This window comes from Marmota flaviventris, chromosome 6, assembly GCF_047511675.1.
Source record: "Marmota flaviventris isolate mMarFla1 chromosome 6, mMarFla1.hap1, whole genome shotgun sequence".
NCBI classification, from domain to species: Eukaryota; Metazoa; Chordata; class Mammalia; order Rodentia; family Sciuridae; genus Marmota; species Marmota flaviventris.
Window position 1 is genome coordinate 121,173,052 of NC_092503.1, and position 72,089 is coordinate 121,245,140.

At 40.4% G+C, this 72,089-nt stretch overlaps 2 protein-coding genes, 1 long non-coding RNA gene and 1 pseudogene across 4 annotated transcripts in view; 1 reads left to right on the forward strand and 3 right to left on the reverse strand.

The window, feature by feature from the left end:
- Positions 1 to 815: 815 nt before the first annotated feature.
- Positions 816 to 11,468, reverse strand: LOC139706135 (butyrophilin subfamily 1 member A1-like). Its single transcript, XM_071613832.1, has 5 exons — positions 11,105 to 11,468; positions 8,036 to 8,317; positions 6,141 to 6,167; positions 1,809 to 1,841; positions 816 to 1,453 (listed from the first exon to the last, which is right to left on the reverse strand). The coding sequence occupies exons 1-5, from the start codon at positions 11,466 to 11,468 to the stop codon at positions 816 to 818; spliced, it is 1,344 nt and encodes a 447-aa protein (XP_071469933.1).
- A 12,067-nt stretch (positions 11,469 to 23,535) lies between these two features.
- Positions 23,536 to 24,063, reverse strand: LOC114082550 (protein cornichon homolog 4-like; annotated as a pseudogene).
- A 4,698-nt stretch (positions 24,064 to 28,761) lies between these two features.
- On the reverse strand, positions 28,762 to 39,750 carry LOC114082551 (butyrophilin subfamily 1 member A1-like). Its single transcript, XM_071613833.1, has 5 exons — positions 39,387 to 39,750; positions 36,301 to 36,582; positions 33,974 to 34,000; positions 29,748 to 29,774; positions 28,762 to 29,399 (listed from the first exon to the last, which is right to left on the reverse strand). The coding sequence occupies exons 1-5, from the start codon at positions 39,748 to 39,750 to the stop codon at positions 28,762 to 28,764; spliced, it is 1,338 nt and encodes a 445-aa protein (XP_071469934.1).
- A 29,180-nt stretch (positions 39,751 to 68,930) lies between these two features.
- Positions 68,931 to 72,089, forward strand: part of LOC139706248 (uncharacterized) — a 15,237-nt gene continuing 12,078 nt past the window's right edge. The window contains exon 1 of one of the 2 annotated variants that reach the window (XR_011707882.1): positions 68,931 to 69,135. This is a non-coding gene — a long non-coding RNA (uncharacterized lncRNA). The remainder of the gene's footprint in view (positions 69,136 to 72,089) is intronic. The other variant, XR_011707883.1, reaches the window with a different exon arrangement.

The following is a 72,089-nucleotide window of genomic DNA, read 5'->3' on the forward strand; positions in this document are numbered from 1 at the left end:
CAACTTTGTTTGATTTTTTTTAAGACAGGGTACCATTATGTTGCCCAGGTTGATCTCAAATTTACAGGATAAAGTGATCCTCCTCCCTTAGCCTCCACAATATCTGGGACTATAAGTATGTACTGTTACACCTCTCTGAAATGCTTTTTAATACCAACAAAATGTCTCCTCATAGTTAAATTCCACATTCCCAAAACCAGTTCCAAAACAGTCAATTTTTATCTTCTGCTATGTGAATACAAGACATGAATTCTCATAACCACACATCTGAAGTCTGAACACAGAGCAGGAGTGCATGGGTTCTCTCTAATCCAGCAAGGAGTTCCAAGGAACAGGGTAGGAGAAAGTGTGGCTGTGGAGTCGCTAATCAAGACCTCTGGAGACAAAGCAGGGAGCAGGTCTGATTTTATTGTTCAGTTACCATGTATGTATACTCAAGCAGTACCTAAGCAGATTACAGGCAGCCACCAATGCAATGTCTGCTAACTGTCCTTGCAGCAACCAATTGAGGACTGGGCTGTGGAGCAAGCATAAGGATTGCAACACATGGCCTCACACACAGGGCTATGTCTATGGGGTAAGCGACCTGCTGCTCACACACCTAGTGCGAAGGGAGTGGCCTGCCACTCAGATGCCATTAACATATGCCAGTATGCAGTACTCCATGCACTTGTCCCCACACAGGAGGACAAGTTCACAGAGCCTTCCAAGTCTCATCTCAGGGGATTTTTCCACAGGGAGACTGTAGCCCCAGGAACAGACACAGTGAGGATCATGGACACCAAGTAACTCTATGCAGACAAAATCTTGAAGTGTCAGGGAAGTAATGGAGATTCAGCCTCTGGGGGAGCACCATCAACACCACAGCCTGAGCAGAACACCTCCCTTGGGGTGCTCAGGGTCTCCTCCAAAGGAGGAAAATTGTTAAGGAGTACAGGGAGCGCTTCAGAGCCACTTGCCATGGAGCACATGGTCATGGACACATCTCCATACTCAAACATAAAGTATGGAAAGAGAGTTCCAGAGAAGGAAGCTGGAAGGAAAGAGAAAATGTGGGACCCATCAATCATGTTATAGAAGGAGACATCCCCTTCACTGTAGTCCAGGAAAACACCCACCCTGCAGGGATCCTGCCTAGGAGATAACCAAGTCACATGATCAGTCCAGGAAAAATATCTATTGTTAAACTTCCCCATGACCCAAAAACCCCTATCTGGTAATTCCATGTATGGGCCTGTTCTTTTTGAATCTTTCCTACAGACTCCTAGAGTCCACTTGCTATGGGATTTATTCTCTATCTCCACTTCCCAGTAACATCTTCCTGATGTGATGCCCTCAAGACCCAACACACTGCATTTTGCATTAAGGTCCCCAGAGTGGTCCTTCCAGGTCAGATACTTCCTTTCATGAGAGACACACAGCTTGGGGTGAGCAGAGTCTGGATCCAGAGTGACAGGCCCTGTTGAGAGAGTTATCAATCATGCAAGGTCCTACCCTGCCCCAAGACAAAGAACACAGCCACCCACCATCTCACAGCCACAGAGCTGCCTGAGCTGAGGAGGAGATAAGTCTCCTGAGATAAGAGTCCTATAACTCAAACCCATGTCCTCAACCAGAAGAAGGAACCAGAAGGCTGATTTTATGGGTAGACTTGTGACAGGACCCTGGAGAACCAGTACCAGTTTTGTGACCATAACTTCTGCCACAGCAACAACATTGGTGATGCCAGCACCTGAATCACCACAGAGAACTTAAGGAGAATCCAGAAGCCATGAGGACAACATAAGGAATATCTAGAACACACAGTCACTCACAAGCTTGGAACTGCTCCTTCCGCCAATCTACGAGAGAACACAGACCTCATTTCAGGGATTTGCAGAGTCTCAACACATCAGGGTCAGCACCCAGTCTTCTGAAACACAGCAATGTGGGAGGAAGAAGGGAAAAGCTGTGTGAAAACATTCAGCTGCTGTATTTATTTCTTATACACACACACACACACCACTCACACATCCTGCTGCAGACTTCCCAAGAAGACTAAGCCAGCAGCATAGCATGGTTTTGACCTTGTTTCTGGATCGAAATGCTGAATATCAATCTGAAAGTTCACTCTTCAGATTTAGCTACCAAATAATGCTTTCTCAAGACACAGAAACACAACCATCCTGAAAACTAGGTTATTTGAGATATAATTGAGTTTATCATAATTTCCAAGACCTCCTTCTACTATAAAGAACTGACTGTGCTGAACTTATAAGGTTAACTCCAAGCCATGGGTAGAGAATTAAATCTAGCTTAGCTGAACCTGGAGGATGACTATAAGTCATGAGTGCAGGGAACTCAGAGAAATTTTTCCCAGTTAGGTGGTAATGGTGAGGGTTTTAGGATGGCAGAGAAAAAGTTTGAGGCTGAATAAAATACACCCAGAGAGAGGTCAACACTACTGACTTTTGTTCCACTTTTCAAAGAACAATTGGAGCAAAAACATCCTTACAGACATGGGAGAACCCCAAAATATGAGACCTAATCATCTGCCTCACACAAGAATTCCCTGAAGAGATTGAAAACTTCAAGCTATGATAGAATCCATATCCTAAACTCCAGAAATTTTGAATATGTTGAACACATGACTAGGCAACTTTACCATTGTGATTAAGATTCAGGTTCTTGAACAGAGGAAATTATTCTGGATTCTCTGGGTCAGTCCAAACTAATCACATGAACCCTTGAAAACAGAGACTATTCTTGGCTGTGGTCAGAGAAGCAGACAAAATCACAGAAACAAGGTCAAAACCATGCTGTGCTGCTGGCTTTGAATATGGAAGAACAGGCCCCTAAACAAAGGAATACAGATGGCCTCTAAAAACTGCATAAGACAACAGCCTCCAGAAAGGAACACAGCTTTGTCCACACCTTCTTGGACTTCTGACCTGCAAACATGCAAGATAATATATTTCTGCTGGCTTCAAACAATAAGTTTGTAGAAATTTGACAGCAGAAAGAAAACTAATATGCCCACATAGGTGACACACCCATGTGGAACAAAGCACTGGCAGAGAAATGTGCTTGCAGAAAGCATGAAACTCCCTGTCTCCTGCACACAGGAAGCTGAGGACCCAGAAAATCTCACATGCTATGCTATATGGTGAAAGTCAGGTGCCCAGTGAGCCAGTGAACCAGTGATGGTCTGAAGTTCAGCAGAAAAAGCCCACTGGCAACCTGGAATAAATGACCCAGAAACTGGACTTTACCTCAGGGTCAAGGGAAGGGGGAACAAGGAATGAGATGAGACCTGTTCTTCATCAGCAGACACCAAACCAAGGGTCTTATGAACCAGTTCAGACTAGCCTCCTTATGGTGAGGACCTGAAATAACTAAGAGAAAACACATGGTCCTTCTTCCCTCACTGTCCCAAGGCCACATAAGTCTTCTCCAACCTTATTGACCAAAGCAAAATCTACACATGTCATACACTCCAAAATGCCTTCAACTGGAAAGCTTTTGCCTCCAACAGGGCAAAGCCTCAGGATCAATTAGTATAATTAAAATACTAACTAGGGCTGGGTTGCAGCTTAGTGGCAGAGCACTTGCCTAGAATGTGTGAGACACTGGGTTCAATTCTCAGTACCACATATTAATGAATAAAATAAAGGTCCATTGGCAACTAAATTTTAAAAAAAAATTAAGTACTAACTAAACAACATTTTTTTCTTTCTTAATGATTTTTGTTTAAATATGTATTCCAAATTTCCACTAATACAGGTTTAATCAGATACATTGGTTTGTCCACTTTTGTTGAGTTGCTGGATAGAAACTAAAATGTATGAAATGGCTGAGCAGACCCAGAAGACTCTTGGAGAAAAGTGAACTTTGCTAATTTTTCACTAAGATATTAGTTGGTATCCAATTATAATGTTCTACATTATAACCCAGAGAAGTTATCAAAGAAGAAAAGGGAGGATAAGGAAGCAGAGGGAAGATAAAAGGTAAAGAAGAGAAAGAAAAAAAAAAACTTTTGAGACTTTCCAATGTGTCAAGTACTATGTTATGCACCTTAATACACTCTTCACATAATTTCCCAAAAAATATTAATTTTTAACTCATTGTTACAATTTCATGAATGAGATAAGATCAGACATTTGTCCACCTCACACTGTGAACCTGTCAATATGAAAGTGTGGACTGTAGTACAGTAATGGTGTTTGTTCTTACAAAATAAAAGAATATGTAAGTTATACATGAAAACATATACACATTAATTCAGCAGAGAATGGGGAGGTGGTAAAAAAGACTATTTGATCCTTCTTTTTTAATAAACATGTTCCCTAGAAAATTGTTAAGTTTCTCAAAGATGTTCCTCATCCATATGATCCCAAAGCCTTCATGACTAAACTATGGCTTAACTCATGCCATGGCTCACCCTTCTCTATCTTTCACAGTCTATATCCCTGATGTGAAAAAGAAGCATCCAGCGGAGAAAAAGGGCATATTATACAATTCAGATGATACAAGTCCTAAACTCACCCCCAGAGTCCTCTGGATAATCTTTCATTGCTTTGGAAACTGCCTTAGCATATGCCTGTCCTAACTGCTACTAGAAGGTTCAGGTGGTCTCTTTATCACAGGCAAACTCAATGAGATGATTACTTAGAAGAGGCTTAATGGAATTCACAAACCACACACACACACACACACACACACACACACACACACACATACACACTCACAAACAAACACACCAAGTTTTTACTGAAATCTCTAGAAGATATATTAAGGAGTTGGTTACATTTCATGCACACAAAAAACTTGCAAATCTTCACAATTCAAACTACCTTGGATGTTTTACAGCTCTCACAGCTTTAGGACACCCCAAATTGTGTGAATCTTGGGCACTCTACTTTCCTTCTCATCTCCTCTCTCCTCCCATCTCATTCTTTCTTCTATGATTTGTTCAACACCCTTTCTCAGGTAAACAATTTTAAACTCTACAGGTTCCTCCTTTAATGATCTTAACACATTTTTTTAAAAATCAAACACCAAGCCCAACAGACAAAGAAAAATTATCTTAAAAGCAGAAAAATTTGTTGTGAACATTATAACGTGCATTTTGTTCCTGTAACACAAACACAAACACAGAGTGTTGCATATTTTTTCAAGTGGTTCACAGACCCCCTAAGCACACTGAACCCCAAGTTCAGAAGACCAGAAATTCATTTATCAGCAACCAAGGTGCTTAGAAGAAATCCAGCTAGGACAGTGAGTTAGAGTATGAGGGGGCTGAGAGAAGACCAATATCCAGAGGACCAGGAAGAAAAAGAAAACCAAACATGGACACAAAAGGGTAGGAATATTGGGTAAAGAGAATACAGAACCAAGGCCCCACATTAGGAAGATGTAAGTCCTAAGCAATCAAATATGATTTCTGAAATTTCATGGAGATCATTAATTCCTGTCCACAGTTCCAACCCTGCTCCATCCAAGCTCTCCTCACAACTGAACTCTCCATTGTCACTGCACCACCAACAAATACCAGTTGAACAGGATCTTTTCAGGGGGTATAGCTAACCCTACCCTGCAGGGGAGGATGGGCCTACAGCAGGTTCACTCACAGAATCACACATGAAAAAATAGAATAAAAATTTTAAAAGACATTTTGGAAATTACCAAAAATGAAGAATGATTTAGGGCTGAGGCCATGGCTTAGAAGTAGAGCACTCCCCTAGGATGCATGAGGCACTGGGTTCAATCCTCAGCATTACATAAAAATAAATTAAAAGTATTGTGTCCACCTACATCTAAAAAAAAAATGTTTACAAAAAATGAAGAATGGTTCTGTAATTCAATCCCAAGGAGAAGTCCCTGTGGTCTTCCAATGCAAGTTACAATCATTTTTCTCTCCATTTAGGAGAATTTTGCTTTCCTATTGTGAATGGCTTTTTGTTAGTTTGGGCAGGACATATTAATGTGTGAGGATTATGAAAAAAACAAAAGAAAGTAAAAATGTTTACTGAGAGGGGTGGGAAACAAATTAGAGACAGCAGAGCAGGAAAACCCATCACATACTGGGAGGAGGACACTGATACAGAGGTCAGAGGTGGATCCTGGAGGAGGAGGGCCAAGGAAACATCAGAGTCACTTACCTGCATACAGCAGGGCCTTCCTCCAGGCTGAAAGGGAACACAAGGTAGTGAGACCACAGCTAAAACAAGCCTGCTCATCATGAATGTACCTGCCCTGGCCTGCCCTCCATTCTAAAGATGAGACTATCCACAGGAAGAGAGAGCCAGAAAGAAAGATGGTCTCTTGCAGTATGCAGAGTCCACAGTGTGTTGTGGGAAATTCCCTGGACCAGAGATCAAGATGGCTGCTTCTACCACTATCCCACTGCTTCTTCTCTGTGAGAAAACTATCTGCCTTAAAACTCATAAAAATCATTATCTATCTTTATTCAGTTTTGCTTCTAATGAAAAATATCATAGCATGTGTAAATATATTTTACAGAATAAAATATAAGTCATCCACAATTATCAGAAGGCACTATTATATCCAAGCTTTTTCTGGGAAAAATATATTTAGAAAGGGGTGGGGATATAGCCCATGGGAGAATGCTTGACTAGCATGCAGGAGGCTACAGATTCACACCACAGCACCACAAGATGAAAAAATAAAATTAAAAAAGACATTTGGGAAATTACCAAAAATGAAGTATGATTTAAAGACAGGAATGTGAGGTGAGTTCTGGGGTAAAAATAGCCAACTTTTCACAGATGAAATATTTCTAGAGAATAAGAACACTATTTCAGGAAGTAATTGGAATACTTAATCATATTTCCAACTGAGGTGAGCAGCCCACTTGGATTAGCACCTTCTGGAGCTAGAGAAAATATAATCACTGGATGGCGATTTGTTGGGAGATGAACAGAAGGCCACACTCCTAAACTTAATGATTCCATTTACTTATTTAGATCATTTATTCAAATCTTAGTTTCTGCCTTTAAACTTTTATGTGAAGACCAATACTGAGATCCATTGAAGGTTAAAAAAAACAATATAATGGGCAAGCCAGGGTTGAAATAAGATGTGGAATACATGACAGACCAGGGGTCACCCTCACACCCAGGTGTCTAAGCTCTAGGTGGAAAACACCAGGCAGATCCAGGGAAGCCCAGGTAGCAGGGTTCTGGCTTCCACTGCCTTCCAATCAGCTTCCCAGGGGTGGGAACCCACATGTATGTGTCTAGACAGAAACAAGAAGAGGAGACCCCAGGTTACAGGCACGATGAGGAAAAAGGAAATTCCCGGACAGTCACTTACCAGAAAGATAAGCAGTTTTCCTCTGATCTGAAAAACAACACAAAAAATGGGGGAACTAGGAAAAAGAATGTCTTCTACAAAGGAAACATAAAAAAATTCAGGAAGGAAAGTAGAACTTACTGAGATTTGCCTGGAGATCATCTGAAAGAAAATGGAAAAGAGTGTGAAACCCCCTCCCCAGAGAAAAAAAGACTGTGTGGCTGGACAACCCCAGAATAAACACTTTGATACTAGAATTTCTACCTACACACCCACCCAACCCCACTGACTCTAGCTGTCCTCTCTGATCTCCTCAGTCACCTCTTCTGGACACTAGGCCTTGGATATCCCTAGAGAGCTGAACCCCAGGGACTCTGTTCCCTGTCAGCTGTCCCACTCACCACAGGTCCGCACTTGCCCTGTGGGGTCTTACCAATGGCCTTCAGCACCTCTTCCTTTGCCTGATGTTCCTCCTCCTTAAGCCGCTGCAGATGCTCCTTTTCTTGCCCCACCTGCATCCTTCTGGAATGTTCGTTTCTGATAAAATAGCTAGCCCCCAAGATTAGGAGCCCCAGCACAGTCAGGATCACAGCAAATGCTGGTTTCCAGGGAGAAGCCTGAGGGAAGAAGGGCTCTGTGGCCCAGGCAGACAGCAGGTCAGGGGCACACCCAGGAGAGCCAGCACACTCAGAGAGGCCAGCCCCTCCCCACAGCTCTGCTGGGAGTGGGAAGCAGCACTGACCTGGGATGTAAATAGCCATGGCCTTCTCCTGGCCCAGGACAGGGTTGAGGACAGAGCAGGTCACATTCCCCACAGAACTGTCTCTCACCACCAGAGTGGCCTCCACACTAAACAGCTCCTCAGTGTCTTGGGTGTGGGCCTCAGAAAGCACTGGGAACTTGTTTCCACTGACGTCTCTCCACTGCACCTGGGGCTTTGGGAACCATCCTGAGGCTTTGCACACCAAGCGCACTCCATCCTCTTCTGGCCCTTCTATGTGCACTTGGGGGTCAGAGCCCATCCCTGTGGGAAGGAAGCTGTGGAGCTCCAGAGGCCTCCTTGGGCCCTGAGACCCCAGAGTTGCCTACATATTATACAACATCAGGGAGGAATATTTCATGTTGAATTCTGGGAGTTCTGGGGGTAAGATCCCTTACCAGAGGGAATAAAAGAAAGGAGCACAGGGACCCACACAGGGCAGTGGGCTCTTATCCCCAACTGTGAGGCTCAGAGCAAACAGGAATAATTTGGTCCCACACTCCCTCCTTGAATCTCAGTCTTCTCACCTCACACACTCTCCTAGGGCATCTGCCTCTCTGTGTATATCATGTACAAAGTTGTATTGAGTGACCACCTTGTCTCCTGAATTCTTTTCCCCTATACTTATGTTCCCATGAGTTATCTTTACCAGGTTTCCTCACATACACTTCAAACTCAAAGCTCCACAATTGAATTCACAAATTTGCACCGATTGTGATAAAAATGATTATTAAAATATCCCAAATATTTCATCCTTCTTTATAGACAGTTCTCCCAATTCCACAGACTTTTTACTGACTTTGCCTTATGCCTCTGGGCCCAGTCATAGGATTTGACTTCACCAAGGAAAAATTAGCTATTGTGATTTGTGCAGAGGTTTCAAAACCACTTGCACCTTGATTTTACCCTCTGCCATTTCCACAGGAGGACAATTCTGGGCTACCCAGTGGAGGATGAACTCATGTAACATTGCTTGGTCAAACAGATACAGCTGCCCTAGGTCAGCCACATGACCACCTGAAAAATGAACACACCCAAATAAGGTGCATGTGGTGAACTTTTCAACTTACTGTAAGAACAAACAAAAATTAAAAGTAAAAACTTAATTCTCCCTGTGGAATAAAAGAAGATACTCTTCCTTTTTCTTATACCATTTTCTTTAGGAAACTACAATTACAAATAGGCACTTTCTCCGCTTTTGAAATGTTTATACATGATTTTGAAAACTGGTTAGTTTTTATGTCAACTTTGTGGCTCAGGAATGCCTTTCTCAAGGACCTGGGAAACATTTCTTCGAAATGTAAATATCCAGGAAGATAGCAACCCTTTGCCCCCTTCTCTGTGGAAAGGTAGTACCCTACATTATTTGGGCATATTGCTCCAAGTTGTAAAACTACCTGCTATCATAAAACTGGAGAAGTTTATTTTTCTTTCAGATAAAGCCTATGACATGGCTCATTACCTAAATGCCAAGTAAATTTAGAATAAGTTACGTGAAATAAATACTGTTTGAGCCCTCTTAGATGAGGATTTTTGTGGTTCATCTTCAAAACAGATATTCAAGAGATTATATATGCTTCACTATAAAAAAGAAAGATGAAAGTCATTTCTGTTTGTGTAATCCCTTTTCAGATCAACCATGATACGTATCATATTCTAGTTTGATGTTTATTCAGTAATAAAGTGTTTTATCCTAGCATGGAAGATTTTCTTTTAATTATGTTTCTGAAACATGACCAAAAATTTATGAGGACACCCAGGTGATGTTAGGCAAGTTCAACCCCAATTAGTTGAACTGATTCAGTGCTTGATATAAATACATTTTTATTGCCGGATGCACCTGAGATTGTGGCTGTTTGTTACACAGCATTATCAGAGCAGTAGAATTGAGACATATTTATCAATAGTCCTGCCATGAGACAACAAATAGTTCAAATAAAACCATGAAAGTCTCTGAAGTCTTCTCTTCCCCTTCCAAACTTTGTGACCACAAATCTACCCAGTTGACTCTAGTTTCTAAACCTGTCTGACCCCTCCTCTCCCACCTCACTGCCATGTCTCAGGTCAGGCACTCATTCTCTCGACACCATAACTGCACTCCATGCCTCCTTCTTGCTCACCTCCCATCCATCCATTCACAGCTGCCAACATGAGCTTTCCCAGCATGGCTCTGTTTAGGATTCCCCCTACTCTGCATCCAAACTCCATAACACAGCACACAAAGCCTTTACTGACCTGGTAACTGCCTTCCTCTCCAAAAGTTCTCTCCAAACTCTACCATCTGAGCCCCTCAGGGCTCAAGAATGCAAGTAGCCACAATCACCATGTTGTATGCCCTCTGTTTTTTCACCTTCCAGCCCAACAACATCCAGGGCTCTTGTGCCAGCCAAGGTGTCCACTCCTAATGACCTCATCCTGACACCTGTGAGTGGTGTTAATACAGAACCATCTCTTTATTCCACTATTACCACTTCTTACCATCCTCCCCCTCACTTCTCCTACCAACCATGATGGCCTCCTTATGCACAGAAAAATCAACCATGATCCTAACTCAAAGGTTTCATAACCCGTGCTCCCTCTGCATTAAACTCTGGCCACTCAGATATCCACCTGGCTAAATACCTACTTCTTTTGAGCCTTGCTCAGACTGTCAATAAGGCTCTGCCTGAGCCCCTATGTAACACTGAAGCTTGTCCCAACTTCCCAGCCCACACCTTGTACCCCTCTCCTAGTTCTATTTGGTCTTTTGAACTAAGCATTTCTCACCTTGTAACATGTTGTACTGAATGATTTATTATGATTTTTCTTCCTTTGTCTATAGAAGGTGACCTCATCATCTCTGGGTTCTCTCTTACACTGATATATGTCTGGTGCACAAAACAAGTCCCCACATATTGTAGATGTTCCATAACTATTGTTTGTATTGAATCAATGAATAAGTCAGTCTTTCTTCATTTGACTATAAAGTGTGAGGCTAAATTACATGATCCCTGATATTCCCTCCAAACACAGTAATACCAAGGTCTTTAGAATAGAGATCAAGTAACTAACCTGCCACCTTCAGTTCCAAATCAGCCTCTTCATAGAAACCTGCCTTTCTGAAGAAGCAGGTGTACATTCCATTGTCAGAAACCTGGACCTTGTGGATGTGCACAGCAGCCTGCCCCTGGGTGAGGAGGTTGCTCACCAGTGAGGTCCGCCCTCTGTACTCAGCCATCTGCTCCTCAATCTCGTCCTGTTGGTTCCAGTTGATGAACACTGCTTGTGAGAATGTGGAGCGGAACCACCCCAGTTCCATGTTCTCTGCATTCATGGCTGGGACTAGAGTGCAGGGCAGTATGGCATCCTCACCCAGCACTGCTACAATGGGGTGATGAGGGCCAACAACTTTGAACTGCTCTGTGGATAGAGACATGGGGGGAGAAAGCTAGAGAGACACAGACCAAAAAAAAAAAAAAAAAAAACAGAGAACACATACCATCAGGCAGAAAGGCCACAAAAGCTGGGGCAGGGGCCACAGGAGATGACCAAGAGGTCTGATGGATATGGAAGACATATTCTGACCATATTATGTGGCCCAGAAATGATGCCAAAGACACTCCCTCATTGACCTGGGCTCCTGGTCCCAGGCCCTTCGATGAAGAAATTTCTAATGCAGTGGTTCTCAAAATTGCATGCACCTGAATCACTAGGATGCCTTATAGAGCATATATTACTGGACTCCATTCCAATAGCATCTCATTCAGTACATCTGCAGTGGGCCAAAAAATGTGCATTTGTTAGGAGTTCCCAGGGTGGTCCAGGGAGCACATCTTGGGAACCCCAGGTCTAACTTGCCCTGTCTCAGGACAAACCTGAAAACAGACAAAGGGCACACCTTTTGCTCATTCAGCCACATCCAGGAATTTCCCCTCTTACAATTCTAAATTTTTTACTTCAGTCCATAATTTTCAACTTCATTGAAGGTGTAGAGAAATATACATGCACTTCTTGCTGCTGTGAAAATCTTACTCTCATCATTCACAGAAACCCCCATCACTGCATGTTCAAGAAGCAAGTTCACCTCACTCTTCACCCCATTGGTGCTCTTGGTCTTCTGAGGCTACCACATGACTCCTAGGCAGGACATACTGCAATGGGCCTCCAAAGAGCTATTCTCAAACACTGTGCCACTCCACTCTAGTCTCAGAAACCACTAAATCTCAACTGGAGAATGACTACAATTCCTGACCTCAGTGATCCATTTAACAGGTGAGATATTCACGTTGCTGCTCTGCTCCAAGCCTCCACATGGCTCCCCACTTCTCCTCAGCCCACACAAGGTGGACCCTCCTTGCCAAGACCCCTCTGAACTCACCTGATGCTTCTCTCCCCATGGGCTCTAGTCCAGCAACACTGGCCTCTGAGCTTACTCACCCCTCAGCACACTGCCAGCTCTGCACTGGCTCCTCCCCCTGCAGGAACCCTCCTTCCAAACGGTCCTACAGCTCACTCCTCCTTCTCCAGGGTTATGGAACCATCTACACACCACCTCTCTGAACACTGCTGCCTCGCACACCTGCCTCCCATGCCCCTGACTGCCCACACCCTGCCCTGCTGCATTTCCCATCACAGTCATCTCCTCCAACACACTTAGGCCTCTATGCCAAGGAGCATTTATTACTAACTCTCTCCTGCTAGAAGGTAAACTTATTAACAGAAATTCTGTCTGATTCTTTCATAGAATAGCACCTAACACAGTCAACATTTGAATATTTGAGGAATAAAATTAATGAATGAATAATGCTTGCAGCACCAAAAAAAAGGCAAGAAAAAAAGTGAAGGAAGATGAATTTTCAAATGTTTTTCAATCTTAATTTTTTGAGAGAGAGAGAGAGAGAATTTTAATATTTATTTTTTTAGTTTTTGGAGGACACGACATCTTTGTTTGTATGTGGGGCTGAGGATCGAACCCAGGCCGCACACATGCCAGGTGAGCGTGCTACCACTTGAGCCACATCCCCAGCCCTCTATCTTAATTTTTTAAAACCACAAAAGAATACAGATGGGGACACTCACCCATGGACAGCTGGACAAGGAGAAGCAGGGAAGTGAGACAGCAGAGCAAGGAGCAACTGCAGCGCCCTTCCATAACTTTAGAGCTGGGGAGAGAGATGGGGATGAGGGCCAAGATCTGCAGGCAGGAGGCAGGTCCAGCTCAGAGCTCCAGCACCTCAGCATAGAGAGCAGGGCTCAGGGCTGGACAGCAGTCCCCTGTTGGAGCAAAGCATTTCCTATTGGTTCATCACAGTAACAGGGTGCTGGGCCCCCCACAATCCTGACACTGAGCTGGGCTCCTTCCAGCTCTTCTGGGAAGACTGTGGGACCAGAAAACCATTAGAGTTACCTGGTAAGAAACTGTTCTTTTTTTTCCCCCCCAACCACAGGGCAGCTCTGCTGGGCCCAGAACAACAGGCTCTTCCTTTCCCTGTACCTGGAGCTCTGTGATAAAAGCCATTCCTCTATCTCTCTGTTATTCACCCACCACTCATGACCCCCCAGAAAGGAGGTCCCAGGATCAGGGCCCCCAGGAAGAACATCTAGCTCCTGCTTGCCTCTTGTTCTGCCCTCTATTATGCCCAGGTTTGGCCTGGGAAGTGTCATTGACAGACACATCCTCAAGGAGGCTGTGGTGCCCATCACAGGAGCCCAGAACCCTGTTCTGCCTTTTAGATGTGGAGTTCACCTAAACCTAAATCTCAGCCCACTCCCTTCCACTGTGGGCTCAGGACATGGCACTGCATTTGGCAGGTACCAAGCACTTCCCCACCAACAGGTTTGTCCTTGCCTTCTTTTTCTTTGAGAAAGTTTTTTGCCTAAGAAGTAAGACACCTATCTGGAGACAGAGCATAGAGATAATGAGTGTTGGTGAGAGAAAAGTCCCCCAAACCACCTACTGTTTGGAAGGAAGAGGGAGAAGGCAATCTGTGGTATCAGGAAGAACGAATTCTGGGACCCAACCTCTAAGCTTCCATCCAGACTCAGCCACTCTCTCCATGAACTTATTGACCTCAGTTTCCTTTGTCTGTCTGATGGGCATAGTCACAACATCTACCTCCCAAGTTGGTAATAAAAATGATGTGAATTTATAGTCGCTACATGTAATTAGAACAGAGCCTGGTCTGAGAAAATGTTACAGAAACCACTAAAAAAAATGAATACAGGAACAACCCTCATTAGGTTCTCCTGGATCTTCCTACAACAAGACTATTCCACCTGCCCACCCCCACTACCTCTGGCACCACTTCATTCCATCCTGCTTCCTGCCACCAGCTTCTCCCTGGTTTCCTCCTCTTAGGGAACAGATGCCTTCATATCAACTTACCTGTTTTTTTCTTTCTCCCACCTATGAAAGGCTGTGACTTCCTGGAGAGTCTCTATACACAGCAGCTGGAGAAATTTCAGAGTCACAAGAACCCCATCAGACCCCAAATATGCCCTCAGAATTTGCACCTGCCAAGCTGCTCTCAGAGCCCAAATCTCTGCCTCTGAGTCCAATGCTGGGGGCTCAAATTCCTCAATTCCAAGATGTAGTTGGTCCAAGAAGGGGAGAAAAAGCAGTGCCTGTCATAAGTTGCTGTAATCTCTGTAGAGTCTCTGACATGGAGACCCCACTAAGCCCTCCCAGTCAGAGGAGCAACCCTCTCTGGCTCCTTTCCACCATCTAAAGCAAAAGCTTACAAAAGGAGCCTGAGCAGAGTGTGCCCTGCCCTCTGGACATTGCTCCCTTTACCAGGAAGAAGGCAGCATGAGCAGAGCAGCAAAAATAAGGTGCCCCAAATTTTCCTGGAACACTGAAAAAACACCCCACAATGCCACCACCAATCCCTGCCCAAAGGGCAGACTCTCTGAGGCCTAGAGATGTCAGCAAAATCTTACAGAAAGAAAAAAACAAAATTATATTGAATCCCTACTAAGTATCAAGAACTGTGCTACATAAATTTTACTTATGGGTCTCATTATCACAACTGCAGAGATAAAGCCATGAGCCCTGCCATCTGGTAACATCAATCTAGTAACTTCCTAGAGGAAGAGAGGCTAGCTGTGCCAGGAGACTGCCTCCCACCACCACATCTCCAGCCCAGCCCAGCCCCTGCCCCAGGTAACTCAAGTGAGCAAGATCCTGAAAGGGACCTTGGACTCTCAGTTGCCTCAGTTACAGGGTCAGAAAGCTTATCTCACCCTGACCTGAGCATTCTCCCTCCCAAGGTGCACTTTGCCTTCCATTTGAGGAGGAGGGGGTGGAAGTGGTGACAAAGTGCAGGTCAGGGCTCCTTAAAGAAAACTGATAGAATCCTTGAACAGCACTGGTAGGGGACACCGAACCTCAGCACTGTCCTCTTCCAGCTCATCATGATCACCGTTCAGCTGCTTTGACAAGAAACACCATTCATTGAACTACAAATAATTTTTCTTGTATAAACATAAATTATCCTAATACTAATGAGGTTAATATGTACTTTCTTTTATGACATGTAATGAATACCTCTTATCTTTTTATCTTTTACCTATATTAAGTGCTTTCTAAATGGCTTCAGATAAATGCCTAAACCATAAAACAACAATGTAAAATGTTGTTAATGTAAAATGTATGAAATACTTTGGGATTCCAAAAATGTAACAGTTGATATAAAGTACTTAACTCACCCAATCCCCCACCTCCTTTATGTTCGTACTGGGGATTGATCTCATGCTAGGTAAGCCCTCTGCAAACCACATCCCTAGCCCTTTATAACCCCTTTTCTTAAGTATAGAGGACCATCTCTTTATTTTCACACTGCTAAGATGAGTTCACTGGATTATCTTCTACTGTAGGAAAAGGTTTAAAGAAATGTTTTCTGGCTACTTATTTCTAGAGAAAAAAAAGAAAAAGAAAAAAACATACAAGCTTCTCAGTTTTATTTCAGTTTTAAATTATCCCTCCAATCTTACCCAGCAAGAACCTGGCTGATGAGCTGACCTGTGACCTGGTAGCCCACTGAGCAGAGTCCCAGTGGCATGGCAGTGCAATCTCCTTCTTCTGAGTCTGCCCATCTGCCTCTCTGGTGGGGAGACCCCTCCCAGGTGAGACTGTCACCTCCAAAACTGAATATCCAACCAGAAGTGGCTGACAGATCTCCTTATGCCTCTCACTCTCTTAGTGGAGCCATGGCCTGGCCCAGCCTTACCCTGAATTCAGCTGCTGAGCCCTCCTGGCTGGGGCACCTGACCCACCTCCCTCTGCATGACCAATCCACCCCTGCCTCATCTGAAATTCCAGGGAGGTAAACTATCCTTCTCACTCAAGCCCTGAGATAGAAAAGGGTAAGGGAGTAAGGCCACAGGAAAAAAAAAAAAAAATATATATATATATATATATATATATATATATATATATATATACACACACACATTCCTATAGAAAATTGAGTGAATTTCATTAGACTAATAAAAAGCAGAAAATAAATAAAAATTTAAAAGGAAAGAGAGCATATGGAGAGTAAGCTGGCATAAAAAAGGAAGGAACAGGACTGAGGTATGGTTTAATGGTAGACCTCTAACCTAGCACATGTGAGGCACTGTGTTCAACCCTAAGCACAATATAAAAATAAATATAATAAAGGTATTGTGCCCTTTTACAACAAAAATATTTTATTGATTTTATTATGTTATAAATACACTACAGCAGTGGAATGCATTACAATTCTTTTTACACATATAGAGCACAGTTTTTTGTATCTCTATATATAAAGTATGTGCACGCCAATTTATGCATTTATACATGTACTTTGGTTTTTTATTACAATTCTGAATACACATATATACCACAATTTTTTCATATATCTGTTTGTATATACAGTATGTTGACACCCAATTCAAGTCTTCATACATGTACTTTGGATAATGATGTCCATCACATTCCACTCTTCTTGCTAATACCCTGCCCCCTCCTTTTCCCCTCCCACCCTTCTTCTCTATCTAGAATTAATCTAATCCTCCCATGTTCTCTCTCTCTACCCAACTCTGAGTCAACCCCCTTATATCAGAGACAACATTCAGCATTTGTTTTTGGGGGGCATTGGCTAACTTCACTTAGCATTATCTTCTCCAACGCCATCCATTTACCTGCAAATGCCATGATTTTGTTCTTTTTTAATGCTGAGTAAAATTCCATTGTGTATATATGCCACATTTTTTATCCATTCATACCCTGAAAGATATCTAGGTTGACTCCACAGTTCAACTATTGCGAATTGTGCTGCTATAAACATTGATGTGGCTGTGTTCCTGTAGTATGCTGTTTTTAAGTCCATTGGGTATAGACAGAGGAGAGGGATAGCTGAGTCAAATGGTGGTTCCATGTCCAGTTTTCCAAGAAATCGCCTTACTGCTTTCCATATTGGCTGCACCAATTTGCAGTTCCACCAGCAATGTATGAGTGTACCTTTTCCCCCACATCCTCGCCAACATTTATATTTGTTTGCATTCTTAATAACTGTCATTCTGACTGAAGTGAGATAAAATCTTGAAGTAGTTTTAATTTGCATTTCTCTAATTGCTAGAGATGTTGAACATTTTTTATATATTTGTTGATTCATTGCTTTTCTTCTTCTGAGAAGTGTCTGTTCTGTTCCTTAACCTATTTATTGATTGGTTTATTTGTTTTTTTGGTTTTTTGGGGGGTTTTTTGGTGTTAAGATTTTTGAGTTCTTTATATATCCTAGAGATTAGGGCTCTATCTGACCTATGTGTGGTAAAAATTTCTTCACAAATTGTAGACTCTCTATTCAACTCAATGATTGTTTATTTGCTAAGAAGAAGCTTTTACTTTGAGTCCATCCCATTTATTGATTCTTGATTTTAATTCTTGTGCTATAGGAATCTTATTAAGGAAGTTGGGACCTAATCCAACATGAGGGAGAATTGAGCCTTGATCCACTTTTACTTTTGTGCATGGTGAGAAATAGGGGTTTAATCCCAAGAGGCACACATTCTAATAGTCCCTAGGATGCTGCAAATCCTGTTCCTCTCCTGTCACAGAGACTCTTCCCCTGATGAAGAGCAAGGGCCTCTGCTCTCTAATAACCACAAAGAAATGCTTAGGCACACCATTCACTGAGGGTCATTTTACCTTGAACATTTTATCCTTCATTCCCATGATGATTTAGTACAATACCATGAGGTTGTTCTCACTGTCCTCATTTTGGAACTGAGAGATGGAGCCCCTACAATATGCAGAAACTATCCAAGGTCATAGGGTAACATGGAAAAACATTACAGGAACAGTTCTACCTCAAGGAAAAGACTAAATGTAAAAATATTGGGGGCATCAGCACTAGGGGTGTTCTTGGGATTTGAGGGACAGAAGAGGAGAAAAAGAGTTCATTAGCACTTCTGGAAACTGGAGATCAGTGCATTCATTCACCTTCAATGTTAAAAAGAAGAAAAAGCTGAGCACTGTGGCACACACCTGTAACCCACCAGCTCAGGAGGCTGAGACATGAGAATCACAAGTTGGAGGCCAGACTCAGCAATTTAGCAAGGATGTAACCAACTGAGCAAGACTCTTTCTCAAAATAAAAAATAAAAAGGGCTTGGAACGTGCCTCAGTGCTTAAGTACCCCTGGATTCAATCCCTACTTAAAAAAAATACAAGGAAATAGTTTATGGGACAGGAGAATAGAAAAAAACTATTTACTTATCCAAAGTTCCTAGGTAGGTAAAACTTATGTATGGTCAAAATAATCCTGGAAAATCCTTAAAACACACATCAAACATCCATAAGCTTTTTCAGTTTACAGTTAGTCTTCATTATTTGATTGATGTTCAAGTTTCCTCTAGAATATAAAATTCCTGGTGGAGTGCATGTGTTCCCAAAGCCTGGTATTACTGAGCCTGTCATATAATGGCTACATAATAAATATTTTTTTCAGTGACTATAACTGATGATGCTTTGGGGTGACTCAGCTCATCATGGTGGGAGCACATGCAGGAGAAAAACTTCTCATCTTGTGGGAAAAATAATGAAGGAGACAAAGAGAAATGTGTCCTAAAATCTTCATCAAGGGGACACCCACAATGACCTAAAGACCTCCTGCTAGGCCCCACCTCATAAAGGCTCCACCACCTCCCACTGGCACCATGCTGGGAGCCAAACCTTTAAGTGTGGGAATATTTAAGACTCAAACTATAGTAGTACGGTACTACTCCACTGTACTAAGACCAGAGAGATCCCACCCTGTTGTCCCCTGGTACCCCCAACCTGCAAGGGCACCTGAACTTAACGTAGCTTGTGTGAATATTCTGGGACACCAAATAAAACACAGACACACACTTTACCTTTAAATCAAGCTTCAGGACTGCTCCTTCACTCTCAGCCTCAAACTCCCCAAATGGGAGAGCAAGAAAAGTCACGAGAGGTTGGCAAGACACAGCAAGCATATTCGGAAGTGAGCTTTTGTTGGGAAGACCCTCGTTCTTAGAAAGTTCCATCCAAAAAAAGGTCAAGAGGGACAGAGTTACAAGGACAGGTGAGTGTAATTCAGCCCAAGAGGCTGCAGGACACATGTCTATGCCTGAAGACTCATCCCCAACCTCCAGGACTGGGGCAATGTCCAGGTCACTACAAGAGTGACTGTCAGAGCCTCTCCACTCACGAGAAGGAGAATGTGAATCATTCAGTGAGACAGCCTCCCACAATCCCCCAGAAAAATGACACACCAATTAATAGAGCAAGCAAAATCCCCACAATACATTCAACAATGAGTCCAGTCAGATCATCCTTTGTAACACTTGGTGTGGACGAGGGCAAAAGGCCAAAGTCCAGGTCAAAGGAACAATCTCCAGAATGAATAAGAATAAGTGGACCAGGGACTCAACTTTTTGCTGCCCTTGCTCGTTCAGAGGAAAATTAATAAAGGAACAGGTGGGCTGTGTGCCCTTGGTCATGGTGCTCAGCTCAAAGAAGCTTCAATAAAGTATCCTGTTGGGCCTGGAGGGGATGATGGACAAAGAGAATAGTCTTGGTCATAATAGGATTATTAGAGTATACCTCCAATCCCACCAGAAAGGCCATGTGGCTAGTCAATGTAGAACAGTAAAGGAAAGAATAAAGGACCCAGTGGAAGTGAAAGATTAATGAACTCCCTCAAAACCAATGATCAAACATCACCCAAGAGACTCTGATGTTTCTCCAGAGCTTTTTGTGGTAAGACACATAGGAGGTGTCAAAGAAGGAAAATAAAAGCCATTTGGGGAGGATGACATTTGAGAACAGAAACTAACTCTCCCAAACATCTGTTTGCCTTTCTGAGATTCCCTCTCCCTCTGGTAAAGAACTCTGCTTTCCATCAGATGTCCTCCTCACTGAGGCAGAGAGAGTCAGAAAGGTGAGTGGAAAAGGTGACAGACAAAAAGCAAAGGTTCATACAGAGAATGAGGCAAAGAAAACATTAGCCAATGACTTTGTGATGAAGTGGAAACTGGAAGGTACTCAGCTGTGGGGAAGACCAAGGTAAGGGAATGAGAGGGGGGTCCACGGTTATGAGATGAAAAGCTTTCAAGGATCTGAATTCCAGTCCTGTGGGGATGATCCAGAAAAGTCTCTTGCTCTTTTAATTCTTCTTGTCAATTCTGCAGGGAAAAATATTTAGGTATGTTGCAACTTATATGTCAATGTTTTGTATTTCCGAATTAATAAAAAGGTGTTTTGTATTGTATTTATCATATATAAAATACTTATCATATATATAATTTATTTATCATATATAATGTATATATCATATATATATATAAATAAAAAGGTGTTTTGTAATATATTTATCATATATATATATATATATATATATATATATATATATATATATATATTATCTTATATATGTAATCTCTCTCAAACCAACCACATGCATTCATTCAGACATTTTTCTTTCTCTTTCCTTTGGTTTTAATTAATGTAGTTCTATATCACATACTACACGCAAGAAATTTTTTAATAAAATCTTTTCTAATACAAAAATAGTAAATAAGTAAGAATCTGGTACAAGTAGAGAAATCAAAGAACTTATTTGATTAATTAATCAGTATTAGAATTGGTATTACTGAAGGCTGATTCACAGAGCATTTCAAGGATGCTTATTGTGCAACAAGAAATAAAATTTAAATTAAAGATGCTATGATCCAGCAATCCTACGACTGGTAACATATCCATGAAAAACAAATCAGAGGGTAAAGAGATATCTGCACTTCCATGTTCACTGCAGCTCTATTCACAATTGGCAAGATATGGAATCAACCTAGGTTTCAAGGATGGATGAGTAGATAAAGAAAAAAACACAAACACACACATACACATACATACAGGGAATATGTAATCTTCGTATTAGCCTATTAATGCTCCAGTATGATATTGAAAGGACATAAAACCCAACTCTTTAACCTTTTTATATTACAAATAACTTTTATTGACAATATAAAGAATGGATGTCATCAATAATATTGAAGTACTACTAAAATAGGAATAAACCATGACAAAAACAACCAGAGACTGAGTAGAACTGCTCAAACAAGAAACTGCATCAGACATTTTATGTGGACAGTGAAGTGGAGCTGGCCTGGGGGGTTATGTTCACAAACACACACTCTCTCTCTTTTTAAACCAAATTGCAGCAAGCTTATATTGTGTACACAAGAGACCTGATCAGAAACTGCCCCACACAAATGCAGGGACAGACAGCATCTGGCCCAAGATCAAGGAGGTTTTTATAACACAAAAGTTACAAAGGTGGGTGTCTTGGGAGCTCACAGCTGACAGGGTTCTGGCAAGACTAATATAAGAGCAGATAGCAGGTTAATGATCTATATGATTTAACATCTCAAGGTAGGGAGTGAGCTCAGAATCAAAAACCAAAGTTAATGAGGAGCAGCTGAGATTTCAGGGAGAGTTGTTATCTGGTCAGGGAGAGCCAGGCCTGGGTAAGTTCAAAGCATGGGCAAGAGTTCCAAGCAAGTTTAAAATATCAAAATGTGGTCAGGCCAAATAGAAATCTTAGTATTTTATAGTAAAACAGAAATCAACATTTCATGACCTGGATTTAAGATTGTGGATCCCAATCTTAAAATGGAATTAGGCTGGGTTCATCATATCCCTCTTGTCTTCTGTGTCCCTTTCAAATCTTTGATAGGATGGAGGATGGGCTCTAAATAAATTTCACTCCCTCACGGGACAGTCTCCAACTTTCCAGACTCACTCAAAATTGGCCTCCTTGATCTGACCTGACTCGAATTACCTATCTATACTGACCCCCTATCTAATTCTGGCTTCACTCCCCCTCTAATTTTAGAAACTCCTTCTTGCTGTAGGAAAAGGGGCAAAGACCACTCTGGCAAACTTGAGCTCAGAGGGGGCAATGTCAAGTGGGGCAAGTTGCTTTGGGGTTCCCTTTTAGAAGTCAGGTTGGATTCAAATATGTTTGAGGAAGAACAAGTTGTAAAGTCATCAGGGGTGGGTACTTCCTACAACTTTAGTTTGGGGAACACCAGCTTGATATAATGTTCTTTTAAACCTTCTTTGTTAAAGACTTGTATACCTCAGTGTAGATCCCAGCAGGGCCTCCAAATATGATACCACTGGTTACCAGTGACGAGTTCTGCTCCCTCACATGTTGAAGTTTGAACATTAGAGAAACACTCCAAGGCAAGCATATGAAGCAAGGTTGTTTAGAAAGAGGGAACATTGACTTCTCACAAAAGGGAGAATTGTGCCACAGCTGGTATCCTGGTATCCCCAAGTTCATGCACTCTTATGAAATCTGGGGTCTTTGCAGAACCTGGGCCTATACAGAAGATCCAAGAAGCTTTTTGGAGAAGGGATCTCTGATGCAAAACAAAGAGAGTAGGGTTTCAAGGATCTACACCATGGATTGGGATGTAATAAATGTAGCCAGAAAAAAATTCCTCACAACGAAATTAAAAATCTCAGAAAATCACTTTGCAATCTCAGAAAATCACTTTGCAACTTTCCAAGAGAAACTAATTGCAATATGTATACCTAGGTAACTTATAAATCCGAACAATGTTAACAAAGCTTTACATTAAGCACTCTCTCAGGAATTAGGCAGCTGGTCCACTAGTTAGAAAGATTACTTCTATTTTGTATGGGTAAAATCATATTATTTGCATACCATCCATTATGTTTCAAAGGAAGTGTGCCTGAACTCATTCAAATATAATGTAGTTCACAAAGGTACAGGTTAAAGAGAATAGAGTTCTGCTATATGAACCAGTAATATTTTTCGGTTATTTTTTAAATACTTTATATGGTAAAAATACAGCAAAAAATCTATCTTGTTCAAACACTAAAATATATATGATATGGTCACAGTTCCCAGGATGATGTAAGTAGTCCCTGGCTCCTTAACTGTTCAACGTAGTGTATCCTAAGTCCAAATTCAGCTTCTCTGGCTTCAGTTATTTATCACAGCTAAAATCATACTATAAAGATACATGAAGAAACAGAGCAAGTGCAAATCAAGCTTGATCATGGCTTCTTTCATATGTCACTTCAGTTGCCCTCAACTTTGTATTTCTGTTGAATCAGACACCCCCACGTTGCCACTTGGCACCACAATAAACCAATATATATTCAAAGTAGCAACAGGTAAGTTGAGAGAGAATCCAAACCAGTGCAGTGAAACAACTAATATACAGTGACATTGGTATGGCTAAGCAATTCTGGAATTACTCACCTACTTAATTCTGAATAAATAAGTGGGTAATTCCAAAATTAATTAATATGATTACATTAATTAATTCTGGAATTATCCACTTAATTAATTAATTAATGTGATTACATTAATTAGGCTAGATCCAACATGATGTAGCCTAATTAATGTAATCACATTCTAAATCAAATGATATAATTTGAAGCAGACTGAGAGGGAGATGAAGACACAACAATTGTGGAGTGAGGAGATGAACACTACTGCCTCCATCCTCCTCCTTCTCATTTCCTTCCTCTTGTGTTGCTGACACTCCTTTTATCAAACTGTCAAGTATTATATTTACATATAGAAAATACTTAAAATCCATAAAACATCAAGATATCTATATAACGTTATTGTTGGAGTTAATCATTTTAGTAAATTTATAAATGCCTCAATTACTCATTATCACATCTGTGAGTAATTCAGTACCCTCTTTTAAAGGGAACTAAGTTATTGTGATTTAGATGCTTCTACCAAAGTCCAGAAACCACATAAATCATTTGAACAAGGAAAACTAATATAGACTTATTCATGCCCGAGGCTCCAGTTTTTATCCCCAATACTGAAAAGAAAAATAAGTATAATAATTAACTAGTAAAAGGTGGTGAACCACTAAAAGAAGTAAAATAAGGCTCCAAAGAATGCAGAAATGGCATATATAGCGAGCAGATACTGCTTCTTGGGATGAGGCAGAGTAGCCACAAAAGGAAGAAATGTACAAGAGGGACCCATGAGACTGAGGAGCATAACTCATTGAGGAAGATGAACCATGGCCCACTGGAGGTTGAAAGGGATCTGTAATGCATCGACAAATCAGATGTAATTTCATAACATTCCCCCGACCATTTCTGATACCAGATATATGGGGTTTTCCACACCAAGTTATTCTCCAATTCTCTGCATATATCTGGGTGTCCTATAGTTGAATTAAGGAACTATCAGAGACCCCACAGTCTTACAAGTATGTACCCATGACTAGAGATGATAATCACAAGATGGCGCCTCAAGTTACCCACATGTTTCTGAAGTAGTTGTCACTGTAAGGAGGTCCAATGTAGTCTCTCCATTGGAAAAGTAAACCTCTACTAGACTTTCAGACCCTTGCCCATACCACAGAAAAGACATAAAGATGTGTTGGGCTTCAGCAAAGAGAGGATGAGCATCATTAGAAAGTGAAAAGTGAATAAAGGAACCCTCATAGAATAATGTGGGCAATCTCAAAAGCAAAAAGAGACACACCACCAGGGATTAAGGTCAGGTTTATTTTAATAGGGTACAAAGGTAGAATATATGATCCAAAGGGACAGAACATCCCTAGAGATTGGGATATATAAAGCAAGATGGTTTTCTATTAGGGAGTCTAGTCTGGAATGTAGTTTGCATCTGATGGATCAGGTGATTAATCCAATCAAATTTTAGCCTCTAGCTAGTAGTGTGTTTCTATTGAAATCTTGTTCTGCTTTGCTTCATTCCAGAACATTTATGGGGAACTGGAAAGTTATAAAGTAACTTATGGGATTGTTTGGTGCATTTTTATATTTTGGTCTCTTTCTGTCCCTTAAGCTTCTTTGTCCAGGTCAGGAGCAGTTCACAAATTATTGTTCCACATCCCAAAAGGCACATTTCTCCTTTAGAGAGTTTTTTTTTCCTTAGTATCCCTAAATTTCTACCTTATTCCCAAGGACGATCCTCCATTCCCAAGATTCATCTTCAGAATGGATGATTTTCTACAGCCCTTTTCTAGAAGGGATCATAAAACCAAGAGAAACAACTTTGTTTATTAGCCAATTTATTATAAAAGATCTTGGAAAGACACAGTGAATAGCCAGATGAACATGTGCATAGGGTGAGGCCCAAAATATCTGGAACACATGAGTATCTGTCCCATGGTGGAGTTTCAGAGGCACCACCCCAAAACACACATGGATGCATTGTTATTCATCAAGTCAGATGCTCCCTCAATGTTTGCATGGAGGTTTCACTGAGTCACTATGATTGATTAAATCACTGACTACTGGCAAATAATAAACTCAACCTTCAGCCCTATTTCCTCCTCTCTTTCAACTTTCTACTCATAAAATTTGTTACTTTGGCAATCTGCCCCCCTCCTGAGGTGACCCATGTTAATAAGATGACTTTCTAAAAGTTATCTTATTAACATAAACTCAGATGGCTGAAAGGGGCTGGTTATTAATAACAAGAGACTCTCCTTTCATCTGCATCAGGAAATTCCAAGAGTTTTAGGAGCTGTTTTCAGAGATCAGGGAGAGAAACCACTTTTCAGGGACCTAGAGTGAAGACTAAAATTATGGATAAAGATATCAATATACACATTTCCTACTATGTAACCAAAAGGTGAGCCTTCTGCACACTGCTGGAAGGTGATTCAAAAAGAAAAAAACAGCCCAGTTTGGTAACCCATGCCTGTGATCCCTGAGGCAGGAGTATCACAAGCTCAAAGCCAGTCTAAGCACCATAGCCAGGCTCTAAGCAATGCAACAAAACACTGTCTTAAAATAAAATTTAAAAAGGTTTGGTGGTGCTCGAGTTGTAGCTCAGTGCGGGAGCATTGTGAGGCACTGGCTTCAATTCTCAGCACCACATTAAAAAATAAACTAAATAAATTTATTGTGTCCAACCACAACTAAATAAAAATAGTTTTTAAAAAAGATTGGGGACATCACTCAGTGGTTAAGGAGCCTGAATTGAATCCCTGGTCCCCCAACCCACAGCCAAAAGAAAAAAGAAAAAAAAACAGAACTACCTTGCAATGAAGTGGCCCCTTCACTGCATTGTACAAAATATCTCACATTGTCTCAGTTGGCAAAAAAGTGTTTACAAGGTCCAGCTCCATTAACACAAAGAAAACCAACATAGAGCAGATTTGGAACAGAAATGCAATAAAATGATACTGGACTCTGTCCACACCTTTGACTTTATACTTTATGTATACATACATGTTATACCATTTTACAAATTTTGAACTTCCATAAAACAACAAATCCATCATGACAAAGCAACCTGACTAAGGAAGAAGTTCTTATCTACTCCCCAACATAAGGAAAAAGCACTCCCAATCACTGTACACTACACTACTATATGATCTCTTCAGATTCACTCAGTCTCATTGACTATACTATTACCTAAAAGATAACAATTTGTATAGAAAATCAAAATATAAGAAGAGAGAGGAAGCAAATGGTCAATACATACAGTTACACACATATACAACACAAGCAAAGAGAAAATATACAAAACTAATACATCCTTGTTTCTAGAAGTACTGTGTGTTATATGTACTCTCTTTCTTCCAAATCCCATTCTGTGTTTCCTCTCCCCAAGTCAGAAAACTAGTCACAAAAATCTGGTAGAGTGAACACACCTTTATTTTTGCAGGGTCTAATTCTCAATAGTCCTGTCTCTTCTTGTTTGCTGTGGTTTTCCATTAACCCTTAAGATCAGACTTGGAAGTACTAAGAGGAAATATACTAACTGGACCTATGCTCATGATCAAAGCTTTTTGAAATTCACTTTGCATCTGAAAATTCTCTTTTTCATTTATATTTACTCTAGTAATTCTTGCCTTTCCTCAGTTACAGTATTGACACAAAAGAGGAATGGAGGGAAAAATCAAAAGGTAGCAGGAAAGGTGGATATGATCAAAGTACATTATATGCATGTATGAAATTGTCACAATAAAACCTGACATTTTGTACAATGAATATGTACTAATAGCTTCTAAGGGGGATCCATTCCCTTATCCCTAATTCCCTGGATTAACATATCACAATATTCTCAATGGTACCAGAAAGTTACTGAGGCAAGGGAAAACAAATATGTTCCAATCATCCCAGAATAGAAAGCAAATACCATAGAAAGTTGGACCATTCTCTTAAAAATCCACCATTGTTTGGAGATTGGAACAGAAATATCTTCCAAAGGCTTATGTGTTAAAAGCTTGGTTCTGCTTGTGGCCCTTTTTGGAAGTGGTGGAAACTTTGGGTGGTGGGGACTAGGAAACAGGAAGGAAGTAGGTAAATGTAGCTGTGTAATTGAAGACTAGGTCTTGTCCCAGACCCTTATTTTTCCCTTCCTCCCTCTCTCTTTTTTCTCTCGCTACCCTCACTTTTAACTCCCTCCCTTCCCCTACCCTTTTCCTCTGTCTCCCTCTCTTGCTTTGTGTCTTCTATAAGATGAATCACTTGCTCCACCACATGTTACCAATCATTACATGACATTCTGCCTCAGAAACAATGAAGCTAGACAATTATGAACTGAAACCTCTAAAACTATAAGGAAAATAAATCTCTCCTCCTATAGGTTGATTTCTCAGTATTTTGTCACAGAGTCAACAAGATGACTAACACACCTATTCATATCCCAGAAAACTTTTGGATGATAAACTTTCTGGCATCTGATAGTCCAAAATTGCAAAAATAGAACTGGAAAACCTTCTCAATCTCAAGTTTCCTCTACAAACATGCAAGTCCAGTAATGTGATCTCCCCTTTGTTTGAATTTTTTTCAGACAGGGTACCACTAAGGTGCCCAAGATAGTCTGAGACTTAAGGGCTAAAGTGATCCTCCTGCCTTAGCCTCCCCAGTAGCTGGGATAGAGGTATGAGCTGTCACACCTATCTAAAATATTTTTCAATACCAAAAAGATATGGTTCCTTATATTTAAATTCCACATTCCCTAAACCAGTTCAAAAAGAGTTAACTTTTAACCTCTGCTATCTGAATATATAAGACATGAACCCTTTTAACCACACATCTGAAGTCTGAACAAGAGCAGGAGGACAAGTACATTGCACCTTCCAAGTCTCATCTCAGGGGATTTTGCCACATTGAGTCTATAGCCACAGCAACAGCCACAGTGAGTGATCACACATACCAAGGGACTCTATGAAGACAAAACCTTTTGGTGTCACGGAAGTAATAAAGATTTAGCCTCTGGGTAAGCACCATCAACACCACAGCCTGAGATGAACCCCTCCTTTGGAGTGCTCAGGGTCTCCTCCAAAGTAGGAGAATTGTTAAGGGGTACAGGGAGCCCCTCAGACCCACTCTCCATGGAGCAGATGGTCATGGACACATCTCCATACATAATCATGAAGTACGGAAAGAGAGCTCCAGAGAAGGAAGCTGGAGGGAAAGAGAAAATGTGGGACCCATCGTTCATGTTATAGAAGGAGACATCCCCTTCACTGTAGTCCAGGAAAACCCCCACCCTGCAGGGATCCTGCCTAGGAGATAACCAAGTCACAGGACCAGTCCCGGCAAAATAACTATTGTCATGTTTCCCCATAACCCAAAACCCCTTATCTGGTAATTCCCTGTATGAGTCTGTTCTTTTTAAATCTTTCCAACAGACTCCCAGAGTCCACCTGCTATGGGATTTATTCTTTATCTCCACTTCCCAGTAACATCTTCCTGATGTGATGCCCTCAAGACCCAACACACTGAAATTTTTATCACTATTCACAGAGGGGTCCTTCAGACACGTCTTTTCATGAGACACACACAGCATGGGGTGAGCAGAGTCTGGATCCAGCGTGACAGACCCTGTTGAGAGAGTTATCAATCATGTAAGGTGCGCCCTTGCCCCAACACATAGCACACAGCCACCCACCACCTCACAGCCACATAGCTGCCTGAGCTGAGGAGGGGATTAGACTCCTGAGATATAAGTCTTGTAACTCAAACCAACGTCCTCAACCAGAAGAAGGAGCCAGAAGGCTGACTTGAGGGTAGCCATGTGACAGGACCATTGGTTACAGTTTTGTGACCATCACTTCTGCCACGGTAACACCATTGGTGATGCCAGTATCTGAATCACCACAGAGGGCTTAAGGAGAAGCCACAAACTATGAGAGCAACAGGAGGAACATCTGGAAGCACACAATCACTCACAGGCTTGGAACTGTTCCTTCCGCCAATCTAGGAGAGAACACATATTTCATATCAGGGATTTGCAGGTACTCCACACATCATGACCAGCACCCAGTCTACTGAAACACAACAATGTGGGAGGAAGAATGGAAAAGCTGTGTGAAAAAATTCAGCTGCTGTATTTATTTTTTAATCACACACACACACACACACACACACACACCTCACACATAAACATGAAGTATGGAGAGGCCACTGCAACATTCCCATGAAGACTATGTCAAAAAGCTTAACACCCTGGGATCAAAATTCTGTATAACAAACTGAAAAGTCACTGTTTAGATTTAACTACAAAATAATACTTTCTCAAGACCCAAACATACAACCATGCTAAAAACTAGGTTATCTTGTGATACAGTTGAGGTTACCAAAATTTCCAAGACCTCTTTTACTTATAAAGAACTGACTGTGCTGGACTTGTAAGGTTACCTCTAAGCCATGAGTAGAGAATTACATCTAGCTTAGCTGAACTTGGAGGATGACTAGAAATCATGAGTGCTGGGACCTCAGAGAAATTTTGCCAAGGTAGGTGGCAATGGAGAGGGATTTAGGATGGGAAAGAAAGAAGTTCAAAGCAGGAAACAAATATATACAGTGAGAGGTCATCACTAGTGACTTTTCTTCCACTTCTCACAGACCAAGAGGAGAAAAACATCCTGACACATATGGGTGAACCCAAAAATCTAGGACCTAGTCCTTTGCCTCCCACAAGAATTCCCTGAAGAGTTTCAAAACTTCCAGCTATGATAGAACCCACATTCCTGAACTTCATAAAGTGTGAATGTGTTAAATACATGACTAGGCAACTTTACAAATGTGATTAAGATTCAGGTTCTGGAGCTGAGATTATTCTGGATCCTATGCATCACTCCAAAACTACTCACATGAACCCTTGTAAACAGAGACCTTTCATGGCTATAGTCAGAGAAGCAGATAGAATCACAGTAACAAGGTCAAAAACATGCTGTGTTGCTGGCTTTGAAGATGCAAGAACAGGCCCTCAAATGAAAAATTACAGATGGCCTCTAGAAACTGAGCAAGACAACAGCCTCAGAAAGAAACACAGCCTTGTCCCAACTTTCTTGAACTTCTGGTCTATAAAGATCTAAGTTTGTAGAAATTTGGAAGCAAATAGAAAACTACTATGCCTACATAGGTGTCAAAACCAGTGTTGAACAAAGCACTGGCAGATAAATGTTCTTGCAGAAAGCATAAAATTCCCTGTCTCCTGCACACAGGAAGCTGAGGACCCAGAAAATGTCAAATTCTCTGCTAGATGATGAAGAGACAGATAGTTTCCCAGTGAGCCAGTGAACCAGAGAAAGTCTGAAGTTCAGAGTAAAAAGCCCAATGTCAAACAGGAATAAGTGACCCAGACCTTGGACATAACCTCAGGGTCAGGGGAAGGGAGACCAAGCAATGAGATGAGACCTGCCTTTTCTCAGGAGACACCAACCCAAGGGTATTATTAACCAGTTCAGATGAGCCTCCTGATGGTGAGGACCTCCAATAACCAAGAGAAAACACAAGGTCCATCTTCTCCCACAGTCCCAAGGCCACATAACTCTCCTCCACCTTCCATATTCCCTTTTGGGAATGAGATAGGAAAGTCATTGACCAAAGCAAAGTGTACATATGTCATACACTGCAAAATGTCTTCAACTGGAAAGCTTTTGCCTCCAACAGGGCAGAGCCTCAGGAATAAGATTAGAATAGTTAAAATAATAACTAAACAACATTTTTCTTTCTTGAAGATTTGTGTTTAAATTTGTGCCCACCATATCCAATAATACAGGTTCAATCAGATACATTGGTATTTCCATCTTTGTTGAGTTTCTTCATAGAAACTAGATCATATAAAATGACTGAGGAGACCCAGATGACCCTTGGAGAAAAGTAAATATTTCTCATTTTTCACCAAGACATTATTTGGTAATCCATTATAATTTCATATGTAATAACTGACTGAGATTATCAAAGGAGAAAAGAGAGGTGAAGAAAGCAGCCAGGGGAGAAAAGGAGAAGGAGTGAAAGAAAAAAAACTTTTGAGATTTTCCAGTGTATCTAGTACCATGCTATGCACCTTAATGCAGCCTTCACATAATTCCCACCGAAAATTTGAATATATAACTCAATGTTACAATTTCATAAACAAGATGAGATCAGACATTAGTTCACCTCACACTATTGGCCTGTCAATATTAAAGTATTAATTCTAGTACAATAATGTGTTTATCCTTACAAAATAAAAGAGTATGCAAGTTATACATGAAAATACAGCCATTAATTCAGCAGAGAATGGGGGAGTTGGTTAAAAAGAAATGACTATTTGATCCTTCTTTTATAATAAACCTGTCCACAAAAAAATCATTAAGATTCTCAAAGAGTGTTCCACATACATGTGAAACCAAAGCCTGCTTGATGCCATGGGTCACCTTTCTCTGTTTCTCATAGTCTATATCCCTGATGTCAAAAAGAAATAACAAGAGTAGAAAAAGGGAAGATTATACAAATTCAGATGGCACAGGTCCTATACTAATCCCCAGAGTTAAAGAGTCTTCTAGATAATCTTTCATTGCATTGGAAACTGCCTTAGCATATACTTGTCCTAACTGCTACTGGAAGGTTCAGGTGGTCTCATTATCACAGGCAAACTCAATGAGATAAATACTTAGAATGGCTTAATAGAATTCAGAGAGAGAGAGAGAGAGAGAGAGAGAGAGAGAGAGAGAGAGAGAGAGAGAGAGAAAGTATTCATTGAACTCTCTCAAAGATGTATCAAGAAGTTGGTTACAATACATGCACACAAAGAACCTGAAAATGCTCTTCACATTGAACTCAAACCACCTTGGATATGATCCTCCAGCTCTCACTGCTTCAGCACACCCAAAATTTCATTGTGAGTCTTGGGCACTCTACTTTTCTTCTCATCTCCTCTCTCATCCCACCTCATCCTTTCTTCTCTGATTTGCTCAATACCCTTTGTCAGGTAAACAATTTTAAACTATCCAGGTTCCTCCTTTTATGATCTTCACACATTAAAATAACAAAGGCATTAAAGACCAAGCCAACAGACAAAGCAAAATTCTCTTAAAAGCAGAGAAAATTGTTGTGAACATTAACTTGCATTTTGTTCCTGTAACACAAACACAAACACAGAATGTTGCATATAAATTTAAGTAGTTCACCGATGCCCTAAGCATCCTGGACCCCAAACTGAGAATACCAGAAATTCATTTCTGAGCAAACAAAGTGCTTAGAAGAATCCTAGCTAGGACAGTGAGTCAGAGTATGAGGGGGCTGAGAGAAGACCAATATCCAGAGGACAAGAAAGAAACAAGAAAACTAAACCTGGACCCCAAAATAGGAATCTGGGGTAAAGGGAATACAGAACCAAGGCCCCACATTAGGAAGATGTAAGTCCCAAGATGTAAAATATAATTTCTGAAATTTCATGGAGACCACCAATTCTTATCTACACAGCTCCAACCCTGCTCCATCTGGGATCTCCTCACAACTGAACTCTCCAGTGTCATTGCACCAACAACAAATACCTTTTCAAAGTATGTTTTCAGGGGGTACAGCTAACCCTAACCTGCAGGGGAGGATGGTCCTAGAATAGGTTCACTCCTGAGAACTACAATACGAAAAAATAAAATTAAAATTAAACAAGACTATAGGGAAATTACCAAAAATGAAGAATGATTGAGGGTTTGGTTGTGGCTCAGTTGTAGAGTGATTGTCCAGCATGTGAAAGGCACTAGGATCAATACTCAGTACCACATAAAAATAAAATTATTGTGTCTACCTACAACTAAAAAAATGTTGAAAAAAAATGAAGAATGATTTAAAGACAGGAATGTGAGGTGAGTTCTGTGGTCCAATCCCAAGGAGAAGTCCCTGTGGTCTTCCAATGCAAGTTACAATCACTTTTCTCTCCATTTAGGAGAATTTTGCTTTCCTGTTGTGCTTGGCTTTGGTTAGTTTGGGCAGGGGACAGATTAATGTGTGACGATTATTAAACGAAAAAAAAGAGAAATTAAAAGTGTTTACTGGGAGGGGAGGGAAACAAATTAGAGACAGCAGAGCAGGAAAACCCATCCCATCCTGGGTGGAGACCACTGATACAGAAGGGCAGAGGAGGAGGATGGAGAAGTGAAGGCCAAGGAAACATCAGAGTCACTTACCTGCATACAGAGAGGCCTTCCTCCAGGCTGAAAGGGAACACACAATGGAGAGATCACAGTTAAAACAAGCCTTCTCAGGATGAATGTACCTGCCCTGGCCTCCCCTCCATTCTAAAGATGAGACTGCCCACAGGAGGACAGAGCCAAGAAAGGAGATGTGCTCTTGCAGTATGCAGGGACCCCAGGGTGTTGTGGGAAATGCCCTGGACCACAGATCAAGATGGCTGCTTTACAGGCCAAATTCTACCACTGTCCCACTGCTTTCTCTCAGAAAAATTTCTGACTCAAAACCCATAAAAATCCATATTCTATCTGTCTTTTCTCAGTTTTCTGCTAAGGATAAAAATCATACTATGTGTGAAAATATTTGAGAGAATAAAATATAAATCATTCCACAATTATCAGAAGGCATTATTATATCCAGACTTTTTCTGGCAAAGATATACTTGGGAAAGGGGTAGGTATTTGGCCCCTGGTAGAGGGCTTATCTAGCATGCACAAGGCACAAAGTTCAGTCCTCAGCACCACAATGAAAAAATGAAATAAAAATTTAAAAAGACATTTGGGAAATTACCAAAAAGTGAAGAATGATTTAAAGATAGGTACGTGAGGTAAGTTCTGGTGTAAAAATGCCCAATTTCTTACAGATGAAATATTTCTAGAGAATAAGAAACATTATTTCAGGAAGTACTTGGTTCACTCCATCACATTCCCACCTGTGGTGACAGCCCACTTGGATTAGCACCTTTGGGAGCTGGAGAAAACATAATCCTTGTATGGTGATTTGTTGGGAGATGAACAGAAGGCCGCACTCCTAAACCCGATTACTCCATTTCCTTATATGTATCATTTAATAATATCTAGTATCTGCCTTTAAGCTTCTGAGTGCAGACCAACAGCTAGATGTATTGAAGGCTAAAAAACAATATTCTCATACATGTCCCTCACCAGTGATGGGAATGGGGTTCCCCTCGGTGGAATGAGCTGGCTGCAAAATAAAAGCTAATAAAAATGAAACAATGAAAAAAAGGCAGGACACAACAGAAAATATTTTTAGAAAGAGGGGACAGGCCGGGACTATCATACAGATCGAGTTTCTGTACTAAAAACATAAAATGGAGCCTACACTTGCTTTTTTATATTGGGGAAGATAAAAGGCCTTCCATAGAATGTTCTTCACCAAAAAGGTTATAGGTGGACTGTCTGGTACCCAACGAGTACCAGCTACTATGAGGAATCTTCCTAGTAGGGCTGAGATAAAGGTCATGTGCCTTGGGCAATCCATTGCATAGGAGAGCCAAGGATAAACCAAAAATCTCCCTGGTTGCCATATCTAGAGAAGACCCCAAGTAATTCAAGGATGGCTTCCAGCACAATATAATGGGCAAGACAGGATTGAAATAAGATGCAAAATACATGACAGACCAGGAGTCACCATCACACCCAGGTTTCCAAGCACTAAATAGGAAACAGCAGCCCAGATCTAAGAAAGCCCAGGGAGCAGTGTTCTGGCTTCCACTAGCTCACAATTAGCCTCCCAGGGATGGGAACCCACATGTCTGTGCCTAGATAGAAACAAGGAAAGCGAACACCAGATCACAGGCAGGATAAGAAAATCAAGGATACCGGGACAATCACTTACCAGAAAGATAAGAAGCTTTCCTCTGATCTGAAAAACAACCCAGGAATTAGGGGAGGTGGGAACTAGCAAATGCACTATCAACACATCATAGAAAATTAAGAATGAAAGCAGAACTTACTAAGATCTGCTTGGAGTTCATCTGAAAGAAAATGAAAAACAGCGTGAACCTTCATCCACAAGAAAAGAAAAGTCTGTGTGCCTGAAAAACCTAAGAAAAAATTTTGATACTAGAATTTCTACCTACACACCCACTCAACCCCACCAGGCTCTAGCTGTCCTATCTGATCGCCTCAGTCTCCTCCTCTGGGCTCAGGACCCTGGATCTCTCCAGAGACCTGGACCCCAGACTCTGCCCTGTGTCAGCTGTCCCACTCACCACCAGGTCTGCACTTGCCCTGTGCCGTCTTACCAATGGCCTTCAGCACCTCTTCTTTAGCCTGCTGTTCCTTTTTCTTAAGCATTCTAGTAGAATGTGCTTTTGTGATAAAATAGCTAGCCACCAAGAGTAGGAGTCCCAGCATGGTCAGGATCACAGCAAATGCTGGTTTCCAGGGAGAAGCCTGAGGGAAGAAGGGCTCTGTGGCCCAGGCAGACAGCAGGTCAGGGGCACACCCAGGAGAGCCAGCACACTCAGAGAGGCCAGCCCCTCCCTACAGCTCTGCTGGGAGTGGGAAACAGCACTGACCTGGGATGTAAATAGCCTTGGCCTTCTCCTGGCCCAGGACAGGGTTGAGGACAGAACAGGTCACATTCCCCACAGAACTGTCTCTCACCACCAGAGTGGCCTCCACACTAAACAGCTCCTCACTGTCTTGGGTGTGGGCCTCAGAAAGCGCTGGGAACTTGTTTCCACTGACGTCTCTCCACTGCACCTGGGGCTTTGGGAACCATCTTGAGGCTTTGCACACCACACACACTCCATCCTCTTCTGGCCCTTCTATGTGCACTTGAGGGTCAGAGCCCATCCCTGTGGGAAGGAAGCTGTGGAGCCCCAGGAGGCCATCTTCGGCCTTGAGACTCCAGAGTTGCCTACATATTATACAACATCAGGGGATAAGCTTTCATGTTGAATTCTGGGAGTTCTAGGGGAAGAGGGAATAAAAGAAAGCAGCACAGAGTCCCACAAAGGGCACTGGGCTTTGCTCCCCAACCATGAGTACCACAGTAAACAGGAATGATTTTGTCCCAGGGCTTCCTTATTGAATCTCAGTCTTCTCACCTCACACACTCTCCTGAGACATCTGTATCTCTGTGTATTTCACAAAATTATATTTAGTGACCACCTTTTCTCCTGAATTCTCTTCCACAACACCCATGTTCCCATGAGTTAACTTTACCAGGTTTCCTCCTTTCAAACTCAAAACTCCAAACTGAATTCATAAATTTGCACCACTTGTGACAAAACAACTATTAAAATCTCCCCAATTCCTCACCCTTCTTTATAGACAGTTCTCCCACTTCCACAGACTTATTACTGCCTTTACCTTCTGCCTCTCGGCTCAGTCATGGGACTCAATTTGGCAATGAGAAATTAGCTAATATGACTAGTGCAGAGGTTTTTAAAACATTTGCAACTTGGTTTTAACCTCTACCATTCCCACAGGAGGACAATCGTGGGCTCCCCAGTGGAGGATGGACTCCTGTAACATTGCCTGGTCAACCTGCTACAGCTGCCCTAGGTCAGCCACATGACCACCTGAAACTTGAGCACACCAAACGAAGGTGAACCTGGTGAACTTTTCGGCTGACTTAAGAACAAATAAAAATTACAAGTAAAAAAGTTAATTCTCCCTGTTGATAAAAGAAGTCTCTATTTCTTTTTATTACACCATTTGCTTTAGAAAATTGCAATTGCAAATAGGCACTTTCTCCTCTTTTAAAATGTTTATACATAATTTTGAAAACTGACTAGGTTTTTTGCCAGCTTTGTGGCTCAGGAATATCTTACTCAAGGACCTGGGACCCATTTCTTTGAAATGTAAGCATGAGGGAAGATAGCAACCCTTTGCCCCCCTTTTCTCTGGAAAGGTAGGTGCATAACTTATGTGGGTATCTTGCTCCAAAATGTAAAACTACTTCGTGTCATAAAGCTAGAGGAGTTTATTTTGCTTCCAGATAAAGCCTATTAGATGACACTGATGGTCTCCCAAACTACCAGGTAAATTTAGGAAGAATTATGTGGAACAATAGTGCTTTGAGCCCTCTTAGTTGAATATTAGTTATTCTTCAACTTGGCAACAAGCATACAGGAGATTATATATGCTTGGCTCTAAAAAGAAAGATGAAACTCCTTTCTGGTTGTGTAATCCATTCACAGATCACCATAATATGTTTAACACTCTGTTTTGATGCTTATTCTGTAATAAAAAGTGTTTTCTCCTAGCATGAGAGATTTTGTTTTAATTATATTTCTCATAAATGACAAACATGTATGAGTAAACCCAGATGAGATTAGGCAAGTTCAACCCCAAATAGTTGAACTCCCTCGGTGCTTGAAAATATACATTTTTATTGCCAGATGCACCTGAGATTGTGGTTGTTTGTTACACAGCATTATTACAGCAGTAGAACTGACATATAATTTTCAAGTGTCCTGCCACAAAACAACAAATGGTTCAAATAAAACCTTGTAAGTCTCTGAAGTCTTCTCTTCCCCTTCCAAACTTTGTGACCACAAATCTACTCAGTTGACTCTAGTTTCTAAACCTGTCTGACCCCTCCTCCCCCATCCCACTGCCATGTCTCAGGTCAGGCCCTCATTCTTTCCACATCATAACTGCACTCCATGCCTCCTTCTTGCTCACCTCCCATCCATCCATTCACAGCTGCCAACATGAGCATTCCCAGCATGGCTCTGTTTAGGATTCCCCCTACTCTGCATCCAAACTCCATAACACAGCACACAAAGCCTTTACTGATCTGGTAACTGCCTTCCTCTCCATCACTTCTCCCCAAACTCCACCACCTGAGACCCTCAGGGCCCACACACTCAACCCCAAGAACTATCTGGTCAAGTGCAAGTAGCCACAATCACCATGTTGTATGCCCTCTGCCTTTTCACCTTCCACCCCATCAACATCCAGGGCTCTTGTGCCAGCCCAGGTGTCCACTCCTAAGGACCTCATCCTGACACCTGTGAGTGGTGTTAATACAGGACCATCTCTTTGTTCCAGTAATACCCACTATTACCATCCTCTCCCTCACTCCTACTATCAACTATGATGGCCTCATTATACACAGAATAATAAACCAAACTTCAACTCAAAGGTTTCATACCAGGGGCTCCCTCTGCATTAAACCATGGCCCCCCAGATACCCACCTGGCTAAATACCTACTTTCTTTGAGCCTTGCTCAGACTGTGAATAAGACTCTGCCTGAGCCCCTATGTAACACTGCAGCTTGTCCTAACACCCCAGCCCACATCCTGAGCCCCTTTCTTAATTCTACTTGGTCTTTTATCTTAAGTACTTATCACCTTATAACATCTTGTACTGAATTATTTGTTATAACTTTTGTTCCTTTGTCTCTAGAAGGTGACCTCCTCACTGATGGGATCTCTGTTACACTGATATATCTCTAATGCACAGAACAAGTCCCCACATATTTCAGATGACCCATATACAGTGTTTGTATTAAATCAATGAATAAAAGATGAGCCACTTTTTTCTTCCATTTCACCTACAAAATGTGAGGCAAAATTGGATGATCTCTGATATTCCCACTGAGCCCAGTACTCCCAAGTTCACTAGAATAGAGGTCAAGTAACTAACCTGCCACCTTCACTTCAAAATCAGCCTCATCATAGAAGCTTCCATGTCTGAAGAAGCAGGTGTACATTCCATTGTCAGAAACCCGGACCTTGTGGATGTGCACGGAAGCCTGACCCTCAGTAAGGATGTCCCTCACCAGTGAGGTTCGCCCTCTGTATTCAGCCATCTGCTCCTCAGTCTGTTCCTGTTGGTTCCAGTAGATTAACACTGCCTGTGAGAATGTGGTACGGAACCACCCCAGTTCCATGTTCTCTGCATTCATGGCTGGGAGTAGGGCACAGGGCAGTATGGCATCCTCGCCCAGCACTGCCACAATGGGATGTCGAGGGCCAACAACCTGGAACTGCTCTGTGGACAGAGACATGGGGAGGGAAACTATAGAGACACAGACCAAACAACATAGAACACACAACATCAGGTGGAAAGGCCAGAAAGCTGGGGCAGGGGCCACATGAGATGACCCCGGAGGTCTGATGAATTTAGAAGAGGTTTTCTGATTAAAGTGATGTGGCCAGAAATTATACAAAAGACACTCCCTCATTGGCTTCTGCTCCTGGTCCAAGTCCCTCCCATGAAGTAATCTCAAATTCAGTGGTTCTCAAGATTTCATGCACCAGAAGCACTAGGATGCCTTATAGAGCACATCTGCATCCAAACTCCATAACACAGCACACAAAGCCTTTACTGATCTGGTAACTGCCTTCCTCTCCATCACTTCTCCCCAAACTCCACCACCTGAGACCCTCAGGGCCCACACACTCAACCCCAAGAACTATCTGGACCTCATTCCAGAGCATCACATTCACTAGATCTGGGGTGGACCAATGAATGCACATGTACAACGAGTTCCAAGGATGGTCTGGGGAGCACTCTTTGGGAACCACAGGTCTAACTTGCCCTTTTTCAGGAAAACCTGAAAACAGACCAAGGGCATACCTGTGGCCTAGGTCAGCACTCTTTGATCATTCAGCCAAACCTAGAAAATTCCCCTATTCCTATTCTAAATTTGTTACTTCAGTCTATATTTTTCTCCTCCACTGATGGAGGAGAGAAATATATATGCACTTTAAAACACAGAGTCAAATGCTACTTATTTCTGTGAAACTCCTGCTCTTGCAATTCACAGAAACCCCCATCACTGCATGTTCAAGGAGCAAGTTCACCTCACTCTCCACCCCCTTGGTGCTCTTGGTCTTCTGAGGCTACCCATTGTAGCCTCCACATGGTTCCCCACTTGTCCCCAGGCTTGACAAGGTGGACCCTCCTTCCCAAGACCCCTCTGAACTCACCTGCTGCTTGTCTCCCCATATGCTCTAGTCCAGCAACACTGGACTCTGAGCTTCCTTACACCTCAGCACACTGCCAGCTCTGCACAGGCTCCTTCCCCTGCAGGAACCCTCCTTCCAAATAGTCCTACAGCTCACTTCTCCTTCTCCAGAGTTATGTTCCCATCTACACACCACCTCACTGAACACTGCTGCCTACCCACGCCTGCTTCCCATGCCCCTGACTGCCCACACCCTGCCCTGCTGCATTTCCCATCATGGTCATCTCCTCCAACACATATAGGCCTCTCTGGCTAGCTGCAGTTATTACTCACTGTCTCCTGTTACACCTGCCTCCCATGACCCTCACTGTCCAAACCCTGCCCTGTTGCATTTCCAATCATGGTCATCTCTTCCAACACACTTAGGCCTCTCTGCCTAGGTGCTTTTATTACTCACTCTCTCCTGCTAGAAGGTAAACTGTATGACAGAATTTCTGTCTGATTCTTTCATAGAATAGCACTTAATAATCAACATTTCATAAATATTTCAAAAAGAAAATGAATGAATGAATGCTTGCAGCACAAAAAAAGGCAAGAAAACAACAAAAAATGAGGGAAAAATGTATTTTCAAATGTTTTTCTACCTTAATTTTTAAAACCACAAAGGAAGACAAATGGGAACACTCACCTATGGACAGCTGGACAAGGAAAAGCAGAGAAGTGAGACAGCAGAACAAGGAGCGACTGCACGACCCCTCCATCTTTAGAGCTGGGGAGAGAGATGGGGAAGAGGGCCAAGACCTGCAGGAAGGAGTCAGGTCCAGCCCAGAGCTCCAGCACATCAGCATAGAGAGTAGGGCTTAGGGCTGGACAGTAGTCCCCTGCTGGAGCAAAGCATTCCTATTGGCACATCATACCAACAGGGTGCTGGGACCCCAGAACCCTGATACTGACAAACAGCTGAGTCTGGGCTCCTTCCAGCTTTTCTTAGAAGACTGTGGTATCAGGAAACCATTAGTTACCTGGTAAGAAACTGTTCCTTCCTTTCCAATGCCAACCACGGGGCAGCTCTACTAGGCCCAGAACACCAGGCTCTTTCCTTCCCCACACCTGGAGCTCTGTGGTGGAAACCATTCCTCTAACTCTCTGTTATTGCACACCACTGATAACCCACCAGAAAAGATGGTCAGATTCAGGGTCCCCATCAGGAAGCACATGCAGCTCCTGCTTCCCCCTTGTTCTGCCCCATAGTTATGCCCAGGTTTGACTTGGACAGTGTCAGAGATATTCACCTCCTCAAGGAGGCTGTGGTCCCATCACAGAAGCCCAGAACCCCATCTTGCCTTTTTAGATGGGGAGTTCACCTAAACCTGAATCTCAGCCCAATCCCTTACACTGTGGGCTCAGGACATGGTGCTTCATATGGCAGGTGCCAAGCACTTCCCCACCAACATGTTTGTCCTTGTCTTCTTTTTCTTTGAGAAAGATTTCTGCCTGAGAGGTAAGGGACCCTTCCTGGAGACAGAGCATAGAGATAAAATAGCCCTAGTCAGAGAAAAGACCCCAAATTGCCTACTGTTTGGAAGGAGCAGGGAGAAAGCAGTCTGTGGTATAAGGAAGAACAAATTCTGGGAGATGACTTCTAGGCTGCCCTCCAGGCTCAGCCACTCTCACTATTACCTTCTTGGCCTCAGTTTCCTTATCTATATGATGGGCATAGTCACAACTTCTACCTCCCTATTTGTAATAAAAATGACATGAATTTATAGTCACTACATGTAATTAGAACAGGACTGGTCCCAGAAAATGTTACAGAAATATCATTAAAACAAATGAATAAAAGAACAACCCTCATTAAGCTTCTCCTGGTTCTTCCTAGAACAAGACTGTCCCACCTACCCAACCCCACTGCCTCTCACACCACCTCATCCTCAGCTTCTTCCTGCCACCAGCTTCTCCCTGGATTCCTCCTCTTAGGTCACAGGTGTCTTCAAAGCCAACTTACCTGCTTCTCTGTTCTCCCACCTATGAAAGGCTGTGACTTCCTGGAGCGTCTCTAAACACAACAGCTGGAGAAAGGTCAGACTCACAAGGACCCTGGCAGGCCCCAAATCTGCCTTCAGAATCTGCACCTGCCCCAGGCTGCTCTCAGAGACCAATCCTTACTTCTGAGTCCAATGCTGGGGCCCAAATTTTTCATTTCCAAGAGGCAGTTTGTCCCCAGGAAACAGGGAAAAAGCAGAGCCACACATAAGTTGCAGTGATCTCTGCAGAGTCTCTGACACTGGAGACCCCACTAAGCCCTCCCAATCAGAGGAGAAATCCCTCTCTGGCTTCTTCCAACATCTAAAGCGAAAGCTTGCAAAAGGAGCCTGGGCAGAGTGTGCCCTGCCCTCTGGACATCGCTCCCTTCACCAGGAAGAAGGCAGTAGAGCAGAGCAGCAAAAAAAGTGTGCCCACAATTTTCCTGGAACACTGCAGAACAAGCCCAGAATGCCACCACCAATCCCTGCCCAAACAGCAGAATCCTGGAGGCTTAGAGATGTCAGGGAAATCTTACAAAAATAAGAAAACAAAATTATATTGAATCCCTACTAAGTATCAAGAACTGTGCTACATAAACTTTACTTATGGGTCTCATTATCACAACTGCAGAGATAAAGCCATGAGCCCTGCCATCTGGTAACATCAATCTAGTAACTTCCTAGATGAGGGAGGAGCTAGCTGTGCCAAGAGACTGCCTCCCACCACCACATCTCCAGGCCAGCCCAGCCCCCTGACCCAGGTAACTCAAATGAGCAAGATCCTGAAAGGGATTTTGGACTCTCAGTTGCCTCAATTACAGGGCCAGAAAGCTTATCTCACCCAGACCTGAGCATTCTCCCTCCCAAGGTTGCCCTTTGCCTTCCATTTGGGGAGGAGGGGGTGGAAGCAGTGACAAAGTGCAGGTCAGGTCTCCTTAAAGAACACTGGCAGAATCCTTGACCAGCACTGGCAGGGGACACTAAACCTCAGCACTGTCCTCTCCCAGCTCATCAGGATCACCATTCAGCTGCCTTGACAAGAAACTCTATTCACGAAACAACAAATAATTTTCTTGTATAAACTTAAATGATCCTAATACTAATGAGGTTAATATTAACTTTCTTTTATGAATAATATGTAATAAATACCTCTTATCTTTTTCAAGTATTAAGTGTTTTCTAAATAGCTTCAGATAAATACCTAAACCATAAAACAATGGTTAGTGAAATACATTGAGATTCTAAAAATGTGACAGTTGATATAAAGTATTTAACTCACCCAAACCCCCAATTTTATTGATACTGCGGAATGAACACATCCTGAAATATCCAACCAGAAGTGGCTGAGAGACCTCCCTGTGCCTCTCTCTCTCTCTTATTGGAGCCAGGACCTGGCCCAGCCATCCTCCCCCCGAATTCAGCTGCTGAGCCCTCCTGGCTAAGGCACCTGCCCCACCACCCTCTGCATGAGCATCCACCCCTTCCTCATCTGAGATTCCAGGGACATAAAGTATCCCTCCCACTCAAGCCCTGAGATAGAAAAGGGTAAGGGAGTGAAGTCAGAAGGAGAAAAATATACATTTCTATAGAAAATTGAGTGAAATGTATTAGATTAATGAAAAGCAAACAATAACTAAAAATTTAAATGAAAAGTCAGCAGACTGAGAGAAAGCTGGCATGAAAAGGAAGGAGCAGGGCTGGGAGTCTGGTTCAGTGGTTGAGCTCTTGCCCTGCACTTGTGAGGCACTGGGTTTGATCATCAGCACCACATAAAAATACATAAAATAAAGGTATTGTGTCCATCTACAACTAAAATTATTAAAAAAAAAAAAAAGAAGAAGAAGAAGGGTCGAGGGGCCTGCCATTGGTCTGACCTATCAGGAGATGAGACACCAGAATGAACACATCAGCCCAGAGTATCTGAAACTTGTTCCCCAGTTACTGCAATGTCAGATCAGTTGCAGAGAGCCAGCACAGGCACTGATCATATGTGTGACCCATCAGTGACCCAGGAAGAATTTACTGACCCTCCCAATCCCAGGTAGATCAGGCCCATGTACAGTCAAGGGTGAAACAGGTAAGTCACAGTGGAGGGATTTCAGAACTGGGTCATGGAAAAGGCCTAGTTGTCTCAAATGTTGACCTATGCCCCTCAGAAAAGTAGAGAGGGGCCCAGGGCAGGAGAGTCCATGTCCAGCCCCAAGAGGCACATTCTAAGAGTCCTTGGGATGCTGCACACCCTGTTCCTCTCCTGACACAGAGACTCCTCCCCCCAGGCACAGCCAGGGCCTCTGCTCTTTAATAACCACCAAGAAATACTTAGGCACACCATTCACTGAGAGCTGAGGGATGGAGCCTCTACAATAGTGGAAACTTTCCAAGGTCATAGGGTCACATGGACAAACACTGACAGGAGCAGGACTGCCTCCAAAGCACAGTCTAAAACAGTTTGGGGCACCAGCCCTTGGTGTGTTCCAGAGACCTGAAGGGCAAAAGGGGAGGCAAAGATTATGTTAGAACTTCTATCATAAAAATTTTACTCTTATATTGTTAGAGTCTGTAAACAAGTCTGGATGGTGCCTGGCATTTTGCCAGAGGGAGTGGTTTATGAAGTAATGCCAGCAAGCCATTAAGTATGGAGATTCCTTATTGGTTGACTGCTGTATCTAGTTTATGTTAATTAGATAAGCTGTGTGGAATGTATAAATACCCCTCCTGTCCTACAATAAACGGCTCCCACTCCTGCTGTATCAATCTACACAAGTTCCTCGTCACCCCCCGGTTATTTTGCTGCAGCCGGACTACGGCATTATATCTATTTTTTTTTTTAGCTGAATAGTATGTGTACATATTTGTTAAGTGCAAGTTCAAAATTCATAACTTTAAGGAAGGGCATGTGGGGCTGGGGTTGTGGCTCAGTGGTAGAGTGCTTTCCTAGCATGTGTGAGGTAACTGGTTCAATTCTCAGCACCATATAAAAATAAATAAAATAAAAGTTCATTTACAATAAAAAAAAATATTTAAAAGAAAGAGAGAGAGAGAGAGCATATCTGGAACCATTTGGAAACTCCCTCCCAGAGAGGAAGGAACAACAAGCACCCAGCAAGAGCATGCTCTGTGGTTGCCAGATTACTTTGGGCCAATGGAAAGGTCACCCAGGCAGTCTTGCCCAGTTTCTTTGGCCTCTGCTGCCCCTTGTGGCTAGAATGTGGCAGAAAGAAGGGGCAGTTTCCAGAAGGAAGACAGAGAGGGTATGGAGGTGCATACAAGAAATATTAAAACTGTGGGGAGCTGGGGTTGTTGCTCAGGGGTAGGAAGCTTACCTAGCATATGTGAGGCACTGGGTTCTATCCTCAGCAACCCATAAAAAATATATGAATAAAATCAAGTTTTTAAAAAAATGAATCTTAAAAATGTGGAAGGGATCAAAGGAAACCAGATATAAAATGCCAGATGCTGTATGTTTCCAAATATATGAAATTAAAGAATACAGAGATGGAAGCTATGATGACAGAAGTCTAAGGAGGAGCTCTCTGGCATGCTGAGGAGGTAGTTAAGACAGGAAGAGACAGCATGGCGCCTTCTAAGATAAAGGAAGGCTTCATATCTTAATCTGGGGCGCTTCCTCAGGTATACACACATGTAAACCATGTAACTGGAAACTGGTGATCAGGGCATTCATTCACTTTCAATGTTAAAAAGAAGAAAAAGCTGAGCACAGTGGACACACCTGTAATTCCAGCAGATCGGGAGGCTTAGATAGGAGGATTATAAATTGGAGGCCAGACTTAGCAATTTAGCAAGAATCTAAGCAACTGAGCAAGACTCTTTCTCAAAATACAAAATAAAAAGGGCTGGGAATGTGCCTCAATGATTAAGCACCCCTGGGTTCGATCCCTACTACAAAAAAATATATGTATATAAGGAAAGAGTTTATGGAGGGGAAGAGAAAAAAATACTATTCACCTTACACAAAGGTTTTAGGCAGGTAAAACTTATGCATGGCTAAAATAACGCTGAAAAATCCTTATAACACACATAAAGCATACATAAAATTTTTCAGTTTACAGTTAGTCTTCATTATTTGATTAATGTCCAAGTATCCTCTAGAATATAAATTTCATGGTGGTGTAAATGTGTTCCCAAAGCCTGAGATTACTGTGCCTGTCATATCAGGGCTACTTAATAAATATTTTTTCAGTGACTATAACTGATCACATGGATTGCCCTGATGCTTTGGGGTGACTCAGCTCATCATGGTGGGAGCACATGCAGCAGCAAAACCTCTCATCTCATGGCCAAGAAGTGAGACACACAAAGAGAATAGTGTCCTAAAAATTTCCTTCAAGGGAACATCCACAATGACCTAAAGAGCTCCAGTTGGCCCCACCTTCTAAAGGATCCACCACCTCCCACTGGCACCAAGGTGGGAGCCAAACATTTAAATGTGGGGACATTGGAGACCCAAATCATAATAGCATGGTACTACTCCATTGTTTCCTGGAAATAAGACCAGAGAGATCCCACCCCTGTCATCCCTCAGAAAAAATGACATATCACTTAATAGAGCAAGCAAAAGCCCCACAATACACCCAATAGTGAGTCCAGTCAGATCATCCTTTGTTACACTTTCTGGTGTGGACCAGGGCAAAATGCCAAAGTCCAGGTCAAAGGAGCAATCTCCAGAGGGAATTAGAGGTTATGGGGCAGGAACCTCCTTCAGAGGTAAGTTGATAAAGGAACAGATGAGCTGTGTACCCTTCCTCATGGTGCTCAGCTCACATAAAACTTTGTTAAAGTATCCTGCTGGTACTGGAAATGATGATGGACATGAAGAATATCTTGATCATAATAGGATTATTAGAGCATCCCTCCAACCCCACTGCAAAGCCCATGTGGCTAGTCAACGTAGAAAAGTAGAGGAGAAAAAGAAGGAAAGAATAAAGGACCCAATGGAAGTGAAAGATTAATGATCTCCCTTAGAACCACTGATCAGATATCTAGTCTGGGATTCACTCAAGAGTCTCGGATGTTTCTCCAGAGCTTTGTGTGGTGAGAGGACACACAGGAGGTACCAAAGAAGGAAAACCAAAGCCATTTGGGGAGGATGACTCTTGAAAACAGAAACTAACTCTCCCAAACATCCCTTGGCCTTTATGAGAGTCCCTCTCCCTTTGGTAAAGAACTCTGTTTCCCATCAGATGTCCTCTTCACTGATGCAGAGATAATCAGAAAGGTGAGTGGAAAGGTGGTGGACAGCAATGGAAGATTCATACAGAAAATGAGGCAAAGAAAACATTAGCCAAGAATTCTGTGATGAAGTGGAAACTGGAAGGTACTCAGCTGTGGGGAAAACCAAGATAAGGGAAAGAAAATGGGGTCTATGTTTATAAGATGAGATTTCAAGGATCTGAGTTCCAGTCCTGTAGGGATGATCCCCAAAAGTCTCTTGCTCTCTTTACTCTTGTCAGTTATGCAAGGGAAAAATATTTAGGTATGTTGCAACTTATGTTTCAATATTTCATATTTCCAAATTAATAAAAAGAAATTTTGAAACATGTCTATCATTAAAATTACCTAATATAAAAAATGTTCTATATACAACTAATATAAAATTTTGTATAAAATTGATCTATTGAAAGCAAGAAAATACTGTATAATTTTCATAGTCATAAATATCTTTCTTGGAGGTTCCAAGATGGCAGAGGAGAGGAGAACCCATTACTAGCATGACTCTGAGTGAGCAGTCAGATGTTTTCCCCCACAGAGGCTCCCATTCATGAATTTAAGCTTCATTGAGGGTGTGGCAGGATTTTAAACAGTGGTTTGTTGAACACACAGGCCAGAATGTGGGGAAACCAGAGTCGCTCTTTGACGTGGATGCCGACCCTCAGTAGGGGTGCAGGAACTGCCACAGACTGGTGGAGTTTGAGCACCACAGAGTTCTAGCAGCATGGAGACACAGGATTACTGATCCATCAGGGCTGGAGCACACCAGACTGCCACCCAGCTCATGCAGGGCACTGGACCAAGGACTGAATTCTGGATGTAGTATAGGAATAACCTAGCCCCCTCCACCTCACTGGACACCACAGCCCAGAAATGGGTGGCTGCCATCTTGGAAAATCTACCTCATCAATTTTTGGCCAGTGTAGCTGTCAGTGCCATTGCCATCTCCACAGCTGTGATAACACAAAACCTTTCATGTCAGCTCTTGGTGGGCGTGGCTATCAGAGGGAATATGACAGAACAGGTTGATGGTTTCCAACTCCCCCTCTCCACAGCTGTGATCACTTGGTGACTACACAGATATAGCACTCAGTTGATCAGGAGCATGGGGCGACCAGGGCACAGCATGCCCAGAATAAACTCAGGGCTACGGACAAGAGATCCATCAATTGGGGTCTGGTGGAGAGGGAAGGGGGATAGAGACCGCAGGCAACCCAAAGAGACCAGGATTGGAGGGGCACCCAGCAGGTAAGGGAAAGCCTCTTCAAATGGATTGCTTTCACCACCCTGAGGGCAGAGACTCAATCTGGGATGCACAATGCCATTTACTGGAAAAGAAGAAAACAGAATTCTAAGAGTGCCTTTTTTTTTGTTATTTCCTTTTTTCTTTTTAGCTTTTTCTTCTCTCTTTTCCTTTCTTTTTTTTATTCCTTTCTCTCTATCTTTTCCCCCTTTTTTCTTCTTCTTTTCATTTTAATTTTCTTCCTCCTTCTCTTCCTCTCTCAACCTCCCAAAGTTACTATTTCTACAATGTGTAATTTACTAAATGCAAATAGGCATTTGTTTCTGTTTTTTATTGTCCTCCCACATACTTAACTAACTACCCTAAAATACCTCCTGTCTATTCTCCTGATAATAAATCCCTTCATTAGAGTTCTCCTCCAAAGAAGCTAATATATATTTATCCCACACCCTCACATCTTTCCCCCTGAACATAACGTCTGATTCCTGACCCTCAGTCCTCTATATGCCACCGGAAACAGCCTTTTATGAAACTAATGAATATATTTTAAATAATAATTGAATCCAACATCTCTATGAATAAAGACTAACTATAAATGTATTAATAACAAAAACTAACTCATAGATGATATATAGTTGATATTGGGAACTGTTAACATTGTTTCCCATACAAAGCAGAGATCTTGAAACTATGCAAGAGCAATACAAATCTACAGGGGAAAAACAATAACACAACAGTCACACAGAGATATAAAGAAACGTGAGCAGCATGAAAAAGCAAAGAAAGAAAAAACCACAAACAATGCAGGACAATTCAACATTAGAAGAGGAATCATCTACAGCAGAAAAAATGTCAGATAAAGATCTAAACTTATACATAGGTCAGATGATCTGGAGTCTTAAGGAAGACTTTAGACAGCAAATGCAGACAATGAAAGATCATTTTGACAATGAATTACATAAACAAATCCAAGAAGCAAAAGATCAACTCTACAGGGATAGAGAGGTTATTAAAAAAAAAAAAAAAGAAAAAGAAAGAAAGAAACAGAAATCCTGGAAATGAAGGAAATAATAAACCAAATTTTAAAAGAGTATCACCAGCAGAGTAGTACACTTAGAAGACAGAATATCAGACAAGGAAGACAAAGTATATCATCTCAAAGAGTGTAGACCACACAGTGAGAATGATAAGAAACCACGAACAGATCATCCAAGAAATGTGGGATAGCATAAAGAGACAAAATTTAAAAGTTATTGTGAAAAAAAAAAATAATAAATAAATAAATAAATAAAAGTTATTGTGATAGAGGAAGGTATAGTGGACCAAACCAAAGGAATGAGCATTCTGTTCAATGAAATAATATTAGAGAACTTTCCAGACATGAAGAATGTAATGGAAATCCAAATCCTGGAAGCCTACAGGATGTCAAATGTGCAAAATCACAAGAGATCTACACCAAGACAAATTATAATGAAAATGCCCAACATACAGAACAAGGAGAGAATTTTAAAAGCCACAAGAAAAAGCAATGAGAATACATTTAGGGGTAAACTAATTAGGTTAACAGCTGATCTTTCAACACAGACTCTGAAAGCTAGAAAATCCTGGAACAACATATTTCAAACGCTGAAAGATAATGGGATCCAACCAAGAATCTTGTATCCAGCAAAATTAAGCTTCAGGTTTGCAGATGAAATAAAAAACCTTCCACAATAAAAAAAAGTTAAAAGAATTTGTAGCTAGAAAACTGGTGCTTCAAAATATCCTTGGCAAAACATTACATGGAGAGGAAATGAAAAGTAATAATGAACACCAACAGTGGGAGGTAGTAAAGGAAAAACTAATCAAAGAGGAAAAACAAATCAAGTTAAATAACAAAAGTAAACAAATATGACTGGAAATACAAACTATATCTCAATAGTAACCCTAAATGTTAATGGTTTAAACTCACTAATCAAGAGACATAGGCTAGTAGACTGGATTAAAAAAAAACAGATTCAACAATATACTGCCTACAGGAGACTCTGATAGAAAAAGGCATACACAGACTGAAGATTAAAGGTTGGGAAAATCATACCACTCATGTGGACTGTGGAAGCAAGCAGGGGTGTCCATACTATATTAAATAAAGTAGTCTTCAAGCCACAGTTAATCAAAGGGATAAAGATGGACACTACATGCTGCTCAAGGGTACCAAACACCAGCAAGACATAACAATCATTAATATATATGCCCCAAACAATGGTGCAGCCATGTATATCAAACAAACTCTTCTCAAGTTTAAGAGTCAATAATCTTGGGTGATTTTAACACACCTCTCTCAACGCTGGACAGATCTTCCAAACAAAAGTTGAATAAAGAAACTATAGAACTCAATAACACAATTAATAACAGACTTAATTGACATATATAGAATATATAAACCAAAATCAAGCAGATCCACTTTTTTTCTCAGAAGCACATGGATCCTTCTCAAAAATAGACCATATATTATGCCACAGGGCAACTCTTAGCAAATACAAAGGAGTAGAGATATTACCATGCATTTTTATCTGATCATAATGGAATGAAATTGAAAATCAATGATAAAATAAGGAAGAATGAACATGGAGAATAAACAATATGCTACTGAATGAACAATGGGTTACAGAAGACATCAAGGAGGAAATTTTAAAATTCTTAGAGGTAAATGAGAATACAGACACAACATATCAAAATCTCTGGGACACTATGAAAGCAGTACTAAGAGGAAAATTCATTGCATGGAGTTCATTCCTTAAAATAAGAAAAAGCCAACAAATAAATGACCTCACACTACATCTCAAAACTCTAGAAAAAAAGAACAAATCAGCAGCAAAAGCAGTAGAAGGCAAGAAATAATTAAAATCAGAGATGAAGTCAATAAAATTGAAACAAAAGAAACAATTGAAAAAATTGACAAAACTAAAAGTTGATTCTTTGAAAAAATAAATAAAATTGACAGACCCTTAGCCATGCTAACAAAGAGAAGAAGAGAGAGAACCCACATTACTATCATACAAGATGAAAAAGGCAATATCACAACAGACACTACAGAAATACAGAAGATAATTAGAAATTATTTTGAAACATTATACTCTAATAAAATAGAAGACAGTGAAGGCATTGATAAATTCCTTAAGTTATATGATCTGCCCAGATTGAGTCAGAAAGATATACACAACTTAAACAGACCTATATCAAGTGAGGAAATAGAAGAAGCTGTCAAAAGATTAACAACCAAGAAAAGCCCAGGACCAGATGGATATACAGCCAAGGTTTATAGGACCTTTAAAGAAGAACTAATACCAATACTCTTCAATCTATTTCAGGAAATAGAGAAAGAGGGAGTACTTCCAAACTCATTCTATGAGGCCAATGTCACCCTGATTCCAAAACCAGATAAGGACACTTCAAAGAAAGAAAACTTCAGACCAATATCTCTAATGAACATAGATGCAAAAATCCTCAATAAAATTCTGGCAAATTGGATACAAAAACATATCAAAAAGATTGTGCACCATGATTAAGTGGGATTCATCTGCAGGATGAAAAGTTAGTTCAACATATGGAAATCAATAAATGTAATTCATCACATCAATAGACTTAAAGATAAGAACCATATGATCATCTCAATAGATGCAGAAAAAGCATTTGACAAAATACATAACCCCTCTATGTTCAAAACACTAGAAAAACTAGGGAACTTACCTCAACATTGTAAAAGCTGTCTACGCTAAGCCTCAGGCCACCATCATTCTAAATGGAGAAAAACTGAAGGCATTCCCTCTAAAATCTGGAACAAGACAGGGATGCTCTTTCTTACCATTTCTACTCAACATAGTTCTTGAAACACTGGCCAGAGCAATTTGACAGATGAAAGAAATTAAAGGAATAAATATAGGAAAAGAATAACTTAAACTAGCACTATTTGCTGGGATATAATTCTATACCTAGAAGACCCAAAAAACACTACCAAGAAACTTCTAGAACTAGTAAATGAATTCAGCAAAGAGTCAGGATTTCCTTTGGGATTTTGATTTATGGGTGTTGATATAAAATCAACACCCATAAATAAAAGGCATCTCTGTATATCAGAAAAGAAAATGAGAAAAACTACCCCACTCACAATATCCTCAAAAAAATACTTGGGAATCAACTTAAAAAAACAGGTGAAAGATCTATACAATCAAAACTATAAAACACTAAAGAGAGAAATAAAAGAAGACCTTAGAAGGTGGAAAGATCTACCTTGCTCATGAATAGGCAAAATTAATATTATGAAAATGTCCATACTACCAAAAGCACTATAAAGGTTCAGTGCAATTCCGATCAAAATTCCAATGGCAATCCTCATAGAAATAGAAAAAGCAATCATGAAATTCATCTGGAAAAATAAGAGACCCAGAATAGCTAAAGAAATTCTAAGCAGGACAAGTGAAACAGGTGGTATTGCTATACCAGACCTTAAACTATAATACAGAGCAATAGTAACAAAATGGCATGGTACTGACACCAAAACAGGCTGATAGATGGTACAGAATAGAGGACACAGAGACTAACCCACAAAATTACAACTATCTTATATTAGACAAAGGTGCCAAAACCACGCACTGGAAAAGGATAGTATCTTCAACAAATGGTGCTGGGAAAACTGGAAATAAATATGCAACAAAATGAAATTGAATCTCTCTCTCTCTCCCCATGCACAAAAGTTAACTCAAAATGGATCAAGGATCTAGGAATTAAACCAGAGACTCTGTGTCTAATAGGAGAAAAAGTAGGCTCTAATCTTCATCACGTGGGATTAGGGCCCAACTTCCTTAATAAAATGCCTATAGCACAAGAATTAAGACCAATAATCAACAAATGGGATGGATTCAAAATAAAATGTTTTTTCTCAGCAAAAGAAATAATCTGTGAGGCAAACAGGGAGCCTACATCCTGGGAACAGATATTTACCCCTCACATATCAGATAGAGCTCTAGTCTCTAGGGTATACAAAGAGCTCAACAAGATAAGCACCAAAAAAAAAAAACAAATAATCCAAACAATAAATGGACCAAGGACCTGAACAGACATTTCTCTAAAGAGGATATACAATCAATCAACAAATACATTTAAAAATGCTCATCATCTCTAGCAATCAGAGAAATGCAAATGCAGCCATGATGAAGACAAAAAACAACAAGTGCTGGAGAGGATGCGGGGAAAAAGGTACACTCATACACTGCTAGTAGGACTGCAAATTGGTGCAGCCAATTTGGAAAACAGTATGGAGATTACTTGGTAAGCTGGGAATGGAACCACCATTTGACTCAGGTATTCCTCTTCTCAGACTATACCCAAAGGACCTAAAGGCAGCATACTACAGGGACACAGCCACATCAATGTTTATAGCAGCACAATTCACAATAGCTAAATTGTGGAGCCGACCTAGATGTCCTTCAGTGGATAAATGGATAAAAAAAAAATGTGGCAATTGTATACAATGGAATATTACTCAGCACTAAAAAAGAATAAGATCATGGCATTTGAGGGAAATGGATGGCATTGGAGCAGATTATGCTAAGTGAAGTTAGCCAATCCCAAAAAAAAAATGCCGAATGTCTTCTTTATTATAAGGGGATGACTCAATATGAGATAGGGAGGGAGAGCATGGGAGGAATATTACCTCAAGATAGGGAATAGGGGTGGGAGGAAAAGGGAGGGAGAAGGGGAATAGCATGGATAGTGGAATGATGAGACCCTCATCATTATACAGAGTACATGTATGAAGTCATGAATTTGATGTCAACATTCCTTATATACAAACAGAGATATGATAAATTGGGGTATAAAGGTATGTTAAGAATTGTAATGCAAAATAATAATAATAATAATAAGAGAGATCATGTGTAATGGTAGAATTTGGCATGAACATACTTTATATACAGAGTTACAAAAAATTGTGCTGTGAATGGATTATTATGATTGTAATGCATTCCACTATTGTCATGTATGTAAGAAATAATTAATAAATAAATAAATACCTTTCTTTCTGAGGAAAAATACTGACCAAGTATATATCACACGCAATTATGAATATAGAACTAGACTCCCACAGTTATGTATAATTATAACGCTCAAATTAAATATAGAAAAAAGAAAATAATATTATATATAAATATATACTATATATATAAAATAGGATAAAAGAAAATTATATATATTATATATAATTTATATATATAATTTATAATATATATAATTATATATATATATATAAAATTTCTCAAACAAACCACATTCACTCATTCTGATGTTATTCTTTCTTTATTTCTCTCTCCAGTTTCAATGAATGCTACTTCAGTATTACATACTACACCAGCTAGAGGCAAGAAATTTTTCATAAATCTTTTCTGATACAAAAACAGTAAATAAATAAATAAGATTCTGGGATAAGTATATAAATCAAAGAACTTATTTAATTAATTAATCAGTATAACAATTGGTATTACTGTAGGCTAATTCACAGAGTATTTTAAGGAATAGGATACTTATTGTGCAACAAGAAATACAATTTAAATTAAAGATGCTAAGATCCAGCAATACCAAGACTAATAATATATCCAAAGGAAAGGAAATCAGTGTGGAAAAGAGATATCTGCACTCCCATGTTTACTGAAACACTATTCACAATTGCCAAGATATGGAATCAACCTTGGTGTCCATGGATGGATGGATAGATAAAGAAAATATATGAACAAACACACAAACACAAATGCACATGTACACATATCTACAAGTAATACATAATATTTGTATTAGCCTATTATTGCTCCAGTATGACACTGAAAGAACACAAACCCAACTCTTTAACATTATTAGGTTTTAAATAATTTTTCATGGCAATATAAAGAATGGATGCCATGAATAATATATTATATTTATTATTAAATATATTAATAATATATTTAGTATTAAAATAGGAATAAAGAATGACAAAACAACCAGAGACTGAGTAGAACTGCTCAAACAGGCCCTGCAGCAGCCATTCAATGTGGACAGTGAAGTGGAGCTGGCCTGTGGAGTTAAGTTCACGCTCTTATGAAATCTGGGGGGCTTTGCAGAACCTGAGCCTGTAGAGAAGCATCAAAAAATCTTTTGGAGAAGTGAGCTCTGATGTAAAACAAAGACAGTAGGGTTTCAAGGATCTACATCATGGATTTGGATGTAATAAATGTAGCCAGGAAAAAAGTCTTCCTTCTGTATAATAAAACATTTCCCTTTTAACAAAATTAAAAAGCTCAGAAAATTACTTTACAACCTTGATCAGTATAACTTCCCAGGATAAACTCATTGCAATATGTATACCTAGGTAATTTATAAATCAAAACAATGTTAACAAAGCTTTACCAATAGTGAGGATGTTAAACACTCTCTCTGGAATTAGGCAGCTGGTCCACTTGTTAGAAAGATTACTTCTATTCTCTATGGATAAAATCATGTTATCTGCATACTATCTTTTCTGTTTCAAAAGAAGTGTGCCTGTAGCTCCTTCAAAAATAATATAGTTCATAAATGTACAGTCTAAATGGAAGGAAGAATATGACAAATAATATTTTTCTGTTGTTTTTTAAATATTTTATATGGTAAAAATACTCTTGTTCAAATACAAAATTATATACTGCTATGGTCATGATTCTCAGGATGATGTAAGTAGTCACTGACTCCTCAACTGTTCACTGTAATATATCTTTTTTTAAAAAAATTAGGAATATATGACAGCAAAATGTATTTTGATTCATTATATACATTGCTGCACAAATTTTCATTTCTCTCGTTGTACACCATGTAGCCTATGTGCAGTCTTCCATGTACCTAGGGTAATGATATTCACCTCATTCCATCATCTTTCTGTCCCCATGCCCCCTCCCCACCCTCCCTCCACTTTGCCCAATCAAATTTCCTCCATTTTCCTCATGCCTCTCCCTCCCCATTTTGGATCAGCATCCACTTATCGGAGACAACATTCGGCTTTGGTTTTTTGGGATTGACTTACTTCGCTTAGCATTATATTCTCTAAATCCATGCACTTACCTGCAAATGCCATGATTTTATTCTCGTCTAATGCAGAGTAATATTCCATTGTGTATATATACTACAGTTTATTCATCCATTCATCTAATGAAGGGCATCTAGGTTGCTTCCACAGTTGAGCTATTGTGAATTGAGCTGCTATGAACATTGATGTGGCTGCGTTATTGTGTCCATTGGGAATAGACAAAGGAGTGGGTCAAATGGTGGTTCCATTCCAAGTTTTCTAAGGAATCTTCATACTGCTTTACAGATTGATTGCACCAATTTTTTTTATTTAATTGATTTTTTTAAATACATGACAGAAGAATGCACTATAATTCTTATTACACATATTGGGCACAATTTTTCATATCTTTGTATATAATGTATGTTCATGCCAATTCATGTCTTTATACATGTACTTTGTTTTTTTTTTTTTTTTGCATTACAATTCTTATTACACATATATACCATGAATTTTTTATATCTCTGTATATAAAGTAGGTTGATACCCAATTTGTGTCTTCATACATGTACTTTGGATAATGATATCCATCAAATTCCACCATCCTTGCTACTCCCCTGCCTCCTACATTTCCCTCCCTCCCCTCTTCCCTGTCTAGAATTCATCTATTCCTCCCATGTTACCCCTCCTTACCCCACTATGAGTCAGCCTTCTTATATCAGAGAAAACATTCAGCATTTGTTTGTTTTGGGCATGGGCTAACTTCACTTAGCATTATCATCTCCAATGCCATCCATTTACATGTGAATGGCATGATTTTATTCTCTTATTGCTGAGTAAAATTCCATTGTGTACATATGCCACATTTTTTTATCCATTCATCCCTGAAGGGCACCTAGGTTGGCTCCACAGTTCAGCTACTTTGAATTGTGGTTGCACCAATTTGCAGTCCTATCAGCAATGTATATGTATGCCTTTTCCCCCACATCCTCGCCAAAATTTATTGTTGTCTGTTTCTTGATAACTGCCATTCTGACTGGTGCGAGATGAAATCTTAGAGTAGTTTTAATTTGCATTTCTCTAGTTACTAGAGATGTTGAAAATTTTTTATATATTTGTTGATTGAATATAAATCTTCTTCTGAAAAGTGTCCATTCAGCTCCTTAGCTCATTTGTTGATTGGATTGTTGGGTTTGTTGGTTTTATGTTTTTTTCAGTTCTTTATAAATCCTGGAGATTTGTGCTCTATCTGACGTGTGTATGGCAAAAATTTGCTCCAAAAATGTAGGCTCTGTTCACCTCATTGATTGTTTCTTTTGCTGAGAAGAAGCTTTATAGTTTGAGTCCATCCCACTTATTAATTCTTGATTTTATCTCTTGCAATTTAGGACTCTTTTTTTTAAGGAAGACAGGGCCTAATCTGACCTGATTAAGTTTTGGGCCTACTCTTTCCTCTATTAGGTGCAGGGTCTCTGAACTAATTCCTAGGTCCATGATCCACTTTGAGTTGAGTTTTGTGCATGGAGAAAGTGGGGGTTTAATTTCATTTTGCTACATATGGATGTCCAGTTCTCCCAGCACCATTTGTTGAAGAGGCTATCTTTTCTCCAATGTATGTTTTTGGAGCCATTGTCTACTATAAGATTTAAATTGGTTTTTTAAATTGGATATTTAAATTGGTTTCTCTCTGTCTTCTATTCTATACCATTGGTCTACATGTCTATATGGGTGCCAATACCATGCTGTTTTTGTTACTATAGCATTGTAGTATAGTTTAAGGTCTGGTATTGTGATGTCTCCTGCTTCAATCTTCTTGATAAGGATTGCTTTGGCTATTCTGGGTCTCTTATTTTTCCAAATAAATTTCATAATTGCTTTTTCTATTTCTTTAAGGAATGACATTATGATTTTAATTGGAATTGCATTGAATCTGTATAGTACTTTGGGTAGTGTGGCCATATTGACAATATTAATTTTGCCTATCCAAGAGCATGGGAGATCTTTTCATTTTCTAAGATGTGTTCTGTAGTTTTCATTGTAGAGGTCTTTTGCCTATTTTGATAAGTTGATTCCCAAGGATTTTATATATTTTTTAGGCCATTGTGAATGGGGTATTTTTTCTAATTTCTCTGTCAGAGGATTTATCACTGATATATAGAAATGCATTTGATTTATGGGTATTGGTTTTACATCCTGCTACTTTGCTAAATTCATTCATTAATTCCACGAGTTTTCTGGTGGAGTTTTTTGGATCTTTTAAGTATAGAATCATATCACCAACAAATAATGATTTGAGTTCTTCTTTTTCTATTTGTACACTTTTAATTCCTTTCATCTGTCTAATTGCTCTGGGCAGAGTTTTTCAAGGAATAGAAGAGGTGAAAGAGGATATCCCTGTCTTGTCCCAGTTTTTAGAGAAAATGCCTCCAATTTTTGCCATTTAGAATGATGTTGGCCTTGGGTTTAGCATAGATAGCTTTTACAATGTTGATGTATGTTCCTACTATTCCTAGATTTTATAGTGTTTTGAACATGAAAAGGTGCTGTATTTTGTCAAATGCTTTCTCTGAATCAATTGATAAAATTATATGATTCTTATCTTTAAATCTATTGATGTGATCAATTATGTTTATTGATTTCCATATGTAGAACCAACTTTGCATCCCTGGAAAGAACCCCACTTGATCATGGTGTGCTACTTTTTTAATGTGCTTTTGTATGCAATTTGCCAGAATTTTACTGGGAATTTTTGCATCAATTTACATCAGGGATATTTGTCTGAAATTTTCTTTTCTTGATGTGTCTCTTCCTGGTTTTGGTTTCAGGATGATACTGACTTTGTAGAATGAGTTCAGAAGGGCTACTTCCTAGTCTATTTCATGGAAAAATTTGAGGAGTATTTGGTATTAATTCCTTCTTATAGGTCTTGTACAACTCAGCTGTGAATCTGTCTGGTCTCAGGATTCTTTGTTGATAGGCTTTTGATGGTATAATCTAATTCCTTGCTTGAAATTGATCTATTTAAATTGTGTATGTCCTATGACTCAGTTTGGGTTGATCATATGCCACTGTAGTGTATATTAACTCCAACCACAGTTTCTCTGGCTTCAGACATTTATCACAGCTAAAATCATGTTATAAAAATACATGAGTAAATGAAGCAAGTGGAAACAAATTTGATCATGGCTTCTTTCATGTGTGACTTCAGTAGACCTCAATTTTGTATTTCTGTTGGATCAAACACCCCCATGTTGCCCCACTGGGCATATATATATATATATATATATATATATATATATATATATATTCATTATGGTGCCCAGTATATACATATAATATATATGGAATATATACATTCCAAGTAGAAACAGGTAAGTTTAGAGAGAAGATGAAGCAGTGCAATGAAACAAGCAGAATATGGTGACAATGGTATGGCCAAAAAATTCTGAGCAACATGATATAGGATTAATGTAATCACATTCTAAATCAGATGATATAATTCTGAGTAGACTGCAAGCAAGATGAGGAAACAACAATTGTGGAGTGAGGAGATGAACTCATCCTCCTCCTTCTCTTTCCTTCCACATCTGTTGCTGACACTTTTTCCATTGACCTGACAAATAATCTATTTACATATAGAAAATACTTAAAATCTATAAAAAATCAAGATATTTATATAACATTATTGTTGGAGTTAACCATTTTACTAAATTGATCAATGCCTTAATTGCTCTTCTTCACATGCTGTGAGCATGCCAGTGCTCTCCTTTAAAAGGTACTAAATTATTGTGGTTTAGATGCTTCTATCAAAGTCCAGAAACCATTTGAACAAGGAAAACTTAGTACAGTCTTATTCATGCCTGAGGCCCTGGGTTTATTCCCTAGCACTTAAAAAAGAAAAGAATTAACAAGTAAAAGGTGGTTATCTACTAAAAGAAGTAAAAGGTGGCTCCAAAGAATGCAGAAATGACATATATAGTGAGCAGATACTACCTCTTGGGATGAGGCAGAGTAGCAAAGGAAGGAAGAAATGTACGATAGGGTTTCCAGTGAGACTGAGGTGCAGAACTCAATGGGTAAGATGGGACTATGGCCCACTGGAAGGTTGAAAGGGATTTATAATACTCCAACTAATTGGGTGTCCTCTTTCATAATGCCCTCCAGAACACTTCTGACACCAAATGTTTGGAGTTTTCCACACCAAGTTATTCTCCAATTCTCTGCACATATCTGTGTGTCCTGTAATTCAATTAAGGGATGAGCAGAGACCCCACAGGTCAAGTGGGCCCCACAGTCTTAAAAGTATGCCCCCCTGACTTCAGATGACAATCACAAGATGACTCCTCAAGTTACCCACTTGTTTCTGAAATTCCTGTCACCATAGGAGATCCAGTGAAGTTTCTCCAGTAGGAAAGGAAACTTCTACTCAGACCTTTCAGACTCTTGCCCATAACATAGAAAAGAACTTAAGGATGTATTGGGCTTTAGCAAAGAGAGGAAGACCATCATTAGAAAATGAAAAGTGAATATAGGAACCCTCAGAGAATAATGTGGGCAAAAAGAGACACACAACCAGGGATTAAGGTCAGGTTTCTTTATTAGGGTAAAAAAGTATAATATATGATCCAAAGGGACAGGACTTCCCTGGAGATTGGGAAATATTGAGCAAGATGTTTTCCCTTCAGGGAATCTAGTCTTGTATCTTGTTTCATCTGATTGATCAGGTGATTGATCCAATCATGTTAGCCCCTTGCTTTACAAGGGTAGAATTGTCTTTCTATTGAAATCTTGTTTCTGTTTTGCTGCATTCCAGAAAATTTATGCAGAACTGGAAAGTTGTAAAGTAATTTAGGGGATTATTTGGTGCATTTTTATATTTTGGTCTCTTTCTGTTCCTTAAGTTTCTTTGTCCAGGTTACAGGCAGTTCACATGTTATTGTTCCACATCCCAATAGGCATATTTCTCCTTTACACAGTTTTTTCCTTAGTATCCCTAAATTTCTACCCCATTCCAAAGGCCCATCCTCCATTCCCAAGATCCATCCTCATATTGGATGATTTTCTACAGCCATTTACTAGAGTGGCTCACAAAACCAAGAGAAACAACTGTGTTTACTAACCATTTATTACAAAAGATCTTGAAAAGGATATAGTGAATAGCCAGCTGAACATGTACACAGGTTGAGGCCCAGAAAATTCTTGATCTCAGGAGTATCTGTCCCCATGGTGGAGTTTGAGAGGCACCATAAGAATACAGGTTGTTCATCAACTCAGAAAGTCCCTCAAAGTTTTTATGGAGAAACACTCCCACTATGATTAATTAAATCAGTGACTGCTTGAAATTAATTAACTCAACCTTCTGCCCTTCCTTCTCCCCTCTTTCAATTTTCTACTCAAAATTTGTTCCTTTGGCAACTTGCCCCCATCCTGAAGTAATACAGGGGATTTCTAAAAGTTACCTTATTAACATAAACTCAGATGGCTGAAAGGGGCTGGTTATTAATAACAACAGACTCTCCTTTCATCTCCACCAGGAAATTCTAAGGATATTAGTAACTGTTTTTAGGGACAAGGGAGAGAAACAATTTTTCAGGAAACTAAAGCAGCGACTAAAATTATAGATAAAGATATCAATATAGACATTTCTTACTATGTGACCAAAAGGTTAGCCTTTTGCACACCACTGGAAGGTGCATCAAAAAGAAAAAACAGCCCAATATTGTGGCCCATGTCTGCAATCCCTGAGGCAGGAGTATCACAAGCCAGCCTCAACAACTTAGCCAGGCCCTAAGCAATGTAGCAAAACTGTGTCTTAAAATTTAAAAAGAGTTGGGGGTTTTAGCTCAGTGGTGAAGCAAGTGTGAGGCACTAGCTTTGATCCTCAGCACCACATTAAAAAAATAAACTAAATTAAATGGCATTGTGTCCATCCTCAAGTAAAGAAAAATATATTTTTTTTAAAATGTTGGGATGTGGCTTAGTGGTTAAGCATCCCTTGGTTCAATCCCTGGTACCAAGAAAGAAAGAAAGAGAGAGAGAGAGAGAGAGAGAGAAAGAAAGAGAGAGAGAGAAAGAAAGAAAAAGAAAGAATGAATTAACTTGCCTTGCAGTGGCCCTTCCAGTGCATTGTACCAACAATCTCACATTGTATCAGATGGCAAAAAAGTGTTTACAAGGTCCAGTTCCAATAATTAAAGAAGACCAACATAGAGTGGATTTGGAACAGGAATGCAATGAAATGATACAGGACTCTGTCCACACTTTTGACGTTATATTTTATGTATGCATACATGTTACACCAAACCATTTGAACTTCCATAAAACAACAAATCTATCATGAAAAAGCCACCAGACAAATGAAGAGGTTCTCATCTGTTTCCCCACATAAGGAAAGAAGCACTCCCAAGCACTGTACACTACACTGCTATATTATCTACTCTTCAAATTCAGTCAGACTCATTGACTATACTGTTACCTAAAAGATAATAATTTGTATAGAAAATCATAAATATAAGAGAGAGGAAGCAAATGGTCAATATATACAAATACACACATATACACCACAAGCAAAATGAAAATATACAAAGCTATTCAAGTTCTTATTTCTAGAAAGACTGTGGTTATATGTACTTTCTATCTTCCAGTTCCCTGTGTCATCTTTCCCCCAGTCATAACAACTGGTCACAGTTATTCACCTGGTAGAGTGAACACACCTTTATTTTACAGGGTCTAATTCTTCAATAGTCCTGACTCTTCTTCTTTCTGTGGTTTTCCATACCATTAACATCAGACTTGGAAGCACCAAGAGAAGACAAATTAACTGGACCTATGCTTATGGTCAAAGCTTGCTGCAATTCATCTTGCATCTGAAAATTCTCATTTTCATTTATGTTCCTCAAGTAATACTTCTCTTTCCTCTGTTGGAGTATTGACACAAAAGGGAAATGGAGAGAAAAGTCAAAGAGGGTAGCAGGAAGGGTGGATATGATCAAAGTACATTATATGCATGTATGGAATTATCAAAATAAAACCCAATATTTTGTACAATGAATATGTACTAATAGCTTTTTAAGGAGGGGATCTACTGCCTTATTCTTAATTCCCTGGATTAACACAGCACAACATTCTCAATGGTACCAGAAATTTACTGAGGTATGGAAAAACAGGTATGTTTTATTCATCCCAGAATAAGAAGCAGATAACATAGAATGTTGGACTCTTCTCTTAATACTCAATCATTCTTTGGAGTTTGGAACTGAAATATCCTCCAAAGAATCATGTGTTAAAAGCTTGGTCCCCAGCTAGTGGCCCTTTTGGGAGGTGGTAGAAACTTTAGGAGGTGGGGACTAGGAAACAGGAAAGAAATAGGTAACTTGGCTGTGTTCTTGAAGACTATGTCTTGTCCCAGGCCCTCTGTCTCTCTTGCTCTTGCCTCCCCACCCCCTTGCCTTCTGTCTGCCATGAAGTGAGCCACTAGCTCCACCAACTGTTCCCTGTCATCACATCACATTCTGCCTCAGAAACAATAAAGCCAGGTGACTAGGGACTGAAACCTTAAGATTTTGAGGATAATAAATCTCTCCTCCTTTAGGTTGATTGCCTCACAGAGACAAAAAGGTGACTAACACACTATTCATTTCTCTGGAAATTTTTGGATGATAAACTTTCTATCATCTCATAGTACAAATCTGCGAAAACAGAACGGGGAAACATTCTCAACCTCAAGGTTCCTCTGCAAACATTTAAGTCCAGTAATGTGGTGTCCCCTTAGTTTGTTTGTTTGTTTTTTTTTAGATAATGTACCACAATGTGCCCATGCTGGTCTCAAACTTATGGGCTAAATTTATCCTCCTGCCTTAGCCTCCCCAGTATCTAGGACAATAGGTATGTGCTGCCACACCTGTCTGAAATAACTTTTAATACCAAAAAACAAAAATAAATGTTCCTCTTAGTTAAATTCCACATTCCCTAAACCAGTTACAAAACAGTCAACTTTATCTTCTGCTATCTGCTTATAAGACATGAAGAGAACTCTCATAACAATACATCTGAACAAGAGCAGGAGGACAAGTCCACTGAGCCTTCCAAGTCTCATATCAGGGGATTTGTCACAGGGAGTCTGTAGCCAAAGGAAGGACCACAGTGGGAACTCAGGAACAGCAAGGGACCATGTGGGAAGAAAACCTTGCAGTGTCAGGGAAGTAATGGATTTCAGCCTCTGGGGGAGCATCATCAACACCACAGCCTGAGCTGAACCTCTCCCTTGGGATGCTCAGGATCTCCTCCAAAGGATAATTGTTAAGGGGTACAGACCCACTCTTCATGGAGCAGATTGTCATGGGAACATCTTCATACATAATCATGAAGTATGGAAAGAGTGCTCTAGAGAAGGAAGCTGGACGGAAATAGAAAATGTGAGACTCATCAATCATGTTATAGAAGGAGACATCCCCTTCACTGTAGTCCAGGAAAACCCCCACCCTGAAGGGATCCTCCCTAGAAGATAATGAAGTCACAGGATCTGTCTTGGCACAATATCTATTGTTAAACTTCTCCATGACCCAAAACCCCCTATCTGGTAATTCCTTGTGCCAGTGTGTTCTGCTCACTTACTTACAGACTCCCAGAGTCCCCCTGCTGAAAGATCCATTCTCTATCTCCACTTCCCAGTAACATCTTCCTGATGTGATGCCCTCAAGACCTAACACACTGCATTTTTCATTGTGGGACACACATGGCTCCTTCCAAGTCAGACATATCTTTTCCTGAGACACAGAAAGCCTGTGGTGAGCAGAGTCTGGATCCAAAGTGACAGATCCTGTTGATAGAGTTATCAAACATGCTGTGTTTCTGGCATTGAAGATGGAGGAACAGGCCCCTAAACAAAGGAATATAGATGGCCTCTAGAAACCACACAAGACAACAGCCTCCAGAAAGGAACAAAGGCTTTTCCACACCTTCTTGGACTTCTGACCTATAAACATGTAAGATAATATATTTCTGTTGGCTTAAGCCAATAAGTTTGTAGTAACTTGGCAGCCAATACAAAACTAATATGCCTACATAGGTGCCACACCCAATGTGGAACAAAGCACTGGCAGAGAAATGTGCTTGCAGAAAGCATGAAACTCCTTATCTTCTGCACATAGGAAGCCAGGACCCTGAAAATTTCACATGCTCCACTAGAAGGTGAAGAGACAGGTTCCCAGTGAGCCAGTGAACCAGAGGAGGTCTGAAGTTTGAGGAGAAAGCCCAATAGCAACCAGAAATAGGTGACCCAGACTTTGGACTTTACCTCAGGTCAGGAGAAGGGGACCAAGCAATGAGATGAGACCTTCCTTTTCTCAGGAGATACCAACCCAAAGGTCTTAGGAACCAGTTCAGAGTAGCCTACTAATGGTGAGGACCTGAAATAACTAAGAGAAAACACATGGCCTCTTTCCCCCCACTGTCCAAGGCCACATAAGTCTCTTCCAACCTCCATACTTCATGTTCAAAAGGAAGGAAGGTCATTGACCAAAGAAAAGTTAACATATGTCATACACTCTAAAAAGTCTTTAATTGGAAAGCTTTTGCCTCCAACAGGGCAGAGCCTCAGGAACAAGATTAGAATGATCAAAATAATGCCGCCCTTTCCTGCCAGCAGACTACCGCAGGACATCAAGCCAGGACCAGATCCACTCATACCAGCCTGTGCAGGTCCCAGGCACACAGCATCCCCTTCCACCACTCCCCCTGCAGGGCAGAAAGTCACCATAGGAAATTAAAAACAATGATGAAAATCAGCAGTGGGAGGGATTACACTAAAGGAAAATCTAATCAGAGAAGAAAACAAATCAAGTTAAATACAAAAAATAAACAAAAATGGCTGGGAATACAAATCATGTCTCAATAATAACCCTGAAGGTTAATGGCCTAAACTCACCAATCAAAAGGCATACACTAGCAGATTGTATCAAGTAAAAAAGACCCAACAATATGCTGCCTCCAAGAGACTCATCTCATAGAAAAAGACATTCACAAACTGAAGGTGAGGGGTTGGGGAAAAATCATATCACTCACATGGACTGTGAAGGCAAGAAGGGGTTTCATCCTCATATAAAATAGAGTAGACTTTAAACAAAAGTCAATCAAAAAAGATAAAGAAGGATACTACATACTGCTCAAGGGACCCATACACCAACAAGACTTAAGAACTATAAATGTATATGCCCCAAACCATGGAGCATCTATGTTCATCAAACAAACTCTTCTCACATTCAAGAGTCAAATAGACCACAACATAATAATTTTGGGTGACTTTAACACACCTTTTTTATCACTAGATACATGTTCCAAACAAAAGCTGAACAAAGAAACTATAGAACTCAATAATACAAACAATAACTTAGACTTAACTGACATATATAGAATATTCCATTCTTCAATGAGAGAATATACTTTCTTCTCAGCAGTACACGGATCCTTCTCTAAAACAGACCATATACTATGCCACAAAGCAACTCTTAGCAAATATTAAAAAGTAGAGATACTATCCTGCATTCTATCAGATCATTATGTAATGAAATTAGAAATCAATGATAAAATAAGATATAAAACGCACTCCAACACCTGGAGACTAAATAACATGCTACTGAATTTTAAAAATGGGTTACAGAAGACATCAAGGAGGAAATTAAAAATTTTTTAGAGCTGAATGAGAACACAGATACAACATATCAAAAATCTCTAGGACACTATGAAAGCAGTTTTAAGAGGAAAGTTCATTGCATAGAGTGCATTCCTTAAAAGAAGAAAAAGTCAAAAATAAATGACCTAGCATTACATCTCAAAGCCCTAGAAAAAGAAGAACAAATTGACACCCAAAGCAGCAGAAAACAGGAAATAATTAAAATCAGAGCTGAAATCAATAAAATTGAAACAAATAAACAATTGAAAAAATTTACAGAACAAAAAGTGGGTTCTTTGAAAAAATAAATAAAATTGACAGACCCTTAGCCATGCTAACATAGAGAAGGAGAGAGAAAACTCAACTAACATACATAATCAAAAAGGAAATATTACAACAGACTCTATAGAAATACAGAAGATAATTAGAAATTATTTTTGAAAACTTGTACTCCAATAAAATAGAAAATAACGAAGGCATCAACAAATTTCTAGAGTTATATAATTTGCCCAGATTAAATCAAGAAGATATACACAGTTTAAACAGATCAATTTTAAGTGACAAAATAAAAGATGCCATCAAAAGTCTACCAACCAAGAAAAGCCCAGGACCAGACTCACACACAGCCTAATTCTGCAAGACCTTTAAAGAAGAAATAATACCAATACTCTCCAATTTATTTCAGAAGTAGAAAAAGAGCCAAATTCATTCAGTGAGGCCAATATCACCCTGACTCCAAAACAAGGCAAAGACACATAAAAAGAAAACTTCAGAGATCCAACATGGCGGCGGGCGGAGAGGCAGCATTTTCAATACCCCCCCAGTGATGGGGTCATAAAGACGCATAGATAACACTTAGATTCTACCAACGGAGAATCTCCTAGCAAAATTCCACTGAAGAGAGACCGGCCGGGAGCTACTAGGACTTTTTGAAGTGACAGATTGCCCCAGACGAGCGAATCCCTGCCAGGAGACGCACAGGTCCAGATCCGATAGCCACAGTCCGCGCGCCACTGCGTGGCTGCCGGCCTGTCCGCCAGCAGCAAACATGACTGGGTCCCGCTAGCCTCCGAGATGCAGCTTGGCAGGAAGAAGTCTTTAGCCAAGCCTTCATGAAATAGCGAGCTGGGAGCTGAAGCCAACTGGGGACGGACCAGTCACACCCCTCCCTTCCGGCACTCCGGCAAGGAGCCTGGGGCCCGCCATAGCAGAGAGGTGACATCATCGGAGGTCAGCCGACAGAATTCCTTCCCAGCAGAATCCACTTTAGCAGGTGTGTGACTCCCTCCCCATCCAGATACAAGCAGCCAGGAAACTTCATGGACCTCTCAGGGGTCGTGTCTGTAGGGAAGCAGAGGGGATCCCCGACCCCCAACCCCCCATATCACCAGCGGTGACTCCCAAGGTCTTAGCCTCCAGTTTACCACAGCACTGGTGCTTAAATGGGACACGCGGTGGGGCTGCAAGTGTAACTAGATCTCTGGGGAACCTCTTCTGGTGAACAGGACCTGGCTGGCTGGCTGACAGGAGGAAGCGGGGTGAGGGCCGGAAAAGTGAAACGGCTCTGGACTGACAAGTCCGAGAGACTCCCAGGAGACGCCTTACAGGGATTGCTATGGGCAGGTAGAGAGCAGAAGCTCCGCTCAGAGGGCACAGCTCCACCTACTGGAAGAGAAGAAAATGGATCTCTAAGACTTCAATATTTTTGTTTCTTTTTTTTTCTTCTTCTTCTTCTCTCTCTGTTCCTTTCTCCCCTTTTCCTTCTCTCTTTCTTTCCCGTTTCAAGTTTTATTGTTCTTTTCATTCTCCTCTAATCTATCTATCTCTCTCTCCTTCTTTCTTTTTAAGAGCACTTTCATTCCCCTACCCCCCAACTTTCATCCCAAGCATTACGTCTTCCATTATGTGTAATTGTCTAAATGCAAATAGGTGAATGTCTCGAGGCTGTCTATAGGGCTCCTAAATACCTAGCTACTACCAACACCCTGATCCGATTGCCTGTTAGTATCCACCTTCAGTAGAGCAATCTTCTAAAGTAGCCAAGACATACTAACCCTCGTACCATCATAGCACCTAACCTAAACATATAGTCCTAAGAACAAACAACAAATCACTATATGCATACAGAACCTGGAAGCCTTTTATGAATTGAATGAATCAGCTTTAAAGTACAATAAAGCCCAACATTTCTAGACATAATCTCCCACCACAAAGGAGAGAGAACAGAGATATACAAAGCCAAAACAAATGCATAGGAGAAAGCAGTTACAAAGCAGTCAAACAGAGCTGGAAAGTAACGTGAACAAAATGAAAAAACAAGGGAAAAAAGGACTACAAACAATGCAGGACAACTTAAATCTACAGGAGAACCTAGAAGCATCAGAAACATGGACAGGGAAAGAAATCAAGGCATACCTAACTCAGATGGAATGGAATATTAGAAAAGACATGAGACAGCAAGTCAAAGCATTGAAAGTATATTTTGAAAACGAACTAAACAAACAAATTCAAACTGCAAAGAACGAGCTTTACCAGGAGATAGAGATTAAAAAAAAAAACAAAAAACAGTAATCCTAGAAATGCAAAAAACCATAAACCAGATTAAAAACTCTAACGAGAATATTACAAATACACTAGATCAAGTAGAAGTCAGAACATCAGTTAATGAAGACAAAGTTTATCAACTTGAAAAGAATATAGTCAACACAGAAAAGATGCTTAAATCTCATAAGCAATCTGTCCAAGAGATATGGGATCTCATAAAAAAAAAACCAAATTTGAGAGTCATTGGGATAGAAGAAGGGACAGAGGATCAAACCAAAGGAATGGACAACTTATTAAATGAAATAATCCTAGAAAACTTCCCAGAGATGAAAGATGGAATGGATTGCCAAATTCTGGAAGCCTACAGGACCCCAAACATCCAAAACCATAATAGACCAACTCCAAGACATATAATTATGAAGATAGCTAACATACAGAACAAGGAGAGAATATTAAAAGCTACGAGAGAAAGGAGGCAGATTACATTCAGAGGTAAACCAATTAGGTTAACAACTGATTTTTCATCACAGACTTTGAAAGCGAGAAGATCCTGGAACAACGTATTTCAAACACTGAAAAATAATGGATTCCAACCAAGAATACTGTATCCAGCAAAATTAAGCTTCAGATTTGACAATGAAATTAAAATCTTTCACGATAAACAAAAGCTAAAAGAATTCGCAGCCAGAAAACCAGCACTGCAAAGCATTTTGAGCAAAATACTACAAGAAGAGGAATTGAAAAATAGTGCCCAAAACTAACAGTGGGAGGTATCTCAGTAAAGGGGGAGAAAAATAACCAAAGAGGAAAAACTAGCCAAACTAAAATAAATAAATAAATAAACATGACTGGAAGTACAAACCATATTTCAATTGTAACCTTAAATGTTAATGGCTTAAATTCACCAATCAATTGACATAGGCTAGTAACCTGGATTAAAAAAACAAATCCAACAATATGCTGCCTTCAGGAGACTCATATGAAAGGAAAAGACATACACAGGCTGAAGGTGAAAGGTTGGGAAAAATCATACCACTCACATGGCCCTCGGAAGCAAGCAGGAGTGGCCATACTCATATCGAATAAAATCAACTTCAAACCTAAGTTAATCAAAAGGGATAAAGAAGGACACTATATACTGTAAAAAGGAACCATCCACCATCAAGACATAACAATTATCAATTTGTATGCACCAAACAATGGTGCTGCAACGCTCATAAAACAAACTCTCCTCAAGTTCAAGAGTCAAATAGACCACAACACAATAATTATGGGTGACTTCAACACACCGCTCTCACCATTGGACAGATCCTCTAGACAAAAGCTGAACAAAGAAACTACAAAACTCAATAACGCAATCAATAACCTAGACTTAACTGACATATATAGAATATATCAACCATCATCAAGTGGATACACGTTCTTCTCAGCAGCACATGGATCCTACTCAAAGATAGACCATATATTATGCCATAGGGTGACTCTCAGTAAATATAAAGGTGTGGAGATAATACCATGAACCACATCTGATCATAATGGAATGAAACTGGAAATCAATGATAAAAGAAGGAAGGAAAAATCCTACATCACATGGAAAATGAACAATATGTTACTGAATGATCAATGGGTTACAGAAGACATAAAGGAGGAGATAAAAAAATTCTTAGAGACAAATGACAATAC

What these genes read in the sequence shown, in the direction of transcription:
- LOC139706135 (XM_071613832.1), bottom strand. Translation starts at nt 11,468, where the DNA reads ATGTCTCTATCCACAGAGCAGTTCAAAGTTGTTGGCCCTCATCACCCC. An exon ending in TTTGGAACTGAAGGTGGCAG is followed by an intron (nt 8,318 to 11,104) that starts GTTAGTTACTTG and finishes TCCTTCCCACAG; the next exon opens with GGATGGGCTCTGACCCCCAA. An exon ending in GCAGTTCCAAGCTTGTGAGT is followed by an intron (nt 1,454 to 1,808) that starts GACTGTGTGTTC and finishes CAACAGGGCCTG; the next exon opens with TCACTCTGGATCCAGACTCT.
- LOC114082551 (XM_071613833.1), bottom strand. Translation starts at nt 39,750, where the DNA reads ATGTCTCTGTCCACAGAGCAGTTCCAGGTTGTTGGCCCTCGACATCCC. An exon ending in TTTTGAAGTGAAGGTGGCAG is followed by an intron (nt 36,583 to 39,386) that starts GTTAGTTACTTG and finishes TCCTTCCCACAG; the next exon opens with GGATGGGCTCTGACCCTCAA. An exon ending in GAAGGCCTCTCTGTATGCAG is followed by an intron (nt 29,775 to 33,973) that starts GTAAGTGACTCT and finishes GTTCTCTCCTAG; the next exon opens with ATTGGCGGAAGGAACAGTTC.